This window comes from Rhea americana, unplaced genomic scaffold, assembly GCF_003343005.1.
Source record: "Rhea americana isolate MKP2758 unplaced genomic scaffold, rheAme1 scaffold_55, whole genome shotgun sequence".
Classification (NCBI taxonomy): Eukaryota; Metazoa; Chordata; class Aves; order Rheiformes; family Rheidae; genus Rhea; species Rhea americana.
The window spans coordinates 4,561,840-4,633,928 of NW_028186701.1; positions in this window are offsets into that span (position 1 = coordinate 4,561,840).

Below are 72,089 nucleotides of genomic sequence, written 5' to 3' on the forward strand. Positions count from 1 at the left end.
TTTGAGGAAGGCTCACCATTTTGCCTCTGGCATTTGGTCTCAAAGTGGGAAAAGCACCAGAGATGTCTTCAGCTACCTCATTAAGTGAGTGCACAGCTACTCTCCTAGGAGCAGAGTAGATTGTTTGTCTCTCTCCTGCTTAAATGATGTATTTCAAAGCCAATGTTGTTTGCTTCCAACAATACCTCAACCTTGAAAGGAGTTTCTATGAAGAAAAACTTGAAAGAGTAAAGCATCTTCTAGCTCGAGGAAGACAAAAGATGATCAGYATTTACAAAGATTAGAGTACAGACACAATGGGGATGCTATTCAGGACAAGTATTTAGATTTTTATTACTGCTTGTACTATTGCTACCATCAGTACTTCTGTTATTATTGTTATTATGAAGGCAAACACAAAAGCCCTGTGAATACCTTCCCCAGTATACAATACCTAAATCTCTCCAGAATGACAGTGATTATACAGCAGTGGAAGCAAAAACAGCAGTATGAAGTAAAGTCTCAGCATTTAAGCTTCATCAGTCCTTAGGTCGCAGAGCCACCAGTCCAAAAAAAMCAGGATATATTGATTAGGCATGAGAACATAAAAAGCACATACCTGCTAGAGCTTCACACACAGAAACCAAGTAAGGGCTTGTCCATTTTTTATCATGTTGTATAATACAAAATTGCCTGGACTAGCATTAATAGAGTGTATTTTATCTGATCATTGTATCCTTTCTATCTACACACAGCATTTAGAATTCATATCAATATCACATTAGGTCAGAATCAATAACAAAACTCAAAGCTCTTTCAACTTGTCCTAGTACAAAGACTAGAAGTAAAAATCCAAACCTTTCAATTGCATCTCTTAGGATTCAGAATCCTGTTTTAAGATGCTAGACCCCTAAGTCCTGATGCAGCAATGCAAGCACTGATTTGAAATGGTGTCTCTGCCAATGGTCCCTTTTAAGGTGGTGAGCTGTCCCATGTTGCTTTTGAAAATGGTATTTAACCATTCAATATTTTGCTTGTCAGCACTGTGTCACAGGGCAGTGTTCTGTCAAGCAGTTTGAAAAGGGCAACAGCTTGCAGGTGGGGGAAAATGGAGGAGATTAATCCCAGGGAAAAAAATCAAGGGGACTTTGCACAAGCTCTGAGAAATTTTTGGCTAGTTTCTCACAGTGAGCCTCAAAAGAAGTCCTAGAACGAACAGATCCTGTCACCTTAGTGRCCTGGCGGGATGCTGCATGCTCGTTCTGGCAAAGCCCCCTTCCCAGACACGTGCAGGCTGCTGTAGTCTGAGCCGAGAGAGAAGACACCCACCACACTCCTTCCTGCAGCCCCTCATACACTCCCAAGGGAAGGGAGCCCGCAGGAGCAGCAGCACTCAGCTGGTGCATGGTGGAAGGAAGTGAGGAGAAGTAGAAAGAACTGGCAGGCTAGCCTGAAATATGATTGTTTTGCATATCCTTTGTTGTTATTTTTATGGAGCATTTCTGTTAAAAAGGGAGTGATAGTATTATGGGGAGAAAAACTGGTAGTTCAGCTAGCATATAGACATTTAGTCCAACTAACTCTACCTAAATGTGCCTCAGGTTATCTGAATCAACACCAATAGTTCCCAGCATTGAGGGTGTGAAGGCCAGAGCCTAGGAAAAAGGGGAAGAAGCTTTTGTGTAAGAGTTTCCTGAGAGGTGTGCGAGACGGGAGAAATGGCTTTAAAAATTCCTGTGAGCTGAGAAATTGTGCTCTTTATGGGTACTCTTCCAAGAGCTGAAATAATAAAAGCTGTTAGCAGAGCTGTTGGAGATGGCTGGAGTGGCCATCAGCGAGGGGAGCAACAGGAGGAGAGAGGGTGCAGATAATAGAAATGGCTCACTCAATCAGATCAGATCAGCCTAAATCTGGCCTTGTAACTCGTCAGAAATTAATAATCTCAAATTGAGAGGGAATGATTACTGTATGAGTTGGAAAGCAACCCACCAGCCTCCCTAGAAGACTGTGAAATTGTTTTAACTGTAGTTATACTTTRACAATTACATATTGCTATTCCCGCCTGTTAAAGTTTTCTTTTCTCTCTTTAATAAAAGTATTTCTTATCAGCATTTGATACTTGTTTGTGAACGTGGTTCAACTCCTCAAATATGAGAAAGTGCACCACATTTTTCCTAGGTTTCTGTGTGGGGACTCAAAGAAGTCCCCTTAAATTTTGGTCTTGTCTCTATGGCTGCCAACCAAGTCCTAGTAGAAGGCATGCACACACCTAGCTACCATCTGTGTGCATGCAATTACCTGTTATTAGTTGAAAAATTTACCCTGAAGAAGAAATGCAAAAACTCAAAGGTCAGAAAATGCTATTGCCTTTCTCCATGCCCCATAGTTTACAAGGTTACCAAAGAACAGTCCTGTGAGGGTGGTATCCATGAGAGGGTCTCACCAGGGCCATTTCTCCATTGACCAGGTCCAAAGCATAGGGCTCATTTTGGTACAAGAATGCTGTCTTCTCCCAGCAAAATCTCAAGATCACAATGCAGTATCCTCAAAGCACATAGTATTCTGTTCTAATTCTCTACATTTTATTTATACCTGAGTATCTTCCTTGCTTTGCAGCGTGCAGGGAGGGACTTGGTTCTAGTTATGTTCTTTGGGACTCACAAGGCAGACTCTGAGAGGTCACTTTTGTGGAAAGCTGGCTGTCAACTACAGGACTTCTATGCCAGCTGCTGTGCTCCAATGGACTGGCTCCTACACACTGTACTCCTAGAGTCTCTGGGCTCTTTCATCCTCAGGATTTTTTGGAGAGCTCCTATTCAAGAGGAATAGGAGCAGAAGAGTGTATAAGATCTATGTGAAGTAGCCTGCTTTATCAATGTATAAAATATCACACCAGGTTTGACATGATTATCATGATTAACTTGATAGCCTGCATTATAGGTGAGGAATTGCTATAGAAGGATGGGGAGAAAGGGGTGGAGGAGGAGAAGGAATGGTTTTGCTAGGTTGGTAGATTGGGTAATCTTTGAGATGAGGACCAGAGTCCTGGAGTCACCAAAACTGTGTTTCCAGGAAAGGTTGTTCTCACATTTCTGTTTATGGAAGAACTAGCTGAATGTTTTGTTCTGTTTTGCTCCTAGTAAAATCCTGGTTTCTCTTCTTCCTGGTGCAGCAGCTGTTGAACTCCCTTCTACTCTGCAGGCATCATCTTCTCCTCTGAAACAAGCATGCCTGAGTTGGGTTTGGGAGGACACTAGTACACTAGCATCCTAATGTTTTTTATCAAAATCAAGTACTGGCTTGTGGAAATAAAATAGGATCCCACAGGTGACCTGTTTACACTTGATGTTATAAAAGGCTTTGCCTTGTCATGGTGCACCTCCCTGCCCCTCCCATCCGATTTTCAAGGTAAGGAGATGCTCATACAGGCTGTAATATTTTAAGAGATGTCAGAGGAATTGTATAGTGACAGAAGAATTTTAAATACTGATTGGAATGTGTGTGTGTGTGTGTGTGTGTGTGTGTGCGGGTGCGCGCGTGCGCCCGTCGCCCTTGCCTCCTAGATGAAATATACATGAGACCCACTCAAGTGTTTATCAATTCTTTCCGCTGGCTGAGCCTGCAAAAATGCTCTTGTAGATTGCTGGGTAGAGTTGTGTCCTGTGGAGGTAAAGGGCATAAATGCTTTGACTGTATTCTGCATGCATATAGTTATCCCAAGTAGAATTACACCAATTATTTTATCATCAGAAATCATTCAGCTGAAGATTTCTCCTATTTGTCTGAGCACCTAGTATAGGAAACAAATTTTCTTTGACGAAAGGAAGAGTTTACGGTAGTAAACATGGTATAAACTATGTATAGGCTAGGGTCTGTGGAAAGATATGTAGGAAAGAGTGAATAACATCACCCCAGGGAGCTGCAGGGAACATTAATTCATACGCTCTTCTGCTGCCTGCTGCTTATCGTATCCCCAGTGGAAATACTCCAGGTCACCGAAGAGGTGAGCCCTTATCACTTCCCTAGAGCACAGCAGTCACTTTGCATCGCTCCATTCCAGCTGGGGCAAGTCCAGAAAGTCTTGGTAAGGAATGTAAGCGTCAGGAGCACCAACTTGGCAGCAACTGAGTTATTACAGGAAAATGGAGTACTAGTCTTGCTATGAGCCTGGTAAAAGCCAAAGGGAAGCATCATTAAAAGGTACATTGTTACGAACGCTTTACAGCTAACAAGAGTGATGCTCCCTGAGGGKAGCAGAGCACTGTCCAAAGCACTCTCTCACTAGCCTAAGATGGATCAGCCAAGGAGATGCGCTCTAGAAAAAGGGAGAGCCGAGACTGATAGCAAGAGTACTGTTAGCAACTTCACAGGAAACATCCGCAGGATAATTTATAACGGTGAAGGAAGGAAGGGTATGTACTGTGATAAGTGCTTAAGAAAAGGGCAGTTCTGCAAAACAGGCATACTAATAGGAAAAATGAAAGATGAGGAGATTTTTACATTTCCATAGTTGAGGAGACTTGAAGGCATGGCTCATTTTTTCAACATTAACATCTCTCTCCGTAACTCTTCACAAGTATTTCATTGCCTCTACAAAAATATCTCTCCTGATTTCTTCTTGTCTGCTTCCTTAGGAAGAGAGTCACTTAGACCTCAGTGGTGTCAAGTTGATGTTTGACATGTGTAAGTAATTGAGAGCCAAAAGTAGCCATATGCCACTTCCCTGTATCTCTGACCCTTGGGCTGGCTAAGAGACAAACTGACATCAAGTCGGTGCACAAAATCATTCCCAGACCGGGGTATTTAGAGCAAGTCCTTTCATGAAGGTATATATACATTGGCAAAATTACTGATCTCCTCTTCACTTTTCAGATACTGCTTTTCTTTGGAGGGTGATATGTTAACCTGAAACAGCCTCATAGATAAGATATACTTGATGTTTTTGGATTCAGCCTTCTAGACTCACTTGAAACAAGCACAGTGATTTTCTCTCAGTGGCTTGGGCTCAACTCACCTTCACTGAGGACCAGAGTAGCCTACAGAGAGCTTCCTCATGTAGTCCTCCAGCTCTGAGCAGGAAAATCYAAGCAGTTTCCCCTGCCTGGCTGCTAACGCCTGTCCTGGTATGCAAGAGGGGCAGAGGATATGTAGTGCCCACACCCAGGCTTTTCGTGGCTGATCAGAAGAAGGAGATACCTTTCTCACCCTGTTCTCTGAGGCTCCCATGCCTGTTTCCCCACCAAACTTTAATGAACCTCTTGGAGCCTTTCCTCCCTGCGTCTGTCACTCTATAAGTCTTCAGGTCTGACCCTCAAACTCTGAAAGTCCATTTCATGACCATAGAGGGGGCAGGCCACGAGCCCCACTGCCCACTAATGCAGACAGGTTGGTCAGTCACAGCCTATACAAAGCTCTGCCTTCTCCCTCTGAGTGGAGCTGGGGTCTGCAAGRAGATGAGGAGCAAACTCATGTCACCTATATGTACCTATACATCAGAATCACACAGGATCTCAGAATGGTTGAGGTTGCATTCAGCTATGCATAAGCCCTGCTTCATAAAAGGGAGGTGCCTGCCTTGACAGCTCTTCTGGCTTCCTTGCACATCCATGAAGAGAAAAAATGCCTCCTGAGGGCAATTTATCCCATTCTGAGATAGGAGTTGAAGATAGGCTGCCCACTGCAGATCTCTCTGCCCATTGGCTAAGGAAGAGGTGATTCACTGGGRGACCTCAGGTTGAGATGGCTAACCTGAGGTGAGACGAACCCCACCCTGGGAAYGCTGGGTCACATGGAGTGGTGGTGACAGAACAGAAAATGGGAGCTACGCTTCATGGATATCAAGTGAGGGCCACAACCACTGAATCATCTTGTAGAGAGCGTAGGGCTGCTTTGTAAATCTCTAAGAGTAAAAACTATGTGATGGGATAATGAAGGAGATTACTGTATGCAAACATTAGTTTAGTTTAATAGTAGAGCTATTAGGAAACAAGCTGGAAGGCTGYACAGTGTCTCCACATTAGCAATTAGCATGGCAGGGGTCATGACAAGACAGAGATGGAGCTGGGAGGACACAATTTCGAGAGTCCAGATTCAGATTTCTTTTACCAAGGCCAGGAGTCAAAAGATCTTAAAGATGCTGAGCATTAAAAAGTGARTTCTGTGAGAGGGTGAATCACCCAGCTGTCTGGGAGCTGTCTGCAGGGAAGGACAGGGAAGGACAGACTCCCACCAGGGGCATGAAGAAGCTGGGCCTGCTTCAGTACTAGAAAGAGGTCAGAGGAGCAGCTAACCCTGAACCTGTGACATATCCTGTATCTYAATCCCCTTTATACATCCATTTTTCCATTCCTCTAATTGTCTTTGTCATCTGTCCCCAGGCCCCTGCTATTTTTGCCGTATCTCTTTTTGGAGCTGAGATGACCAGAATGGAACACAGGCCTTCAATTTATATAATGGCACAAAAATAATACTAAAAAATATTCTTCATAGAGCCTGAGACATTGATTGCTTTTCTGACCACCGCAGCATGAAATAGCAGAGATTCTCAGTGAGCTGCCTCGGCCTTTTATCTAGATGGTTACAGTTAATTCAGAACCCAGCAATGCATATGAGTAGTTCAAATGGTTTATTTCAGTGTGCATTATCTTACATTTGTTATCTRCCATCTCTGTGCTTTTTTGTGGGAGAGGTATCAGTGCAGGAGTAGGTATTTTTCAACTGGGGACAAAGACGTGTCCATGGCCTGACAGTAAGGTGGGAGAGGCCAAGATAAATGGGATTGTCAGAGTCTTTGGAAAGCACTGGAGACAGATTACAGGCAGACAGATTACATGGGAAATAGCTGGGTCAGACACTGCTCTGATAGGCAGCAGGGTGATGGGACCACTGTCCTCTTCACGGCTGCCTTGCTAAAGCATCTGCCGGTTTTGGTTCCTCCAGGGCCTGATCCTGCACCCACTGGGAGCAGTAGGACTCCTATTTGGCATTTCTTTTGCCTCCATTTGCCTCTTTTTTTCCACTGATGCTGCAAAAGTGTTGCTTGGCGCTGCAAATCTTGCAAGGGGTGCCTGCTGTTCAGGGCTGGCGTGTCCATGCCTCAGAGGCAGAGTTGGCTCCTGGCTGGCAGCAGGGCTGTTGCCAGGAGGGACAGCACTGGAGAGGCTCAGTGCAGGGTAGGACAGCACAGAGCTCCCCAGCCAGTGATCCCAAAGAGCAACTGCCTCTTGACCACCCCCTTCTCGAGTCCCAAGTCGGATGAAAATAGTAATGAGGGACTTGAAAAACTATTCTTCTCACCCCATACGTCTYCCTCTTTCTTCCCTCTGACTCCTCCTCTGCTTCTGGCTCCTTTTAATCCTACGCTCCTCTTCCTAGTGATGTCAGGAAAAAGGAAAAGTGTGTAATACACAGAAAAATCAAAACTATTGACATCGCTGCTGATTTCAGCAGTGACTCATCTGCAGCCTCATGCTGTGAGAGCTAACTTTTATTGCTCCTTATACAACAACATCCCCTAATAGGGGGTGCCGTGCTGCCAAGAAGAGGACATTTAGCCTAGAAATTTGTGCGTAATTTATAGGCAGGCGTACCCGCCTGCACGCACACGCAGGTAATGATGGTGTTAGCCGCCTGACAAATTGCAGGGCCTTGCACGTTTGACCTCCTCCGCTGCCCTGTGTGCAGTATCGCGTCTCCCGGGGGGTTATCCTGACATCCCACCCCGGAGCGGCTTCCACCAGCTGCCATTTTGGATATCCTGCCTATTTATTTCTTTGCAAAGATCCTCCCTGCTCTTACCTCTGGGATTACTCTGTCTCGACTGCCACCACATGCAGCACACAGTTTTGTGCCACGTCTCCCTTTTGGATCAAATATTGTGTGATTTTTCTGACTAGAAATGTGAACTTCATATTGGTGGTGAAAAGGGGAGCTTCAAAGCCTTCTGAAGAGAGARTTAGCTTTTGCTTCTAGCCCTGAATATTCTCCAGATATTGGACTTCAGACCTTCTTCTATCTATAGCAAAGTTATTCTGGACATCATCTRAATCATTCTGGATTGATTAAATTTAATCTTTCTCTCCTTCTGTGCTCTATACTGTTCACCTTACAGTAACCAGGGCTTGAGAAGTAATGAGATCTAAAAATGGTCCCAATTAAATTTTGTGCTGTAAAAAGTTGTGCTGTAAAATATGCAATGTATACTCTGATTCAGGCACATGTTTAACTTCCCCTGGATTTCGGTACAAGTTAAGTACTTAACTGCTCAATAGTAATAGATTAAAGCACATATTCAAACACTTCACTGAACAGGGTCCATACAAAATATGTGACATTATGCTGCAAGGATTTTTCTTCACCCATTCAGGACTGAAAGGATACAAATTCATTGGTGGCTTTGGTGCTTGTGACTAAAGAAAGCATCTCACATTCAACTGGGTAAACAATTTTCTATCACACTATCCAGTGTCCTCAGATTCTCTTTCTACTCTGTTTGTTTATTTGGGCCTCCTTAAGATAGCATTTAGACAAAACACTTCGTCATATATGTTTGCATCCTAGCATGATAGTAAATGACCTCAAATTATAGTGCTATATTTTCAAGATTTCTGATATAAAGATAGTCTTATTGATAGAGCACATTAGTAGGAGTCAGTCAGTGACATATATTCCAATTGGTAGGTTTTGATTTTAATTGCTAAAYATTTGTAAATGTCAGTGTTCACTCTGCTTCTCTCCCTCAGATCAGCTGGCTTTGATTTCTGATGATTTGCAAGCTTGCTTTTACCCCCTCAGCTTCCTTCATTTCTGTTTGGTTCAAGAGGAGTTTCTCCCCATCTCCTGCCTCCTGCAAAGCGAAGGCTTCCCTTTGCTCTTCTGAACCTGCATGTTGTAATTATARTCAGTAATAAAATGTCAGCAAATGGCAATTTAAACAGTTGCTTTTCAGTAAAAATAAACGCTGGATCCTCCCAAGAAGGCAGGGCAGGCTGTGAGCCTGTCAGTCAGGAAGTCTCATGCTTGGCAGGGTGATTTACCTGTCTGATGTTCCTACTTGTTCTCCATTATAAAATAAAAACACTTCACTTGTCAAACATTTTCCTTTTTTTGGGGGGGGGGGGGGAGGTGTCTCACACGCTCACTACTCGGCCATTYGAAACTCAGCTGCACCTCCAGCAGTCAATCTGACAGCTCACCAGACGGACTCTATCCTAAGGAGATTTACCAGTAACCCATTGAAGCATCTCAAAAGCTTGGAACCTGCACAGTGAAAAGATCTTTTTCCTGCATGATTGTTTTCAACATAGAATTAACTTCTTTTACAAACAGAACAAATTTTTTTTGAGCTCTTTAAAATATACATAAAAAAGGAAAAACCCTCTATCCACTGAAGTGTCCAGGCTAAAGCATGAGCTCTCCCCCCCTACCTACTGCCTGTGAGCTTGTATTGAGTAACGACTCCTGGCTGTGCTAGCAGTGGCTCTGACCACCCTGGCTCATTGGTCTCAGTTGCTCCTCAGTGATGGAAACTCATGGATGATGCCCTCAGTGCCAGCCCTGGCCTTTCAGCCCATCCATCTCGATGACTCCTGAGCTCAGCTGCCAGCATTTTTCCTCGGCTCAGCTCCGGACCTGATACCCCAGCCTGGCCGTAACCACCAAGCTGGTCAGCCCTTATGGGTCAGTCCATTACGGGGTACCTTGGTGATACTTCTCTCTTCTGCACTTGAGMACAGCACAGGCGGGGACTGGAGGCAGAAAAGGTCAGTTTATTCCTGTTCTTTCTAATTCAGAAGTAGAAGTCTATTACCAGCTTTTACCCGCTCTAAATATTCCTCTCCTGCCCCATCAGGTGAAGCCACGGCCACCTGCCTGCATCTACTCCCTTGTGTTACCCCCTTGGGCCATGCGACGTGCAGAGTACACATCTGGACCCACCCTCTTTAGGATCTCTGTAGGATGGGTAGCTCTGCTCCCAGCCTGGGAATAAACTGTCTATCAAGAAAGTTTCTTGCCAAACATCAAGCTCCTAGAGGTTGGCTTCTGCTCTGAAGATGCGGAGGTTTTGCCAGCACTGCCAGGAATTTGGGGAAACCTCCTGTCTCCTCGCAAGACAGGAGGTTGTCCGAGTGGGTGTGTCTGTAGCTGCAGAGATGGGATCACTGCCAAGAAATTTAGAAGTTAATTATGAATCTGACTGCAAACTTTTACACCTTGTCTCTACTGGCATTAGCAAGGATGAGCAACTGGACTGCAGTGTGGCCGCAGTTGCCTCCACTGTCCTCTCCTGGCAGCTGCCCGACTGCAGTCCTCAGCATGCAGTCTGTTTTGCTTGGGAATCTGAGAGCTATTTTAAGGCATGAGATTCTTGCCATGCAAATAAAGGTGATATTATGCATCTTGTTTYGGAAAATCAGCCAGTTACTCACTTTGTGCTGCAATTGTGCCTGATATGTCACTCACCATCTCTAGGTACATCGAATGAACTGATCTCATATTTAAGAATTTGCCAACACTRTAACTGGATGCAATTATTTTGACAAAGATTTTCCAACATGGAATTTTGCAACAACACATGTCTTTTTTTTCCTATGTCCTGAAGTGAAAGGGCAACCTCAGTAATTTAAACAATAATGTTTCTCCTCTTGTAGTTTATACCTGAGGAACAGAAGCACAAAGAAGGTTAAGCGATTTGCCTATGTTCATTCAGAAGGACACTTGCCAAATTGAATCAAAATCCAGAGGTCARTCCACTAGCTCATTCCCCAGCCCATATTGCTCACAATGAGGCCCCTGATGGGATGCAAAAGGGAGCACTAAACTGGTTYAGGAGAAGTCAAAATGTTCCTGGAGCTCAAGGCTGACATAGGCAGAGTAACAGCACAAGCTACACAGGGAGTAGAATAYGAAAATACCATAAGAGCGAAGCCGGCCACTGACAATATGAAACCACTGTTTTCCTTGACCAAATGATGCACCAATTAGTGGTTGGTTAATATTTAATATAACATATGTTTTAGCATTACAGTGATATACCAGGACAAAGGGCATCATTATTTTGATAAGCGATTGAACTTTTAGCAGCAGGGAGGAAAGGGAGAGGGACATTTTTATTTTCAAAGCAAATAAAGGGATTGGCACACATTATGGCCTAAAAATTTAATTTCCTATCTTGTCCAATTGTATTAAAGACAAACCAAATGATTGTTATGTTGGCTGAGTATTTTACGGTATGACTACTCAATTGAAAGCTTTTGCATTATAGCAGCTTAACAAATTACCACCCATCTGGTAAGCCATCTTATCTAGCCTCATGTGTGCTCTTACCCATCCTTGTATTGTCACATCAGCACTGGTGGGGTCACTGCTCCCTCAGAAGTACTAATGCCATTTGTTTGGAAGGGTGACAGCACCCCTTGGCCATGAGGTAGGAGCATGAAGCCATCTGCTGAGCTCCTGAAACGTGTGGCAATAGGGACTGTCAGTTATTGTCAAATCTTCACATCCTGCAAGCTGGATCCTGTGGRGTAAGGAAGTGACAGGAGTTGCAGCCATGAGCCTTTTCAGGATCATCAGACTCAGTGATACCTCTGGTAGACTCCTGCAGTCTGCTTCACGTGTCTGAGGCTGATAAACGGCACAGAAGACACTACTGAATTATAGTAATGTCCAATTGGTTGGTTCATTGGATTATGAATACTATTCACACCAATTTGAATGACTTAATGGTTTCGAGAAATACTTTAATTTCTAGATTGTACCTGGAGAAAGCTCATACWGATGTTGCCTGTTGCAGTCGGTTACCTGCATTAATAAGAAGGGCCAATGCCTTGGTATTCTTGTAGCATCCATGTTCAGATTGAATATCAAACGTCAGGGTACAGCAGGACAAGAAGAGACAGTGGCACTGAAGACATTGATCTGAGCTACAAGACTCTCCCAGAACTGTGCATTTTTTACTATAGACACAATCAAATATGTCAAATGGCTGCTAAAATGTAAATGTTAGCAGCCAAGGTCACCTTTCAAGGGATGCCAAATAGCATGCTCCAGGCAGGCCCCATTAGTGCCGGCACTGACAGCATTCCCACCACCTTCTCCTCCCCCAACCCTTTGCTCTGTAGTGAGGAAATATTCCAGAGGCAAAAGCCTTTCCTATCTGATGGTAAAGAGCTGTTCTCTCTGCCCAGCCAGCCTAGGCTCAAGTTTAATAAAAATCCTCATTAGCTGTCATCTAAATATGCAGGAGGCCCATGCCAAGTGTTGCAGCTGAGTTAGGGAAAGCCAAAGCAGGTTCTAATTAAAGATGGGGCAGACCAACACCTCGATCACARACTCATACCTTGTGGAAATTTGGATCCAAAAGCTGAATGCCGTTGATCAGGGCTATCTCTTCCCTAAAAGCTCTGGGTACTACCTGGCAGAGCAGTCATAAACACTGCAGAGGGACCCTTTGATTCAACTGCTCTCTGCAACATAGTGGAGGTTCTCTAGCTGCCTCATTTTAATTAAGGGATGGGAAGCTTTAATTAATACAACATGACAGTGAAAATACAATCAGTAGCGTGGCCCCTGTTGCTTGTTCACATGTTAATTTCACATTTTGCATGCTTTTTTTTTAACACGTTTGTTTTTTAATTTTGTGCTGTTATGCTTGAAAGCCTGTTGCCACAGCGAAGAAGTGTTCCACAAGAAGCCTGGGGGAACAGGGTGTTAATAAGTGCTGAGTTTGGCACCTGAGGAACCACTGGATTAAAAACTGGGGATTAAAAAAACAAACAAAGTAGCCGGGTTTTTCTGTTAACATGATCATTAGGGAAAGAGTGAAAATAGATGACATTTTATATCATTGTCTTTAGGTTTCAGGGTCAACAATATACTGAGACATGTAGGATCAACAAGACACACATTTCTCAAGGCTATATATATATATATATATATATATATATTTAATGAAATTGCTAGCATGTAAACCTGCAGCAAAGAAGGGTGTCATATGACTGTGAGGTCTAGAGCACAGAAGAGAAATCCTGAATCTGAAACTGTGTGGCCAATGGCACTCATCTTCCTTTGCAACTTAGACTTCGGGCAATGCAGAGCTGTTCTTGATTTAAACTTCTTTTTTAAAGGAACAGGAAGGAGCTGAGTTCCACTCCAACTGAGCAGAAATGCTGTAATCATCGTATTACTTTCACTGTGCATTTGCAATGGGGTGTGCCTCCTGCAGCTTCATTTCTGCCTGGGATGACCCACAAGTCGCAAGCCCCTGTAAATTTCRGCAGAGGAGATGCTGGTTTCAAAAACTAAAAAGGGAACTTCAGCACAGCAGTGCATTTCCACCAAGTCTCCAAAACCCAGGCTGCTGTTAGTACCTTCCTGCGGACAGAGGGGCCTTAGCTGGAGGCAGGTATAAATATGGGCTTTATGGTCACTGGAACTACTGGAGTTCTCCTGGCAGTCCGTGACTGGCAGAGCTCACACAGTTGATTCAATTGGTTGATCTAACCAAATGTAAATATCTGAATTATACATCTCCATTTCCTTTAGGGCTAGTGGTATGGGATGGACATTTCTTCTCACCTAAAGGGTTCAGACACTTAATGGGTGTTTAGTTCTCCCCTTGAGCACAGTGAGCTTCTCAGATGACCTGCTTGTACACAGAATTTGCATGGTGGACTTCTAAAGTTAAATGAGAGGTTTTTCACTTACCACACATAAGCATAATCTAGCTACTAACTCTGAGGCCAGGCTCCTGCCTTGAAGTTTTCAAGGAGATCTTGCAGATGATATTTAGACTAATAGTTTTCAAATATACAACTTAAAAGCTGAGACATTTTTGCTCTTATTTTGCTGATTCGCTTAGGGATAGATCTTATAAAATACCTTCTTCTAAAAGCATTTTTCAACTGAGTTTAACTTTGGTCGAGTTAAAAGTAATTGCCTTAAACTTCAAAAAGGTGATGAAAACTTTTGAAAAACTAATATCTGTTTCTCAGCTGGGTCTGTTTGCCAGCAACACTTAAGAAGCTCTGAGAAGTCCATGCTGGATTTACAAGTTGTTTTTCTAAATGGCATCTGTGTTCCACAGTGAAAAAATAATCCAAAAAAACTTGCAATGTTCCAATGGCCTTATAGATTCACGATCTTTCATTTTTCCATGCACCATCTGGCAGCTCATGGACATAGAATGATGAGTAGGTTATATTTGCTGTGTGACCTCTGCCAGAGCTGCAGTTCCTGCCATGTCTGTAGATCTGGACAATTTTTGCCTGAAACACCATAACAAGCTCTAGTCAACCACATGAACACAGAAATTTTAGTTACTTGTAGCAAAAAGTATTGTAAATATTGGTAATGGAAATTGTATGACATTGATAGCATTGGTGAATTCAGACAACCTTCAGGAAGTAGATGAGAGAAGAAATCGGAGTTGATGAACAAACATTAATTTTTCCTTCAATTGTGTGAGACTCCTGTGAAGATTTACATAATTAATCTTCAGCAACAAAACATTTATAATGCAGTTTAATAATCTGGTTGATAGACAGGTCATGTTAATTACCATCTTACTTCCTGGTTTTCAAAGCCTTTGTTTCCCAACTCTCAGCTTAGACGTGAATAGCTTACATCAGCTTGAAGACAGAGCAGCAAGTTTGCAGATGATTCATGCCCAAGTGTTTGGCACTGACTGAGGATCTGTGAGACACAGTTCCAAGCCCTTACCTGCCACAGGCTTCATGCATGACCGGGGGCAAGTGGTTTGGGGTCAGTTCTGCATTGCTGACATCTCAGTTGTAGGTTCAATCATATCTCTGCTCTTTCTCCTACAAATAAGCAGCCTATTGTGGGGCTTTGTTCTAAAATATATGTGTAAAAATGTGTGCATGTCTTGTTTTTTCTTTTTCTTTTTTTCTTTAAAGATACATTTTTGAAGGGTGTTTTTTGTTAAATCCTATTGTGCCATAGGTCTGCTGAAGGGGTATTAACTTCTTGTGGGAGGAGGGAGAGCGGAAATACACAGCTGGAGGGGAACTTTTGGTCAGCATGAAGAGCTTTTCTGACAGCCTAACTATTATGAAGGCTTTGTAGCTATCACATGAAAGGTAAGTGTAGAGGAAGGATTTCAAGGACAACAATAAGGTGGTTTTTACACCTATTTGGGAAGATGGTGTTTGAAACTCCATGGGGTACTATGAGGGAGAGCACAAAAGGTGCCTATTTGAGATTCAAAGGGCATAGTGGAGACTAGTATCATAGGCTAACAGGAGACATAAATCATCTTTTCTGTACTGAAAAGAAGATGACAGTGCAGGGAGAAGTAGGTTTTTCACACAAAAGACCAASGGCAGGCAATGGAGAGATTCACCAAGAGGGCAGACATGGCCAGACACACAGGCTAGGAATATGATCTTTACAGTAGTGCTGGTAAAGCCAGATGATGTTAAGGCTAGAGAAAAGGATGCTGCACTAACTGAGACCTGAGATAATAAATGCCTGGTTGCGAGTTTTATTTATGCAGCTGGATAAGAAGATCTGGACTGTACTTTTACTATACAGAGTGGAAGGGTGAGACTTTAAGGGAGCGGATAGAGATGAAGAGTCAAAGAGAAGCTCACACTCAGACTGTAAATTTGATGCAAGATAATATTACACAGTTGTTCAAGAAAGTAGCTCACAGGAGAGCATGGGCTTCAAAAGGAAGAGCTCTGGTACAACCTGGCTTGATACCTCTCTGACATCTCTCTCTGAATGACTAACCCAACAAATATTGTAGTTTGGACAAGAAGAGATTGGTCCTGTGCAGAAAGAAGATCTACCAGTCAAGCACAGAGCCAACTGGTGAGTGGTGTTTACAAGCGAGATTACTCAAAGTTAAAGGACTGCAGGAAAGAGGAGGGCAGGCCTGTGGAAGTGATGAGAAGGAACAGGTCTGGTTGTGCCACAGGGGGCTGGAAAGCCTGGGAGGACCAGGACCGCCCCAGGGCAGAGGGTGCCATCAGCACCTATGGACAGGGCTGGGGAAGGCCAGAGGGCATGGTTTCCTAACAGGTCAACTGCAGCTTTTGAGAAAGGACTCACAGAAATCGAGGTGAAGGTGGTTGTATGACAGGGTAGAAGGTACAGAGCAAGGTGATTGTATGACAGGGTAGAAGGTATAGAGCAAGCCATGGAAGAATCAATTTAAACTGCTAGATCTTATCAACTACTAGGGATGAGAATATAGCTGCTCTGTAACTCACAGCCTGGTATAATTTGCTTCCTAGGTGTGTGTAAGCCACGTTTCCTGTCTTGACTCTCTTACCTTCAAACACTCACTGTCTCAGCAAATTAGGATATAAAACCTATTTCTAGCAGGGTCCTCTCCCACAAACACAACAAGGGCTTTCCAGGAAAAACAGGGTGTCTGGGCTTCTGCAAAGCAAAGCCTATTTGGCCTCCTTACACAAGCAACCCTGCAGGGTGCAGACTGTAGGAATGCTTGTATGTCTTTGTATCCCCTGCTATCTTGGCACCTCTGTATCAGTGCAGAGTAAGACAAGCAGGATCTTATCCTATAAGAACTGGCATCCTGGCATCAGGCTAAGTATTGTATAATGCTCTTGGGAAAAGGTTTTACTGCAGTCATTTGAGACTCCGATGCCTGAAAAGGRTGGGGGAAAAAAATCAAATAGGGATCTCAATAAATAGAATTTCAGATCTTGCACAATATCATTCAATGGCAACAGCAGGTGTTTGACAGTACTGTGAACTTCCTCAGAATGGGATCCTGCCAATATGGCTGTGATTCAGTGCAATGATTCAATGACTGCAGGACGGTATGCTGCCAACCAGCCTTCCAGCAGAAAACCGTTCTCCCCACTGCAAACACTGCCAGTCCATTAGCATTTCAGATTTAGTGTATGTGCACGTCAGTAGAAGTCATGCAGCCCCTTCAGGTAACGGAGGGAGGAAGGGATAGAGAGAGAGTGAAAGACGGATGGAGAGAAATTCCATTTTCTCCCAGGGAATAAAAGAAAAAATTATCAGCTGCAATGTTATCTCTGAGGGGGAGCAAAGGATATATTTTCTTTAAAGCTCAGAGTTTTTTAAAAAAGACTTCCTTTTACTCTCCAGCTCTGCTTTTCCTTCCACCTCCAACCAGGAGCCTTGGTTATAATCAGGCAAGAGATTCTCATCAGTTTTCACTTATGCCTACTAAACTGTGCAGAAATACTACCCACATGGTAAGAGATGCAATGAAACTCAAGGAGTCGTTGTTAGCATTCCCTGCACAGATATTTTTTCAGCTGTCACCTCCAGCTGAGCAAGCACCTTATGCCCTCCTTGTCTTCCTCCCCATCTGTGCAGGCACAGAGCCTCCTGCGCTCCTGCAATACATATGCACATGTGCAAGCCCACAGTAGCTGGAACATTCCCCATGTGCTGAAGTCGGAGAGGCTACAGCACRGCTTCCGGAGACAGGCGGTGCGGGTGCAAAAGAGGCTCAGCCGTGACCCTCCAGCTGCACAGCTCATCAGCTCGGGACAGAACTACATGCAATGAAACCCCCTCCACATAAATACGTGTCTAGGGATGTGACATGACAGGAACGAGTACAATTCTGCCTAACTCTCCTCTTGCTCTGTTTTTCCATTGTGTAGCCCAAAGAAAATCAAGACTGGAACTGAGAAGCAATTCACAGCACTGCTGCTGTAATCTTTGTTGCAGCACAATGTTCTCATCCTTGCCTGTCTACCCTTTTAAACCTGCTGTAATATGAATAATGATCTACTCTACTTATGGAGACTTTGTTAAATACCTTGCCTTTATCACAGGTGCTGCATAACCTTCTAGGATCAAAAGGGATGCTTTGAGAGTTGATTGGAGCAGGAGGAAATGGTTTAGAGGTCTAAGCACCACATTTGCAATAATTAGGCTCCCTGGAGTGACAGGTTCAAATCCTAGCAGGGTTGATTCAGTCCTTCATCCTTCTGAGGTAGATTAAATGGGTTTACTGTAGTAGGGTCTTTTGGACAAGACCTTAAAACACATGCAGGGACAACACATGATTTTTTTCTTTTACTCCAAGTTTGAATTTTATAAATTTATATATCACGGATGCAGGGCACTTCACAAAAATCTAACTGTTTGCCCAAGGATCATTTGCCAAAGCATGTTTTCACTATTATGTTGAGCATTTAGCTCTTTTTCCCACCAGCCTCATTCCCAGAGGGGCTCTTTGGTAATGAAATATGCAGTGTATTGACAGCTAACGTTTGGGATAAACCAATTTGGTATAAATGTATCCTGTTACTAAACATAATCATCAGCCTCTAATTTTTACATTACTCTTTCAAAAATAAAGATTTTCCATCATACGTTGATATTCCTTCACTTGAGGGTGTGTAGCCACAACTTGCATGTTGGGCCCAGTCATGAATCAAAATAGAAGACTGAGCTCACGTATCACCACAGCAGTACTGAAGAGTAGTTGATTTTGTTTTTTCTTAACAGATAAAAAAGCTTTCCCAGGAATGATTTCTGTTCTGGTGGGGGGGCCTCATTCCTGTAGATCTATTTAGTGCGCYTGGGAACCCAAGCTCATTGTCACAGGGCAGCAGTTCAAGAGAAGTYTGCTCCTAGAGTAAGCATTTGGGATCCCACTTCAAAGTAAGGGAGAAGATGAAGAAAAGGCTGTTTTAACATTGTGTCCTAGGGCTTTCCTTGGCACAAAATCACATGACAACAGCCCCTACAAAAAAAGATGACTTTGAAGAGAGTGGTAGTGAAGGCAACATGAGCAAAAGACCTTCCCTGTTGGAAGGAAACTGAAGCAGGAGTGGAGGCTGGGCAGGTGGGAGAGGGGGTGAAGGGTCTACAGGGCCCAGGAGGGAGCAGAGCATATCCAAAGGGAAGAAGTGCCTGAAGGAGGAAAATGATAGGCGACAATGCAGAAAACACAGAAACCATGCAGAAGTGGAAGAAAGGAGAGGGAGAGGAGCTGAAGGGGACTTAGGATGCAGAAATGGCTAGAAAAACGTCACTGAACCTGAAGAGTAGGTAATGTTGTATTTATTCCTCTTTGGTTTTGTTTTCCTAGTGGAGGAGGAGTGCAGTGGTGACGTAGGCAGTGGTGGGCAATGGGCTTTTCTGAGTTCCTGTGGAGGGTCCTCTTGCATTTCTCCAGGGCCTGCAGATGCGGAGAATGTAGGCCAAGCTGCCTCATTATTTTTTCCAACCAAAGTGTTGTGTGCATAGCTCTTCTCTAACAAAGCAGGTTGTCTTCCCCACACAATTAATGTTGGAAAAAAGAAGGGGAGAGAGAGCGAGATATAAGTATGACTGAATAGCAATCGAGTACAGCTAGCTAATTGCAGCTTCATGTAATCTCTTTCATAGCCGTTATCGTAACTGTATATATTTCCAGCCCAATTCGTCTATCTTTTCCGGCCTCCTGTCTTTGCAGCTGCCTCCTCTTCTCTCCTTCCTGATGGCTGCAAATCTCTGCTTATCACCCATTTTCATGCTGTGTTTTGTCTGTCTCTTTGTGTTCATCCCTGTACTGGCTTCTTGGCTGCATGTGTAGGGCTCTATGGCAGCTTCTTATTTCCTGGAGGTTGTGAGAGACTTATAAGCCACTTGCGTCAGTTAGCATGTGTGACCTTTTGTCTTATTTTGTTTTTCTGGATGATTTAGTTTTACACATGTTCACACTAAGGACTAGTTTTGCAAACTAAAGTGGTCAATATGGATGTGCAATTGCTATGTGAGGCAGTAAGAATTAAGATGATTATTTATTTATCAAATTTCTTTTTGTATGAATTTATCCATCCACCACATGAATTTTTCATGTAAACCCCTCTTGAAAAAAACATCCCCTCCTCCCGGGAAGGATTTGAACTCTTCAGGGAATTTCTCCAAATTCTCATTCTTTTTTTTTTTAATTGAACCCCATCGTGTAAGAAGTGCTCCATCTACAATATTGATTGGAGAAAAACGTGCAGACCTGTCAGTCTCTCTTTTCCCAAGGCAAAACTCTCCTATTGTCCTTTTCTGCCCGGGTATAATCTCCACAAAGACAGACTTCAAACAGTTAAGCTTCTTCCCATTGTATTGGGACTATATGTAGTGCTCCACTTTACATTCACATTTAACAGGTTTCAAGCTTCAGTGACAAACTAGCAATGTTTTTCCRTCATGACAGCTGTTTGACAGCTTTTGAAAATGGATAAAAAATGGAAAATAACCCTACAGAGGAAACATGCCCTTCTCTTCATAGCTCAGGCTGAGACACGGCTTGAATGAAATAACACACTTATTACATTCTGGGCACTGAACATAAAATGCATCGCCTCCCTCTATTCCACTTGATTTGATAATCTAGTACAATTTAGGCCCCTAATAAATTAAATTGTTCGGAAACTTGGTTCACTGCCTAAACTCTGTCCTATTTAATGATGCCTTTCTTTCTTTCAGTGTTTTATCTTTGGGATAAATAATTCAGCCTAATAAACCCTATGATGTGCRAGGTTAATTCACACCCACAGTAATTCTCAGTTTGTGTGCAGCACCCATATTTGTCTGTCTTTCACTGAGTCCTCTAGCCTCACTCAGTTCCCTTCTTGTCGTGGCTCACTTGTCCGGTTGCTTGTGTTGCCAGAGGACCTGATCATTGCAAACATCGTTTCTGTTCCTGAATGGGAAAGGGCCCAAAGTCCACTCACTCCTCCTCTTTCCCCCAAGTGGTCACTCCACTAATTTCTGGGAATATCTTACGGCAGGCGGACCTAGACTTAAATAAAAATATATAAATAGTCAAAAAAGCGCAATGGAAATGAAAATCCAAAGATATGTTATCTGAGAGGTTTATTCATAGGTGATGTGTCCAGCAGTAGAGCTGGATGAATACATTCTTATTAATTATTAAGTCGTTCATACGATCCTCCTCCCCAGGCCTGAAATGTATTGGAAAAAAAAGTAATTGAAAAGGATTTTGCCAGTTCCACCCTTTGTGTTTGAGTGTTACATAACAGATATCTTTACGAGCTAGCTCGCTCTGTCTCCTTTTCGCTTTCAGGCTAGCATACAGTTTATTGAGTATCAATAAAACATAAGAATTACTCCTGGTATAACAATAGCACCTCTTTGTAACCTTCAGCCTGCTTAGCTCCCAGGAATAGTGTGCTAATGAGGGTGCACAGGGTTTTGGACAGATGCTAGAATGTTATGCTAGGCTGGTAACTGCATCTCTTGGATCAAACACAGCTTTGGGATGACTCATACATTTTACTAATTTATAAGAGCAGTCTTCCTTGAAATCCCAATGTAAATACTATAGCCCTGTTCTCTGTGAGTGAATGCAGCCTTGAAGTCAACAAAAGTAACAGACGCTCTGTGTGGAATAACAAGTCACCTGCATATTCCCTTTCATCCCCCAGATGGAATATTTGAATTGTGGGCTTTTTGTTTTGTTTGAAGATTATATTTTTCCTGGGCACTGTAGGAAGCTCAGGGCCACATAGCCCGAAGCGAACCACAGGACGCGGTGCAGAACAATATACAAAGGCAGTGATTAAGAGCTGAGCCTTAGTTTTGTAAAGGCTCAGAGAGAGGTGGGAACTTTATTGCAAACCTGACAATTCTGATGTATATAATTCTCGAACTTAAAATTATGGTTTGTTTATTGCATTCATTACTGTTTCCTTTACCAAACTGTCACTAAACAGGATGGATATCATATTCACATCTGTCAGCAGTGACCCCCTGAAGGAAACGAGACTTTTAAAAGTCAGACGGGCCTCCATGCATTTCTTTTTCCACTTTGATTAAGAGGCAGTTGCAAGTGAGTGTTTCAAACTTCCTGGCTTGTATCGATTTTTGACATCCCTGTGATTAGTCTGTGCAAATAAAGATGTTCATGCACAGGCATGCCCAGACAAAAGATATCAGATTACCCCATTATAATTTCTGAAGACAGTGGGCAATCCTGAGAGTGAAGACAGAACTAAAGGTTCAGACCTTCCCTTACTGAAATATGCTGCTTTAGCTGAGCACAGGCGCAGATCCCTAAATTATCTGAGCAAAGCCATTTTCACAGTTTATTCTAAGCATCTGCCACTTTATTATGGAGCAGAAGAGTGTCACTGTCCCCAGTGCAATATCCTCACCTAACCCTGGAGTCCTCCAAGGCAGTAGTWCTCCTCCCACACGTCTTGGCGCATTTCCTAGTTAAACCTCTGGTTTAAGTTATTTGTTTTAGCTTTCTCTACATTTGGTGGGCAGAGTCACGCATTGCCTGAGGACTTTTCGTGAGTTATGACTGAGACAATTAATCACTGAAATTTTCTATACCTATCTTGAGATGGGATGGGATTAACTCACCAGTTGTGTCTCTCTCCCTTGACTCTAAAGGGAATGCAAATAACTAGCTCAGACTGTAGGTCAAATCTTCAGGTGACTAAAAATAGGTGAGGAGTTCCCTGTCAGAACTTCACTCTCTCCTGAACCGAAACTGAASCACTTATTTTGTGAGCAATGAGCTATCAGCAGGGTGCCCATGTGCAGCTGAGATGTAAAATCTAAAAGTCCCAAGTTCCATTACTGTCATTAATATCACAAACCGTGACAAATCTTTATGTGCTGCTAGCAGTTTTCTGAGGTAAATAGGAATCTCTTTCCCCACAGGTCTAGTAAGACACTATTTCACACAGCTCCTATTTCCTCTGATACCCCAGGCATCTCTTTAGCCACAGACTGAACACCAAAGGGGTTCCACTCTTCCAAAGAGGGTCTGGTTGGAGATGTGAAGGCTGGGGGCAGCCTTGGCTGCAGTGACCATGAGATGGTGGAGTTCAGGATCCTGCATGGAGGAAGCAGAGCAATAAGTGGGATCACAACCCTGGACTTCAGGAGAGCGGACTTTGGCCCCTTCAGGGAACTTCTTGGAGGAATCCCGTGGGTTAGAGCCCTCAAAGGAAGGGGAGTTCAAGAGAGCTGGTTAATACTCAAGCATCACTTCCTCCAAGCTCAAGAGCAGTGCATCCTTATGAGTAAGAAGTCCAGCAAAGGGGGCAGGAGACCTGCATGGGTGAGCAAGGAGTTCCTGGCAAAACTCCAACAGAAGAGGAAAGTACATAGAATGTGGGAGAAGGGACAGGCCACCTGCGAGGAATATAGAAATGTCAGAGAATGCAGGGATGTGACAAGGAAGGCTAAGGCCCAGTTGGAATTCAGTCTGGCAAGGGATGTCAAGGACAGCAAGAAGGACTTCTTCAAATACATCAGTAGCAAAAGGAAGTTTAGGTAAAATGTGGGCCCGCTACTGAATGAGATGGAGGCCTGGTGATGAAGGATACAGAGCAGGCAGAGTTACCGAATGCCTTCTTTGCTTCAGTCTTTACTGCTAAGGGCAGCCCTCATGAATCCCAGGCCCTGGAGACAAGAGAGAAAGTACGGAGAAAGGGAAACTTTCCCTTGATTGAGGAGGATCGAATTAGAGATCATTTAGATCCAATGGGCACCAACTGAAACATAGGAAGTTCCACCTGAGTATAAGCAAGAACTTCTTTACTATGAGATTGACAGAGTGCTGGAACAACTTGCCCAGAAAGGTTATGGAATCTCCTTCTCTGCAGATGTTCAAAGCCTGCCTGGATGCGATCCTGTGCAACGTGCTCTAGGTGAGCCTGCTTGAGTAGGGGGGTTGAACTAGATGATCTCCAGAGGTCCCTTCCAACCTCAATCATTCTGTGATTCTGTGATGGCCTGCCCTCAATATTTTCCATAGGCAGCTCAGGGTTCAGCTCAGTTTTAATCTTATTTTTATCCTGCCCTGAGCTGATGTGGGACAGCACCAGCTCTGGATGCCAGGTTGTTCAAGGACTGAAATAGCCAAGGAGGCAAAGGGAAAGCAGAACAAAGTAGCCTCAGACCTCCTTGCTACTTGACAGCACTTCTCCTGGGCTTGCTCAACTTCTGAAAATTAGCCCCATTCTGGAGGACATTTGATTAAGAGCTGGCTGGTCCTGCCAAGTTAACTATCCCAGGGTGGGCTTTGGAATTTAAGGCAGAAGCTCGAACATCTAGGCCAAATAACTCCTGTTTATCCCAAACACCCCCCACCACACACACACTTCTCACTCTGAGAGTGTAGCACTGCTGTAAAATAAGCCACAGCCACTCAAACAGAGCTGGCTGTGGTTTACTGACAGATAAAGTGGTTCTTTTATCTGAGAAGTAAGTTCAGTTTGTCTAAGAACTAAAACATATATTTCCCTATGCAAAAGGCCATAGAATCATAGAATCAGTAAGGTTGGAAAGGACCTCTGGAGATCATCTAGTCCAACCCCCCTGCTCAGCAGGGGCACCTAGAGCATGTTAGACAGGGTTACATCCAGGTGGGCCTTGAAGATCTCCACAGAAGGAGACTCCACAACCTCTCTGGGCAACCTGTGCCAGCGCTCCGTCACTCTCACAGGGAAGAAATTCCCCCTCACGGTCAGGCGGAACGTCCTGTGCTTCAATTTCTGCCCATTGCTTCTTGTCCTCTCACTGGGAACCACTGAAAAGAGTCTGGTTCCATCCTCATGACACCCTCCCTTAAGGTGTTTATAGACATTGATAAGATCCCCCCTCAGGCTTCTCTTCCCCAGGCTGAAGAGGCCCAGCTCTYGCAGCCATTCCTCAGAGGGCAGATGCTCCAGCCCTCTGATCATCTTCATAGCCCTACGCTGGACTCTCTCCAATAGCTCCATGGCTCTCTTGTAGTGGGGAGCCCACAACTGGACACAGCACTCCAGATGAGGCCTCATTGGGGCTGARTAGAGGGGCAGGATCACCTCCCTCCACCTGCTGGCAACACTCTTCGCAGTGCAGCCCAGGAGACCATTGGCCTTCCTAGTCACAAGGGCACATTGCTRGMTCATGGTCAACTTATCTTCCACCAGCACTCCCAGGTCCTTCTCTGCAGAGCTGCTCTCCAGAGGGTCAGCCCCCAGCTTGTACTGCTATGTGGGGTTATTTTTCCCTAGGTGCAGGACCCTGCACTTGCCCTTGTTGAACCTCAGGAGGTTCCTCTCCGCCCAGCTCTCCAGCCTGGCCAGGTCTCTCTGACTGGCAGCACAGCCCTCAGGTGTATCAGCCACTCCTCCCAGCTTGGTATCATCAGCAAACTTGCTGAGGAGGCACTCTGTCCCCTCATCCAGGTCATTGATGAAAAAGTTGAACAGGATGGGACCCAGTACTGAGCCCTGGGGGACTCCACTAGCCACAGACCTCCAACTAGACTCCATGCCACTGATGAAAACCCTCTAAGCTCTGCCTTTCAGCCAGTTCTCAATGCACCTCACTGTCGACTCGTCTAACCCACACTTCCTGAGCTTGCCTAGGAGGATGTTAYGGGAGACAGTGTCAAAAGCCTTGCTGAAGTCAAGGTACACAATGTCCACTGCTCTCCCCTCATCTACCCAGCCAGTCATTCCATTGTAGAAGGCTATCAGATTGGTTAAGCAGGAAAACCAAGCAGGAAATCCAAGGTCCACTTAAAATAGAGGTGTTGTCATTACCAAAACCTTTCAGTTGTTTATTACCATGTTAAAGTAGTTCTTGGTGGGGTTGTATTACCAGTCTGTCTTTAGGAAATGTTGCCAAAGCTTCCATTTTGAGAAAGCCTTTCTGCCATAATGTTTATAAACAGCCCTCTTAAACCTACCACTCTTTCTACTCATTCTCTCAGAATATCCCTAGCAAACAACAGCTCGGAAAAGAAACTCTTTACTCAGACAGTATTTTGAAACAGGAGAAATGCCTGAGGGTTTCCCTGTTCTTATTAATTTGATGTGGAAGCTGCCCTGATTTTAGAGTGAGGGACAGTGTGCTGGGTAAAGAGTCTCACAATGGAGCTGGGTAACAGGTGGCAGCACGTACGCTTATGTTAAAAACTTATGTTAAAATTCTGTAAGTCAAATATATCATGATATCAAATACATCATGACTTCCAAAAGTCACTATATTATTCCCTTCGAAAATGCATTTGCCTGTCGTCAGAAGGTATATACCGACTCAGGTTTTAAGGTCACTCTAGGTCTCTCAATTCGCACTACGAATGGATTGTTTTGACTCAAATATACATTGAAAAATCTGAACTACTGTGTCCGGTTTTTTTAAGTGCTGGTCATACACAATCCTCCCTGAAGCCAGTATGGACTTGTGAATTCTCAAATTGCCTGAAAATCAGGCTTGTGTACACACAGATCAGTGAACACCGTTAATATTAGCTTGTTTCTTCATAATTTGCTGGGTTCTGAAAACCCAGAGCACTGAAGAGTCTCTTACAAACACAAAAAAGGTAGAGTTTTTTTTCAGAACTTAGAGTAAGTTTTGCAGAACTTAYAATAAACGTGCAAAAAGAGAGGGTAAAGGAGGGAAAAGTAAGACTTAGAGATAAAGAATTCAGCTGGCAATTGTGATCTGGGGATTCAAATTCATCCTATTATTTTATGTGTAGACAAGCTAGAGTGAATCCAGCAGAGGGCCACCAYGGTGGTCAGGGGCTGGGGCAGAAGATGTTTGAGGAGAGGCTAAGAGAGCTTGATTTGCTCAGTTTGGGGAAGAGAAGGCCCTGRGGAGATCTAATGACTGTGGGAGACTAAATCCTTCCAAATCTAAAATATTGTGATTTTGCAAATGGCCTGACCATAATCAGCTTGTTAGCTCTTTGCTGAGAGTCAAAGGCAAGGGGGCCAGCTCAGGAAAAGATGTTTCAGCTGCAGGAGGCAACATGCAGCAAGGAGGAGGGTACCTATGAGAGAAGCGGACAAAGTGGTCAAACTAGAGTCTTTATTGGAGTGGGGGAGAAGGTTATGTGGGAAGGGAGCAGGGCTGATACACTTGTGCATATACTGACACATGTACTTACTGGGACTTGCTTTAAAAAGAAATCCATTCCCAGAGAAAACAAAGAGGGTTTCTTGTTTTGAATGACCGAAGCCTTGATGCTGTTCCAAAGCATGAGAGCAGCATCCTTCCTCAGAAAGTCATCAGCAGTCCCAAGTGGCTATTTCTGCTTTTATAAAGAGACATAGAAAACTGTTWGTGAGAGAAAGGGAAAATTAAGTGTCTCTTAAAAGAAAACGATGTGCCAGAAACAACCTCTTAAAGACAAACTGTGAGAGGACAGAACTCCATTCATTTTCCAGCTTTTTTGTGTGTTTTTGCCCATCTAATATTCTCCCTTCAATTTATTTCTTTTCCCTCTTAAAATATGGTGTTCTACAATGAGAAATCGTAGAATTGTAGAGTTAGAGATGCAAGAAGCCTATTAGATCATCTGCTCCGCTGCTCTTTGCCAGCGGAGAATTGCTCCCCGTAGCACATTTTCTAGTGTTCTGTCCAGTCCTATTTTAAAAATCCTGAGTGACCAGGCTTCCACCAGGGCCCCTGGCAGCTTTTCTACAGCTGAACACGTCTTGAAAGACTTTCCTGCTAGTCAGYCTGCGGTTTCATGTTGCTAATTTCACCCCATTTGGCACTTATGTGCCTATGTAGCAAACCAAATTGTTTCCTTYCCCTTTGGCATTTGTATCTTCTGACTCTGTATCTGCTTAGATGAAGCSTAATATGGGCTCACAGAGAAACAGGGCTGAAAGACCCTTTACTGTTAATAYACACATTGCTTTTAAAGATGCCTTTTAACCGCTCTAAATTCCTGATAATTTTTATTATTTCCCACTGTCTTTGTTCCAATTCGACCACGCAGAGCAACTCCCCCAGCTGAATGTATTGTTCCAGGTACATTTGCATTAAAATGATGTAGAAAATAGGTTGCTATTGCCTTTGATTCRAATATCAAGGCAACTGCACCCTAAAATTGCATCAGCATTTTTACAGTCGAACTATAATATGCACTTATTTTCAGTTGGCCACCCACACTCATTCCAAAGTCTTTCAATATTCCTGCTAGCAGTTTGCCATTGACTACAAGTGTTTTGGAGGATTTTGCCTTAGGTATGTTTGCATGTTTACAAGTGGGAACTCATTTTGTTGTTTTCTCTAGTAATTGCTCCAATCTCAGTAGATTGCTTTATGTTATTTCCACATCCTCACTTACACTTCAGCTCCTCCCAAGCCAGGATCATCTGTGAGAGCTGTTTGTGCGTGGCTTACATTCCCTTTAGATTATTAATAAGGACATTAAATCACAGCTCTGACACCAACCACACTTCTTTTCTAGATGACTCTGAGTTTAACTATTGTGTTGCCTTCCTCCCTTCTTCCTCCATCTCTCCCTTTCCAGCTCAGATTTTCTTTCCTCTTGGGACTATGTGTTGCTATGTGTGACTATTTCTTATTTTTCCAGTTTCATTTTTTTCAGAGGAATTTTTATGGACTCTCATGTTCTCTGGGTTAATTTATAACTGTATTTCAGGAAGATAGGATTGGAAGCAATCTTCTGGATCAACAAATCCAATTCCGTATTATTTAAGACAGCTTTACCAGAAAATTCTTTTTAAAACTTAATTGAGCTCCACTTTGATGAAACTGTAAAACCAGTTAAGTTTTCTATTCCTGCTTTTTCTGCAAGGAGGCCATTCCCAAGTTATCCTACTAGGATAGTTAAAATCCTTCTTCTAATTTCCAATGAGAATTTATTCATGGTCAGTTTCTGCCATTTGTCCTTGTGCCAACATAGTCTTCGACCTTTAATAGCTCTTCTTCCTCTCTGTTGCTTCCCCTTTTCCTTTCTCAGCGTATTTATAGATGATAATCAAATCCCCTCTCAGGACTTGTTTTATGAGGGTAAGCATGCCAAACACTTCCATATGCTGTCCAATACAAGGTAGCGTGGAAACAACTGGATTAGCTTTTAGTGAGCTGTCCTAGGAATGAAGTTTTGCRTGGATTGATTTATGCTGCCTCTTTGCCAGACAACCTTTCCAAAAGAATGCTATACTTTCTTAGCTGTAAGGACATGAATTTATAGTTCACTGCAGCATAAACTTTTAGTCTTCTATGGCATGGCTATTTCTATTCCCTCATCATCCTAACAGCCTTTCTCTTCACCTGATCTCATTTTGAGTCTCCTTCTGTAACTTGAATGATTACAGTCATGTGCAAAAGTCCGGGTGTTGTCTCCATAACAGTTTTGTACCACCATGTTAACCCTGTCATGTGTCAAATGGAAGCAGCTCAGATGGYGTGTCCTATCTGTGGTAAATGGTTAAATGAATCCAGCCAGCTCGTGTTCCCCTGACATTCCTAATGAGCAAGCACAGTCTTCCAGCTAGTTTTAGTTTCAGTCTTTTAAGTGCATAAACTTACATTTACACTTCTTCCTATTTCAGTTCACCCACTCTTTGAGTTAACACAGACCTTCAGCTAATCCATTCCTGTGGAGTCTGTCCTGGTCCTCTTCCCTATGGTAACACCTTCCAGCTTCTAATATTCCCACTGTGCTTGACTTCCTGAATTTCCTGTTTTCCCCGAAGTTTGCTTTATTCCAGGGTTCAGTGCTTCTGTGTAGCTCCAGTTCATGGCTATCTCTAATTCAGACGGCTTCTTTCACTATGGATCCCAGCCAGCCATTGTGGTTATAAGTTCACGGGTTGTGAGAAACAGTATCTTGGGTCTTCTGTTTGTATATTTTTTGAACTCTCACTTTTTGCCTCCTAAGTTCTTCTCCATGGTATCTATGCAACAACCATGTTTGAGGCATAGACTACCTACGTTGCTTCCATATTATGACATAGGCTCAGATAATTGCACCAAACAACTAATGACTAAACTGCACTAAATGACTATGCTTTTTTTTGTCTTCTGCCTATCTTTTGCAGCTCTTAATGGTCTTAAAAGGATGTACCTGCAAATGAATTATTTTGAAAGCAATACAAAATTTAATTTACAAAAAAGCAATAGTTTCCATTTAAAATATGTTACTGATTTAGTTACATTACTCATTTAATAAAAATGATTGTAAAACAAGGAAGAAGTTAATATTCACAAATGGTTAATAATTAGTATTCATGTTAGTAGCTGTCAGTGAGGGCTTTACAGGAAAATACCAGAGGTATTATCTTCTATTATAGAATCCCATTGATTCTGATATCAGAATATCCTGTTTTGACATTTTCGTCAGACTGATTTTTTTGTTGTTTTAAAAGCTTTGTCTTCCTTTGACTTGTTTGATTTTGTATTCTACTTTATATTGTAATAACATTTCTGAAAAATAAAATCAAAATGAAGTGTTGCTGTTGAAACTATTTTTATCAACCTAAAATGAATCTTCAGAAAGTTTTCTTGGAATGTTTTGAAGCATAAGGGTTTCATACCTAACTACAGTGAAAACTGACATCAAAACCTTGCAAATTAACATGTAACAGAATTTCTGTTCTCTACACATCAACACACAAATGCTCAACAATTCAGCACAACTCACCACAGCTAGCCTTGGCACAGTTTTCTCACTTAAGATCTGAAGAACTAGAAAATAATACTGAAGATTTTTATGCCTGTATGTTTAAGCAGATGCAGTTTTCTGCCCTAGGATTGGTGTAGATTATGCAGCCACATATACCATTCTGAGGGTGGTTTTCTGCAAAGCTGAGATGTTTCTTTTTCCAAGATGAACTGTCAACATGTTTATCTGTAATAGCCTCAATAACAAGCATTGAAAGAGGAATGAGTAAAACTGGTCTGATGTCAGGAATGTGTGTTGTGCAGTCTAAGTCCAGGATAGAACTCAAAAATCTCCTTTTGCAAGAAAGTTACCTTCAGGTTCATTTCCACCTATAGCTCATCAGTTCATGTATCAGCTTCTGGAAATCAAAGCCTTTCATTCCCAGCCCCCAAGTGTTTCCATAGAGGAGACTATTTGCTGAAGACCTTGATGATGGAAAGAAATCTAAAGCAAGAGGTCATTGAAAGGGTTTTTCAAATGCCATTCTGACAAAACAAAACTGGAAGGTTTCAATAAAGAAAAAATGTAATGGGACCTAAGTAGCAATTCTTTTCAGTTCCCACTCATTCTTTGCCTGGAAAACGAGAGAGAGAGAGAGAGAGAGAGAGAGAGAGAGAGAGAGAGAGAGAGAGAGAGAGAGAGAGATTAGGCACATACAAACACATAGCTCTCTTTTAAACAAAAGCCATGAGGGAAAGCTTTTCAAGTGTCTTTATTCCCTCTTCTCTTCTCTTTTACTTTTTTTAATCTCTCTCATATATGCCCTCTAATGTTACAAAAAAGGACTTCTGGTCCCTTCATCTTTTTTTATTTTATTTCCTGTTGCCTTGAAGTTACAACAGACTAATTTGATCATTCTGATTTTAACAGTGACACCTTTAAACATTAAGAAACTAATATTAGTGCTCGTAGGATCATTTTGTGTCAGAACAGCTTCTTCCCTCTGCACGGTAGAGRTGTCCACCCCTCCCAGCTGGTGCCCATTGAGAAAGCTGAGAGTTGGGCAGCATTATGCAACCTCACCATCCCCCTGCTGATGGCAAGAGTCAGTGTGACGAGTGCCACCTCTGGGAGATCGGTGCCCATCCTTGTGCCAAAAGCAAAGCAAGCCAAAGCCCCTCGTCTGGCTCTGCCCCTGCTTCTCCCTGTGCCCTTGTTGTTCTTTACACTGCAGCCCTGTTGCAGCAGGGAGCAGCTCATACAGTTTGTTCCCATTGCACCCAGCTGGGCTCACAGACCTCTAACCACCTAGATATTTCCTGCTCCTCATTCCCCTTTGTTCCTCTTGATCACTGGGAAAAAAAGATCATGGAAAGGAATTGGCTGAAATCTGAGCTTTGTCTTTCCCCTCCTCCTTCCTACTGGGTGTCTTGGATAAAGCCAGGCTCTGAGTAATGGGGACCATAGTTCAGATAATTTGTAAATGTCTTGTAGTGACAAGTTTGACTTATATCTCAGATTTCCCCTGTTCTACCACTCACACAGCAGCACTGCTGCCTGCAGACTAGCAATGCCTCCTAAGGCTGTCTTGCAGCACTGAAAGAAGCCCATCCGGATCGGACTGCATAGCCACCCACAGCTCTGGAATAAGTTGTCTGACTCACTGCAAAAAGACATACCAACCTGCCAGGTTCACTTGTTATTTTGGAAATGACCCACCATGGTTTCTGCACTGCTAATTGGCCACGATCCATTTCCTGTTTCATGCATTCATCTCATGCTTCTGATGCATGGTTTGAGAGGTGCAAAGTACATCATTTAGTGTACAGCATTTTGAACTTAGACCTAATGTGCAGGGTATTAGATGGAGATTTTGATTAGATTAAAGATTGAGATCTCTTTCTGATAATTTCTGCAATCATTCTCACCAATCTTGCTGCCTGCAGTGACTGTATCTCTGGAGCGAAATGCAGGAAGAAATGACTCAAGGCAATAGAGTTACATCGGAGGTGGCTTTGGCCCAAGGACTTATGCAAAACAGATTGGTAATGTTGCAAATTTGTATTTTTCCTTTCTATTTTGAAGAGGAATGGAGCAACAATAGTTGATACCAAATGGAGTCACAAGCTTGAAATGTGAAGGAGTGAAAACTTCAATGTCTTTAAGAGTGTTAACCCAAATCTGCTGGACCTGTGGATCATTTTTGCAATTAAATGCTTAGGAAATGCATTGCAGTGGGCCTAATATTGTAAATTCAGCATAGAAACACCTCCCCCCTCCCCCCCCCCGGAAATCAGTGGGAGTTTTCTCTGCATTAGGTTTATGGCATTAGTCACTTAGTTTGATCCCACTGAAGTGGGGTCCTGAGTTACTGCTTTTCCTCTCTAAAGACCCTCACTGATAGGACCCTATACTTTATCTACTTTTCTTCTTTAGCTGTATGAGCTCACTGTGGTAGCTGGATGATGGGATGCTGTGAGTGTGACTGTCAGTATATTATCAATAGCACATAGTCATATCTTTCTTTCTCAAAAGTCGCAACCGTTGCCACAGCTGATGTGTGAGAGATCAGCCCTCAGATGAGGAAGAGCTGGCCTGAGCTGTGTCTGAGCAGCACAAAAGGGAACCTCCCCAAAGAAGCGGGTTGCTGCTCTGCAGGGCAGAGCCTTGGGGCCACATTGAGACCTTCAAGAAGTGTAGATAKCTGGGTAGCAGCACCCAGTTCTGCAGGTACCTTCTATCTCCTCCCACYCTCTAACAGCAGCATAGGGAGCTGCATGTGCCCTGAGCTTGGCTTGCACAGGACATGGCTCCCCCATCAGTCATGTGCTCAGACCCATGGCTTCACAGTCACCTTCTGGTGCTAGTAGAGGTTTCTCAGATGCAAACTTCTGTTCCTGATTTTCAAAGCACTTATGGATCAAATTTCAGGTTTTCTCTCAGAATACTCAGACATTTTGTCCTATATTTGCTTCATCCTCCTCACTCATATAGAAATTAATAGTGGGATATTTGTATGGCTGCTCCAGAAGCCAAACACAACATGAACTGACTCTGCTACTAAAATTAAAGATAGCGCTTTGATAAGCCAAACTAACTAACAGCATATTATCCCCTCCAGACCCATTAGTCCCCTGGTCTGGCAGGAAAAATGAACAAGAGGGTAGATGATAGTATCATGGGGAAACACACAAGTGGCTTTTAGACCTGAGCACATGCACTTAACATATTTATTTTCTTAAACTCTGTATGTTCATGTATCTCTACTAGAATGGCTTACATATGTATGTTGGCATCAATTCTGTCTTATCATCATTGCCATGGTTACCTTATCATCATTATAGTATATGTGTTGCTATAATATTATCATGGACATCTTATCAAAATTCCCTAAAGCAAAACGATCCCAGACTTAGTCTGTACACATCCCAATTTATTAAGCAATGATATCTTTATGATCTGTTTCTCTCCTAAAACAAAGTTGGCTCATATATCTCTGCTGACATAAAGCTGTTTTGCTGTTTCTGAGTAGAGAGCAAATTACTCCATGTATCATCTTCACTATAAGCCGCTTCCTTAAGTCAAATATAAGAACTCCTACTTAACTAGGCCTCTCAGCAACATGATTTGCTTTTATTATTTGCATTGCTCCGTTGCTAAAAATCACGATATTCTTGATATCTGCAGCAAGGAACATGTCAGCCTCTGAACTATCTGAGCAAGTTTGGGCACATTTCAAAGCCCAAGATAGTGGAAAATGAGCTTGGGACAAAGAAATATTTGCCAGGGTATCTGGCTATGGATCAGCTCAGTAAAGAGAGAGGAAAACCAGATGTTAACCTGTGGTTTGAATCCAAACTTTCTATTACCCGTCCAGAAGACAGATAAATGCAGAACTCGTATCCTAAGCACACTTCCTCATGTACAGTAAAGATTTTGATGATGCTGTTAACTCGGTATGGAGGATGTACAGGCCCTGTATGTCCTAGGATAGGTCTTGCCTTGTACTTCCACTCTTCTGTGGAAAGACTCATGCAGGGGATAGACCCAACACTGCTTTTTTCCTGCCACTTTCCCATTTAGAGGGTGTTTGGGGGAACTGGGCATAGCTAAAGTTTATATGGCTTATATATTCAGTGACTAAATGCTCCTTCCTTTGGGGGAGATGAATTAAGTTTTGACTGAAAATGAGAATGTGCACATGTGGGTGCATGAGAGTGCACCTGTGTATGTACTTAYGTGGAGACTGGTGAGGAGACTCAAGAAAACAACTGTAACTCAACTCTAGACTGAACTGTAACTCAGCTCAGCTCTACCTACCAGATTTCCCATTCTGTTTATTATAACAACAGTGCCTTACTACATTCACAAGCAGAGGCTTTGAAAATGTTGTGATAATGAATGTCATTATGAGGTTAAAGTACAGTGGTGTGAAGACAGTGATTCATCACTGTGGGAAAAAAAAAACAGATTTCTTGGTTGATATATTGCCTAGATGCATGATACTGGGTTTATAAACAAGAGATTATGTATTGCTCCACAGCTATAATCTAATATTAACAAACTAGAGAATAGCAAACACACTTAAGACTTTTAGAAAAATTCAAATGGTGAGAAGAGTGCAGTCTTAAAAAATATATATATAGCAGAACATGTAATGACAGAAGGCATAGCTATGTTAGTACTGATTGTAGCAGTGGAACTTCTAGTCTTAAGCTAAATATAACTGGGAATCTATAGGTAACTATAAAAGCAGCTAGCTGGCCATCTTTTTAGGCGGAAGTGAACAAAGAGATAAGAACATTGTGATGCAGTAAATACGGAGATCATAACAATCTTTATCTGAAGGCTAAATARGGTGACATTTCTTCTCTCCTCATGTATTCAAATTACACACCACYGCCCAGAATCAACAGTGACTGGAAGATCTGAGTATCTGGAACAGCTGAACTTCTGGAGAACGCTACTGACTTCATAACTATTTCATACTTCACATTTTCTTGAGAGATACATAAAATACAGTCTTTCAGAAGTGACCCATAGCACCAGGTAGTTCCCTTAAAATACAGATGTTTGTCTCCARCTGTTTGCACCACTTATTTCAAAGTAAAAGAAGTTCAAATTGAAAGGTTTGTATTCTTTCTCTGTTGGGGTGGATAGAAAAAGGATTTCCTTCTTGGAGATGTGTACTTGACAGAATTTGTAATTCTTCCTGGTCCCAAAGAGCTGTTGCTTTACAGGTCTCCTTATGTTTCTGCCAGATCCAGGCTGCCATGAGTTGGATGGGTGCTGATATGCTGGTCTGTCCTAGCTATTTGGAAAATATGGCTTGTAACCTGAATTGGAGGGCTCTGGTGAATCCCACAATGTAAMAAGTGAATTAAATGTGAATTACTTCATCGTTTATGAATTTTCAAAAATGCAAGTGYTGTTATAAACTAATTGAAATTGAAATAAACTAATTTTCCTTGTATGCTACTGAGCTTTAGTAACTGCCTAGTATTTGTGCTATCTGTGTAAAGGGTTATGTGCAGTTACCTGTGGTTTGGAGATCAGCTCCTGGTGGGGATTGGGTGGGGACTGGGTGGCTACCTTTGCCTGGGGACACCGAGCTAGCAGGAACAGGGGCTGCATCCTTGGTGGTACAAGGTTGCAGAAGGATGGCAGGTTCCTCAGTGGGACTGGTGGCAGAGTTAGCCCTGATAAACCCTCTAYGATGGGCTAGCAGAATCCTACACAATTGAACTCTTCCCAACCCAGAGGAAAAGGTCAGCTGCCCYATTACTGAAAGTCACTTAAAAGGGTTTATTTATAAGTACAAGTTGCTCTAAGATATCTCGGTATGGTAGATATTAGCTCACCTGATAAAAGTGACCTTAAAATGCTACGTGCTGAGCCTGKTTCCTTTTGCTACAGCTTCTCCAATGACTAACATTAAGGAAATGTGGCTACATAAGGCTCTCTCAGAGCCTTGGCATATGTGGGGCAATGTGGGGCAATGATGTGAACAGGGACCAAATTAATCTGAAGTTCACAAGCACTTGAGTGCATTGATGCTTTTGCTTTGAAACTGGCTTTTTAATCAGCATTTATTTCATAAAATTGTCATGGCACTTGTCTAGGTAACCTCCTTTTGGTCCTTCGAGAAATAAAGGAACACACAGGAACCAYAGAATGACAGAGATCGAAAGCTGCCTAAAATGCTGCATAGAATCTGGAACTGTGGTCTTCCAYCTGCATGAAAAGATAGTGCTGATCACCATTAATAGATACGAAGAGAAAATCATTTTGCAGAGCCAGGTTTCGTTTTAAAGAACAACTACTCAGGAGAGAATAYCTTTTTGGACCAGCTGAGGCCAACGCACTATGGTGTTGGCATGGCTGTACCACCGCGTCCTGCAGTCACACGCCTGTTCAACGCATGGCTGTGGCCTGTCGTGACAGGTGGCCGTGCCTGCGGTTGCTGCTAGCAGCAGCTCAGCGTGGCACGCTGGGGCTGCACTCAGTACGGACCTTACTTTCCTGTTAAAAATGAAGGTGGCTGGATTTTGCTCTCTTTTATACAAGCCAGTGACACTAAGTTTTCTGGTAAGTTCCCAAATGTGGCTTTCTGTGGGGTAAACTTTGGGTCTTTCYTGTGTTCATTAAAAATAAAAGAGAAAAAAACTTGGAATAATAGCATTTGCCAGCTCCATTTACAGGTTGCTTAGCTCAGCTGAATTAATGTCTGCCAAATGGGCAAACCTGAAAGATCCTTTTTCCTCTCGTCTCCTTTAAAAGTCCTATGTCGTTAGGCATACTTAAAAATCACAGGTAGAAAGAGATCATCTCAGCTCTCTACTTTGACCCCTTGCATTTACAGAATTCCTTATTATATCATTCGCACCAGTATCTTATATACAACACAGTCATACATATCCACAGTTTTTGATTCAGATAAATGATGGCCTGTCTACATCCCTGCCTAATTATCCTTACTAACTTTTTCTTGAATTTAACTTTGCAGTTTAAGCTATCACTTTTTTTAACTTACAGCAAATGTTGTTTCTAAAACTACAGATGAAACACAGGAACTTTTGACAAAGGAACATGATAGCCAGAGGGAGGAGGGAAATGTGTAGGGCAATTTCTGCCCTGCTTGATTAAGCAGGACTTCCACTGACTTCCTGAAACAGATGAGGTCCTGATAAAACACAGCCATGATTGACTGTTGTGTTATCTGGCTACATTCTAGATTTTTAAATGAATAAGAAAACTTGCCAGGCACCTAATCTTTCTTGGAGGAACAGCCAAGAAAGAAAAGACTTACATAGAGAGTTATAAACTACACACAGTAATCTGCACAATGAAATCTTGACCAAGTACAGCCCAGGGCCTGTGTCATTGCGGGGGGGCATTTATATTGCCTGACATTGGCTGTCTAAAAGCCTTAACTAGTGCTTTACGTTCCTTTGCTTGAAAAGAAAGAGAGATGCAGCTCAAGAGGGAGAGGAGGGTTGAGCCCCACCAGGTTGGAGGTATGGAAGACAAATGGGTTAGGCTGGCCTCTGGAGGGACCCACTACTGTCTGGTAGCAATAGAGAGAGCCTAGGTGAACGAGGGTAGAATARGTGCTTTTTCTTTTCAATGCATTAATCTGGGGGCGATGGATCCCAAGATTTTTAATTTTTTGTCAGAAAAGAAAGGAACAAAGAATCAGGCTTGTTTGKTATTCGTAGAAACATCTAAATTCTTGATGTGCTGTCAAATCAGTGCTGTACCTTAGTAATATTTTATGGCAATCATATACAGGAGCTAYGTATGTGGGTGAGGAGAATCCTGTACCAGTTTCATCAAAGTCTCCGTCTCCACTATTTGTTTTCCTTGAGCTACAAGTGCAACTGATGAGAATTCACCAATYTCCACGCTACTTGAGATCCTCTGCATCTGCATCTGATCCATCTGCCTTGTCTCACTTGCTCTTCATAAGGTATTGAGTTCTTGGAATCACGAGTCAAGTCTTCTTCACGTCACATTGAGCTGATGGGTGTTGAGGATGCAAATAAACAGATAGGGTCAGATACTTCTTCCTTTAGCCTCAGGAGGCCTGATCCAGAGCTGATTCATATGWGTGGAGAGGCTCAGAGTAACTTCAGATGAGCTTGAATCAAGACCTAGATTGTCTCATTCTGCTGAAGGACCTGAGAAGAGTGCATTTGTGTGGAATATATAACTGTGACACCAAAACAGTAAGTCCCATTATCCGTCATCTTGGATTTTAAAGAGTCTCTTTAAAGAGACTGTTCCAACCAAATGCTATATTCTCCTACTAAGAAAAATCCTGGCATTGGATCTATGCCTCTAAAAGCAGTTCTAAAAGGATTTATTTTAAAAACAGAGAGAACCATTATTCTGTGACCTCTAATTGTGAAGAAAGTACACAATATAGATTAAAGTGTTGTTGCTTGATCAAATAATGCACTTCAACATTTGTTGGGAAAAAGATTTTTCAAAATACAGAAAAATATCCTTTGATAATGCAGGGTCAGACCTTTTGATGAATTACAGTATATCACCCAACTCTGATTCCTCCTGCTCAAACAGTGAAATGTGTTTACATATATTGTGTAGGTTTAATAATTTTCCTTAATATAGCTGTATGGGGAAAAAAAAGAAACAAACAAAGAATAAACATTTGTACGGTCTGTGAGGGCAATTAAGACCACATTTATCTAGTGCAATTCCATTCAGATTCCCATAAATAAAAGGTAAATTGGTTTTGGAACAAAAGCACTCTCTGCTTATGAAAACAAAACATGCTGGTGTATGTMTCAGAAAGCTTGGTAGGCAGAGAACAGAAAAAATGTTCAGAAAGTGGTGAAAACTGCCCATACAAGGGAGAGAGCTCTTCTGTGTGTTGTGTCCTCCCCAAGAGTTTCATGACGGCCTCCTGGCCTGCACCAGCCTAGCTCTAGGACAGCAGATGTAGCAGGACTCATCTCACTCAGGTGGGAGGTCTGAAAGATAGCTGTGTACATCAGCGCTGAGTACTCACCAGTCTCCATGTGAAGAAAAGAAAGGAATAACCACTTCCAGAGACCCATTCATTCATGCACCCTAGGGGAGTGCATCGGAGTCTGGGGCTGGACTCTTTTCAGTAGTGCCATGCAACAGGACAAGAGGCAAAGGGCACAAACTGAAACACAGGCAGCTTCATCTGAACATGAGGAAAACCTTCATCACTGTGAGAGTGACAGAGCACTGGAGCAGGTTGCCCAGAGAGGTTGTGGAGTATCTGGAGATATTCAAAACCCTCCTGGGATGCAACCCTATCTGACACGCTCTAGGTGAGCCTGCTTGAGCAGGGGGGTTGGACTAGATGATCTCCAGAGGTCCCTTCCAACCTCAACCATTCTATGATTCTGTGAGTCTGTGGGAGGAGTTCAGAGAGCTGAGATGAACCATACCGAGGAGGCACCTACTCCTCCCCACTGATGGTGACACCAGGCCTATGGTGTGGGCAGTAGCTGATTGCTTATTTCAGAGACAGTGGATTGGAGCAGTTTGATGACTTTAAGCTATATCCTGAAACCTAAGAGCTTGAAGTCACATGCCTGAAGATTTTTTAAATGAGTGATCAGCAATTTGGGACTAAAACGTGATGAAGATCCCAAGGTGAGAATGCAGTGTGGCAATAAGTTAAGACAGACCTTATTTCTCTGGCAGTTGGATATGTGTTTGTCTAATTCATGCAGTTTCTGTATTTGTATTTGCCACAATGACTAGTCTCACTGTATCTCTGTCTGTACATGATCAGACATTTCTCTGAAGCAACCCTGTTTGTTTAGGTGCCATGAACACAGGAAGTATTTCTCTTACCCACAATTTCAAGTCCTTTTTGCAGCCAAAATTCTACCCAAAGAAGCAGAACAGAGTTCTCTGAAAGTCATGTTACGATTAGCTGTGCTTGCAGCTTTCAGWCTTTAGTCTTACTCTCTTGAAGGATTTCTTGTTTTCTTTTCACCTCCCTTTTACAGCCCCGTAGCATACCATTTTCATTGAGACCACCCAAACTATGTGCCCAACCTGTTGTACTGGTCTGTAATTTGGGCAACAGCTTCTCTTGGCTCAACCTCATTGAATAAAGGGATATTTAATCACTATTTCTCTCACCTCTCATGGAAAACTGTTATTCTCTCCAGTGTTTTCAGTCAGGTATTTAGTTCAGAATGACTTGTTAGAAATAACTCAGACTCCATCATAACAGTAAAAACACCAAATCCTTTTCTGAACCTTACTGAGCCCCTGGCTTTAGTGATGTTGCAGCATATGCAAGATATGTGCATAACAAACCATACTAGTACATAATATTATTTTTGTAACCCTTCCTTTGTTTGCCATGCTTACCTGTCCTATGATACTTAAACTGAGAAAGAAATCTTTTTAGGTCAAGGACCTGTCAATCAGTTAATGCCTGTAAAATGCAACACACTCTTAATGGTTCTATATTAATAATAAATTAGATTTGCTTTACGGACAAAAGACACTTATTTGAGTTTTTCCTTCTGCATATCAGAGGGGGCTGGAAAGCATCTGAGGGTAAAATATATATATTTATATTACTGTGATGACAATTTCAGCTGTTGTAATCTACCTGTGACAGGAAGGGTAAGACTCTGACCTTCTATCTATTAGCAGTAAGATTTTTTTGTAACGGTCTCTTCATGGCTGCAGGCAAAGTGAATTATTAAGCCATTAAAATGGACACTGGGCCCAACGGTATCCAGTTTTACTGCAGTGGTACTAAGATAATCAAGTTTCATTACATCAAAGGCTAGGCCAGACAGTTATCAGCATGGATATTTTTCCTGAGGTAAAACAACTAATATTCCATTTTCTTCACTTAGGGACCTTAAAGAATTCAGTCAAAAGCTAACTGCAAAGACAAGGGAGTGAGAAAATAGAAGGAATATTGACTTTTAAAATAGCTGCTTGCTAATATGATATTAAGGAAGCTGGGTAGATAGGTAGTCACTTTGTCTCCCTCAACATTTTTGTCTTCTGAGCACCTACTATTTTTCTGTTCACTTCAGCCCATATCCCAATATACCATCTGCCAGTTCCCTCAGATGAAGGCCTGCTGGCATGGCAAACAGGGGGAAAAAAAGAGAGCAAGCACAACCAAACCCAGGATCCTCATTGCAACACAGATGGAGGCATCCTTGCCCTTCTTCTTTGTCATTGTACCCAAAAGCAACTTCTTTGCAAGTGGACAATGGGTGGTCAAGCAGCAGTCAGGRCAGAGCTAAGAGGGTTCATCCTTTTAGTATGATGGGAGAAGAGTGTGATATTTAAAAAAAATAACTCCAGGAAATGTATGCCTTCCCTTTGAGTTTGATGGCAACAAGAGTCTTCATTTGACACTAACATAAAAAAACAAAAGATCATCCACTGCATTTACTGGCATTTCTGAGTCTGCTCTGCTCTTATACTATCTTGTCTAGTTTATCTGGGGCATGGTCCCAGACTAAGATGGCCATGGCCCCATGGACATCCCATCTTTGAGTCTTGTAATTTCTCTGCCAGTCAGGTACTTTCAATGGCTTAACAACTTACTTGCTCTTGGCTCTCCCTCCTGTCTCTCCTCATCCTTTCTGTCACACAGTCTGAGGACTCTTAGATGCAGGAACTTCACTGTGTACATCAGAGAAGTCACCATGTGGTTTTAGATTGACAGTAGTTGCTGCCCAACCTGCAGCTTGGTGGACTCCAACTCACATATCAGTAATGGCAGATCTCCCCTTGTGCTGCCCACTGTTGAGCATAACTTCTACAGTACATACAACAGCACTTTGTGAGGAGGAGATAAACTCTTCCTTCCCTTGCATGTTTGCTATAGCTTAAGGATTCATCCCTGTATGTACTAGCAAGAGATTAAAAAAATGCAGATGTAAAATATAAAACTGTTAAAAGCCCCGGCTAATCCAGAAAAGGAGGTTTAATCTCTCCCTGCTCTTTCAGCCTGTGAAACAGCCTGAATATAGTTTGACATTGCAGTATGTGTGAAGTTCAATAAACAAAGGCTTTGTTGGAGTAGAGAGGGACAGGAGCTTTTGAGTAAGGTTTCTCAGGTGGGAATTCCTGGCCTCATCTTCCAGCACTACAAATCCAACACTTCTGATAACTGCATCTTAGCTAATGGCAGCTGCTGTGGCAAAACACTCTGGGTAATATGTTTCATACGATTTTCCCTCTTATACATCCCAAGACTGCATTTGCCTTTTCTTAATTATAGCTTGTCACTAACTACTCATCCTTATTTCTTCATGAGTGATTACCTCAGGTTCTTTCCCTGCATTGCCCTTGTCCAGTCTCGGATACCTTATTTTGTATTTGCATTTGTAATTCTCTTGACTGTGCTGTGCTCATACTTGTTACATTTCATTTCCTTCCTGACAGTTCCTCTAATTCATCCAGATCATTGCAGTAGATCCTAGATTGTTAACTACTGTTCCCAAGAGGTTGTACCCAAGTGTCGGGTCATCTCTGTATTCGTATTTCTCCTATTTCTTCCCATAAATTTCTGTTAATTATATTAAGGGAAATGAGCCCTCTAAGAGATTCCTGCAGGATCTTAAACTTTAGAGGAGATGGGATGTAGGGAAGGTATAGATGGGTAAGTAGTGTTAAGTGTGAGAGAYATAAAGTGCATAATGTAATCAGTTGCATAGGACAGTGAAAGCCAATTTTAAGGAAGTAGGAAAGAGGTGACAAACAGCCAGTCACCAGGAGATACAGCAGACTGCATGTGAAACAGGGCTGGGAAGAGAGTTTGTTAGCATTACCCTGACCCTCCATAAAAATAAATTTCCTTGTCTTGACAAGAGAAAAAAAAAGTTTGAAAAAGCTTCTGGTTGTGAAGGGTAGGTCTGGCTAGCAGGTCCCTATCCGTAGTGTCAGATTGGAATCCTCCTGATGGCGTGATGAGCTCTGTCCCTCCATGATGGGGAGACAGCCAAGAAAAAGAGTTATTCAGAAGAAGGGAACAACGGGACACAGCGTTGCTCCCATGGGAGAGGAGGAGAGGGYAGCTCAGAAAGTGCTGATGGAGATGCACCCAGCCTGCCTGACATGCTGCCACCGCCACAGCTTGTGGTGTGTGTTCAAACCTGGTGCAGGCAGCACAGGCAGCTGTCGCTGCTGCTCACGTTGTCATTTAACACACTGCTTCAGTTTTCATGTGCAGCCTGCAACCATCCATCCAAGGCCTTCTGAATTTATGCCCTTTGCTGTGAGTGACCCTGTTATTCTGCTGTAAAACCTTTCTCTTTCTTGTCATGTAAGTTTTATGTAAGAGTCATGGAAGAGCAACCTTGAGAGAGAACCCAGAACACAGCTTATGAATTTAAAGGAAGAAATGGAGAAAACTACAGTCAGCTTGACATGTGTGCTCAAAAAGATGGTTGGAGAAAAGAATAAAGCCCCACAGTGAGATAAAGTTAACACAGAGAAGCAGCAAAAGGTGGAGACTTCAGACACATTACTGTRCTTGGCTGCAGTGATACAGCTCAGCAGTGCAATTCTGCCTGAAGCAGGTGTTTTGAGTACACATACGTTCTGGTCCCACTGCTCAGACTAAATAGTGTTGTGTGCTCAGGAGTCTCCCACCTCAGTGGCCTCAGCATKGAAACAAAATCACTGCAAAAGAGATGAGAATGTTTCTTCAGCCTCATGGCATCATATGAGGAAGAAGCTCAAGAATGGATATACAAGACAGYAGATTTTCTCTGACCTATGGATTTGCACCTAACTCAGACAGAAGATCCCACCAAATGAGCCTTCAGGGTGTAAAAAAAGGTATGAACAACCCTTTCCTACCATCAGGCTTTCTGGAGCCAGCTACCTCCACTTTTTCAAGGTAAGTACTGTTATCCCCAAACAGGTAATATTGTCCTGGCAGAGACATAGTCAAGAAGATAACATTAGTCAGTTGATCTTCTCAATGGCTTCATTCAGCAGTGCATTARTCTACTTTTAAAAGCAATTATGAATTCAGGCCCTTAAAAATAAAGGCTGCAGAGCAAGTATCACCTGCCTTCTTCCCCYGGGACCCATCTACCTCAGACACCRTTGGGAGTGGGCATTTGTAGCTTCTCTGGGATTTGAACTGAGCCTCATGTAGTATGGGCTGTCAGCCCTGCAAGAGCTCTGGGAGCCACAAAGAGGTAAATGGAGAACTGTAATTGTTGATATAATGACAGCTCTGGAGTATGATAACTTCAGCTTCCGCTTAAATGGACAAATTGCTGCAGAGGCCTTTTAGAAAAGATCATGGTAATAAAATATGCAGTTCATGGTGTGACTTGTGCCCCACCAGAGTTAAGAGTTTTACTGGCACTGTAGCTGTTTCTTACCTCTCCAGATACTGTAAGCTGCAGCCTGCCTGTGCTCTGGCTCTGTGTGGCAAGTGTTGCGTATGCTGCAGGAGTGGCTGAAGCAAAGCTGGGTCATTCCCTGTCCTAGTCCAAAATGGTTTGTTTTGTGTTGTCTTGATGCTCTCATGGGCCATCAATTATTGGTGATGCACAGGAAACTGGTGGTCTAGGTCCTGCATTTTCTTGCATGGGCTGCACTTCACGGGATGAAGAGGAATGGTGCTGGTCGAACAGTACATTCTTTACACTAGGTAGGATAAAAAATTGCCTGTGTGAAGGGGACACATAGTTCAGTGGTACAAAGGGAGTAGTTTGTTATGTACTAAAGGATTTATGCTACCAGAAAGCATGAAACCTGCTCATGTCTTACACAGCCATCTACGTGGTGGTAACTGTGTTTCCTGACTGCTCCTCTCCTCAGTATCCAAAGATATTTCAGAGCACACTGTCTCTTTATATTATCTGTGCTGTGACAGTTCCTTAATGCCTGAGCCAGGTGGTGCTATATGGCCTGGCACAAACATTGAGTCAGTGACATTTCTCACTTGGAAGAGCTGATGCAAGAGCCGCCACTTTGGTCATCACTAGGGCTGCTGTCTTTAAAGACGAACTAGAGCCAAAATCCTGATTCATCTTTTGAGATATATGTGAATGCTCAGCTTCAAGTGCACGCCTGAGTCTTATACAAGCCATCTGAGAGCAATTAGACTCCGAAATTTTGCTTGTCCTCTGCTGCACCAGAAGAAACATTACATTTAGTTATATATAGGGTCTCCAGGATTAGAAAGACTTGTTCTTTCCTGACTGAAGGAGAGAAGAAGATGTAAGACAAACCTGTTTGCTGCCTAATAAACCTCACATTCAATCTTCTCCTTTCACACTAACACAGTAATTGTTACTTGTATGCTCCTACCTCACCGTGAATATTGTGGCTAGGTCCTTGCCTGGCTTGTWAAGTGCCTGATTTTTCAGTTTCTTGCCAAGGGATATGGCAAGAGACTCCTCTTTGTCATGGAGACCAGCCCCTATCTCGTTTATTAAGTGCTGGGATGCTTCCTTGTGCTACTTCCCCTCTGTTTTTCTATCAAGCTGCCAGCCAGTGCTCACCACAGCCTTTCACTGTAGGATGTCCAAAGTGATGTTTGTAGGACAAGGCTSGTGTCGTTAATGGGCTTCACAGTGGGGCTTGGGAGATCTGGGCAGGGAACCTCCTGTCTCTCTGTTCCTTCTTTGCATGTAAAACTCACTAATGGGTATGTGGATGGAAACAGGAGAGCTCCTGGAGAACACACTTGTGAKGCAAAGACAAAGTGGTATCACGAAATGGCAAGGATAGACTGCAAGGGAGACAAGGAAAGGACAAAGCTGGCTCTGGAGAGGAGTGGAAGAAGGGAAACTAAGAGGCAGAGGGAAGGAGCAGAGAAAAGGAGGGRAAGRCAAGGAAGCCATGYGYAGAGAGAGGAAACAGTGAGGTGAGAACCTCCCACATGCTGCCTCATGGAAAMTTCTCCAGCCCAAGGAGAGCTCCCRGGGCCAYCAGTTTGCTCTGCTCCTGGCCTCTGCTTTGAGAATATCCCAMAGGGGGTCCCTGCAGCCAGGTCACCCTCAGGCCAGAGCTCCTGCATGAAACTCTACACTGTCAACATTGCCCTGCCCACCAGCCCATGCTGGGACTGCAGTGTGGTTGGAAAACTCTGGTCTGTGTTCCTAAGTTGCATCTCACTCAGCTCCAGACTGGTTTTGAAGCTACAAATAGTAGCCCAGTGCCAAGGGCTGACATCCTTTGGCAAGTTCTTGTCCTYATGCTGCGGCTCAGTCTACCTTTCCATTACACAGGGATGATCAAACCTGCCTGGCTCTCCGGCTGGTAAATGTATGTCAAAAGCTTCAGATGGAAGATGTTGCAAATGTTCATTGTAATATTTCACTAGCTGGAAATAGAGGCAAGAATCACAACATGTGCTCTCATTTCATACATTCTYACTAGGAAAAGTGTTGTTCGGGGAGTTAGAGTCTGGCATCTCTGCTAAAGCAGCCCCACTGGGCTGCAAAAAGAGGAGCAGCCTCTCAACACAGCCACAGTCTGCCCTCCTTCCCTTCCAGTTGYGTAAATGCAAATAAAGGCAAAATTTAAAATGGGAGTTTAACAGTGAATTAAAGTGTAGAAGGCAAGGGAAGAAGGCAGAGGTCACAGCACAACTAAAATGCAAGAGCCAGGCCTACTGAGGCTGGCAGATAATGAGTTGTCAGGATTATATGTGGCAGCGGTATGGCTAGGTTTGAAGTGGAATTATTGAACTGATTATGGGAAAGTTCTTGTRTCTACATTCTGCTGGATGGAGTGCAAATAACGAGCAGCAAACAAGGCAAGAGTCAGACTAAGCCAGGAGAACAGTGAGACAAAGTATTATCTGTCAGAGGGAGACACAAATTGAAAAAAGGGAGTCATTAACAGAAGGAGATAAATCTGTGGAGGGGGAAGAGTGACAAGAAAGTGAGAGATTTTTGCTACATAATGGAAAGTACTCATTTTTAATGCTATGGATCCCCAAAGAGAAGTATCAAGACACCTGGCTGTTACAGTGTATCTGAGGCAGTATATGTCATATTACGACGCTGCTCCAGGTATCTTTGCTGGTCTGACACACGTGTGCATACTGATCGGTATTTCCTAGTGTGTATGTGGTGTATCTGTGTGTGATGAACTGCTTTCATCAGTCCACATTAAATGCTAAGTATTAGCATAGCTATAACCCATATATCATGCTAGGTTACAGGGGAAAATAGTACAAGATAGGATTTATGTTCTTGGTATAAATGAACTTCATAAGCTTTTCTTCACAGGGGAAAAAGAAATTATATCTGATAAAGTTCACACACACACACACACACACACACACACACACACAAAGCAAAATTTCTAAAGTGGAGAAAAAAACAACTTTTGTTATCACTGATGATTAATTGGACTGATGTATAACTGATGTTCCAGAGCAACAGAGATTAGAAACAGTGACAGAGCACGCCTCAGTGGTCCCAATTCTGCTAATACTTGGAATTACAGTCCAAAGCAGACTGACTTTTGTACTGCTCAAATTCATAAAAATTCAAGAGCCACTCTCACCAGTCTACTTTTGATAAATTCTTTTTGATTCAGTAACCTTTCTTAATGGAATTTCTCTCCCTCTTCTCTCTTTTTTCTACCCTTTTTCTCACTTCGGTCCACACAGTTATTATTTCCTCCCACTCTCCTCCGTGGGAGTGCAGACCTCTGACTAAACATCCATGTTGTAATCTGTACAGGAATTTACTGATGGTGCGTGACAGAGGAACTTAAAGAAAATTATGCATTTCTCAGATATACCTTAGGGCACACAAATCAAAGTTTCTCCTGAACACTGTAGAGTAAAACTGAAAGTAGCTACACTTTACATGGAAATTAGATGATCTTAGGACATAATATAACTAAACATATATCAAAACATAGCGACAATGAACATAGAAACTACTTTATCCTTGGTAAAGATATAAACCTCTGTTTTGTTTTATTTCTTACATGTTCCCCAAATGCATGTTTTTTTTCTCAAGTGATTAGATATAATCTGCTAGGAATATGTCTTCACTGGACAGGCTCTAGAGCTCATGAAATTTTTGTTATTGTTTTGGATTATGGGTCACCTTTTTTGCAGTGAATCTTTCTACCACTTTAAAAGAGAGTATTTAGAATAGATCAAACAGTAGCAAATACCTTGACTTCAGCTCTCCTATAGACTCATCTAGAAAGGGAAGAGCATCATCTGAGATGCGACAATTTCTCCTGCTACTTCTAGGGGTTGGGGGTKCAGGGGAGCACCTCTAATTTTACTTTCTTTTACATTGCTTTCTTGCCTGCTTTATAACAAAAGGAAAAGTAATGGCAATGGAAGTGGCAATGTGGCAATGTGATATCTTCTCTGTAATGCCTGTTGCTTCTGCTCACACTATTTCCTTCTCAGGGGATTATCCACTAGGGGCAGAACCCCTCCAGCTGTTACTRTTGACGGCTGTGCAAAAGCAGCTGCCACATGCAGGTTTGTTGCAGCTGCGACATAGATCCTACAACATCTGGGATTGTGCCACTTCCCTCCAGGGCTTCTGCAGACCTTTCATATTTATTTTTTGATGAAAAGAGGAGTGGAGGATGGAAAGATCCRTGTATGATCTACCCCAAAAATACTGGAAAGGTTCTACATCAAAAACAAAAACAAACAAAAAAAGAAATAGCTGTAAGGAAGATCACAATTTCTGTATTCTGCTGGTGCTCCTTACTCAGTACATAAACAATTAGCTTTCTGAAATGCTTTATGTTGTCATGGTATAACATGAAAGATCAACTTATTTTGACAAAGTATATAAAAAAAAAGGAGATACCAAAGTTCCGCATCCCTTGGGGCTCTTGGTTTGGATGAGCTCACAGATTAGCCCAAGCTCTTTTCCACTTCCATATGTGWGTGGGATCAGATTCAAGCTTACAGCATGTCTTAAAAGAGTGCAGTGATACAGGTCAATTCATTCACAAATGCAAGAGGGCACCAAAATAGGAGTACGAAAGAACAAGTAACCAGAATATACAGCATGTTAACTAAGCAGGTATAAGTTCAAGTTCCTATTCTGTCACAGTCTTTCTGTGGGCAAGTCAATTAGTCTCTCTATGCCTCATTTACATGTTCATAAATTAAAAATGGAACTAGTTTCCTGTCTCACAGGAACACTATGAAAGGTAAATTATATTAAATATTGTAACTGACTCTRGTACAGTGATACCAAAGGCTATTTAAGTACCACAGAGAGAAAGAGGAAGATTATAAGCAGTTTTTCTTTGTGGCAGAAGAGGAGCAGACAGTGATGTCACTCCTTAATAGACCAATATGACAATGGAAACAAACATTTGCGGTTTTCTCCCAAATATACAGACCTGGGGAAGCAGGAATCCGTAAGTGCCTGACAGGAACAAATATGTCACTGGGACATCACTAGTCTAATTGCCTGATGCTTGTATATATTGTGGAACTAAATTTCCATACACTATAGCAAATTAGCTCTCTCTTCACCTGCAGATCTGCAAGTRAGGAGCTGGGTCCATATTCTGGTAGCAGATGAGGAAAAAAAAGCCATGTCCAGGAGGCATCAGAGATGGCCAAACCAGAGAATTGCCAGGATGAAGCTTTGAAGATAGCAGTCGGCAACTCTTTGCTGCGAGGGACCAGCGGCCCCATCTGCCAACCTGACCTGCTGTGTAGAAGGTTTGCTGCTTGCCAGGGGCTTGGAYTGTGACATTCAGAGACTGCTGAGGCTTGCCTGGCCCTCAGGCTACTGCCTCCTGCCGCTCTTCCATGTGGGCACAAGTGATACTGCCAGGGGGAATTGGAGCATATCAGGAGTGACTGTATAGCACTAGAGGTGAGAGTCAAGGCCATGAGGGCCTGGTGGTGCATCCTTGATCCTACCAGCCTGGGGAGGARCAGAGGGATCCCGCGGGTCAATACCTGTTTGTCCATCTAGTGTCATAGGTAGAGGTTTGGCTTTTACAGCCACAGGATCCTCTTTGTGACTGCTAGGGAGAAACCTGACTAAGTGGGGCAAAGCTCTGAAGGGTATAGGAGCTCAGGGAGCTGGCAAGTCTTCAAGTACACCCTCTTCCAAGTGCAAGAATGGTCCAGGAAAATAAGCAGACAYCAAAATATGAGCTTGGCTAAACAGGGAACTCATGATGAAGCTTCAACACACAAAAAAAAGCAGTATATAGGAGATAAAAGCAGGGACAGGTTAAAAAGAAGTAATTTAGAAACATTGCCTAGGCATGCAGGAATGGTGTCAGGAAAGTCAAAGCTTATCTAGAGTTGATGCTTGTAAGGGATATTAAGGGCAGCAGGAAGAGTTTCTACCTCTACATTAGTAGTAAAAATTTAAACAAGGAAAACATAGTCCCTTCCTGAATGGGGGCAGATGATTTAGTGGCAGCAGACACAGCTGAGGCTGAGGTTCTCAGCACMTTCCCTGCCTCATTCTTCACTGACAAGGTCTCGCAGGCCTCTGTGCTTAGAAAATGGGAGCAGGGAGGAGAGGTACCTGCAGACAATGAGGACTGGTTCAGAGATCACTCATGAGAACTCAACCCAGAGAAATCCATGGAACCTCATGGGCTGCATCCAAGGCTGCTGAGAGCTCTGGCTGATGTCCTTGCATGGCTATTCTATCAGCCTGGAAAAGTCATGGACRCTGCAAGAGGGCTACATCGACTGGAGAAGGGCAAACGTTGCACTCATCTTCAAAAAAGACCAGAAGGAACTACAGATCATTCAACCTTACTTCTATCCCTTAGAAAGTCATGGACTGAGTCTTCTGGCAGTGCATTTTGGGGTACGTGCAAGAGGACGTGACTGGAAATAGTCAACATGGATTTGTCACTCATGCCTGACCAACCTGATTGCTTTCTGTGATATGTGGTGGGTGGGAGGAGAGCAGCAGAGGTCATTTAGCTTGACTTTAGCAAGGCTTTTGGCTCTCCCCAAAAGTCTTATATCCAAGTTGAGATGTTAGAGTGTGCATGGGAGGACAACAAGATGAACAAAAATCTGGTCAGATAGTTGGGCTCAGGGGTCAGTGAATAATGAGTCGAACTCTATCTCCCTAAGTGGTAAAAAACAAGTGACACAGTGGTCTTACTGTGCAAAGGTGTTTGTTTATGTTTTAAAAGATAGGGTGTGTAGATACAATAATATCAGGAAAGGCTTCTCCCATACACTATACCGTTAAATATCCATGGATAAGGGATAAGTCCTACTCAGAGCCTGTATCATATTTCTCAGCAAATGTTATCTCTTGACTTCTTTTACATGACAGATAAAGTATTTTAGACATCACAGATGCTACTGAAAAAAAGGACTCCTGTTTTCTCTTTTCCTGTTTAAAACAATATCTAAACAGTCCTCTTAAAGACAGGAAAAGGTCTTAGAGTTTAAAAGTGCCTTTATTTACAGCAATGTCTCAATACTGCTGGCGTCATAATATCATTCATGCAAGCAACTGTGATAAGAAATCAGGGCTGGAGGGTTGGGGGGGGAGGGGCGAACCGAAGATGATACTTCAGCTAATGAAAGCAAAAATAGAGGTACCAGAGCTCGCCCCTGGCTGGCTCTCCTGTGTCTCAACCTGCTGTGTGTAGATTCWTGTTCTGGGCTGAAGGAATAGGCATGGCGACATAGGAGCCTGCTGCTCTTCYGTGCAGAAAAGAGAAAGGGCAGTGTATGTGTGGATCCTGGATGACTAGCCCGTAAATATTTGCTTGAGTTATGACCCCAGCAGCAGTGYGTGGCAGCCCCCTCCCCTGTGCTGCTGGTCTGCCTGTGCTATTGAACACAAYGATACAGCCTGGCTTCTTTATTTCTCAAGCAGATTGTTAATTCCAACATTTTGGCAATTCCCTTCTCACTTTACTGGTGCAGGGCCCACAGTCCACAACTAACATTGACTTTGGGGAGACTCCTTACCCTTTGGGGGCTTCATATTTATCCTCCTGCATGTCTAAGACTTGCTCATGCCATAGAAGTCTGGAGAGGCTTCACCCATGAATCACCGTGCAGAGACACATAAAAGGTTGTTATTTATCACTCCTTCTCATGAGAAAATGGTTGTGCAGCAGCACAGACAAAGAGCTGCTGAAATTCCAGCTCAGCACTTCAATGATAGCTGGTGCTGTCCTACACTTATATAAGCTGCAAATACTTTAGTATTCTGTGGTATAAAAGCCATGACATAAATGGCGTATGGTTATATCATCCAGGCTAGATGTGGCAGGGCAGTATATTGTCCTAGGAAATTGCCGGATAGGCTGTCTCCATGTTAAGGAGCACACTTCGTCACAGCAGTTAAAACCCAGCCAGTTGCTTCCCAAAGAGCAAAGCATGGTAGATGCCTTCAGCATCCTGCCCTGTCACATTCAAGACTTATAAGCTATGGGCAGGTGGACGAATCAGCTCTCCCACTTGAGCAACAAAATAAAATACATGCTATTTGTTCGGGAAGTAAGGCATACTTGTGGACTGATTGAACCATCAGTACYGCCTAGGGAAGCACACCCCTTCTGTCCACTTCTCCAATAACACTGACTGCTGTGTTTCCTGACTAATTCTGACCACTTTCTCCTCCTGCCAGCAAGTATTTYGGGAGTCACAGACAGCAAGGAGCTCTTTCTCTGCCATGCTACTTGCCAGCTGGATCACAGTGGTTAATGCAGAGACGATGGATAGAAGGGCAGAGAGAGGTAACTGCACTAGTTGCCTTTGCTTGAGAGAGACATTTGCTCTAGAGTAGACGAGAAAAAAAAATTCTGGAGGAGAAAATTACAGCAAGAACAATGAATGAAAAAAGATCCCAGATATATTGCAGTTGGAATAAGGCATACCTGCWGATAAGAAATGAGAAAATGGATCAGGAAAAGGGCAAAGCAGGAAGGAACAAAATTTGGAGAAGAAATGCAGATTCTTTTAAGGTGGGATGTTACGGAAAGACAAAGAAGGTACAGAATGGAGAGAATTTGGGTAGTGGGTAGAAGGCAAGCAGGAAGACTGTGGGGGAAAGATAAAGTTAGGGAAAAGGAGCAAAATAGAGGGTGAGAAGAAACAGGAACAAAGATGATGGTGTGCACACAGGCTCTTGTGATGATGGTGTAACTGCCAGACTTAGTTCGATGTTTCTGTGCGGGGCTCCTCTGCTGCTCTTCTGCAGTCTGGGAACCATGCTAAAGTCAACCTTGTTGGCCTTGCCTGAAGCCAGCAGRGCTTACAGGCTACATGGCAGGTCTTGCTTGCCCTATATTTTTACCTCATCAATGAGACCTGCTTATAAATCAGCAGCCACTGTGCTATAAAGCCTAGGAGCCAATACCTGAAAAGCAATTATTTAATTAATGTTAATAAATTAATGTCTAGTTCTTAGAGTCATCTGGCTCTTCAGTTGTTTGGAAAGCTGCTGTCTTTCCCCCCCCCCTTCCAGCACAACATACAGGATAGTGTGGGGTTGTTGACATGTTTGGGGAAGGTTTATCTCAAAGACATCTGCTTATGCCAAGGGAATAGTATGAACTCTCAATGACCTATAGAGCCTGCATTCATAATTAGCTGAAAAATATTCTGTAATCAGTGTATTGCCATCTCAATGAAACCTAAAGATAGAAAGGTTAGGATCTTGTTTGGGGTCTGAYGATATAGCTTCATTCTGACCTGGAGGTAACCAAGTGCAAGCACAGCAAGTAGCTAGACCAGATTGTACCTTGTCTCGCAGAGTACATTTACCCCAAGGCTTACCTTATGTTTTTACTYGTATTTTCACTTCCAGCCTCTAACAAACATGTACAAATCCTTTAAGCATGACTGGATAAACGCTTTGAAACAATGCCTGCTTTTATGGCTGCTTTGCTGTGAACAGCGTTCAAGGCCATAGACCCTGAGAAAGTGCAACAAGCATGAGGAGCCAAGCTTGCGTCCTCCAGGGTCTTCACACCACTCCCAGCATCTCCCAGCCCTTCTCACCACACTCCCCATTTGCCTCTTACCCATGTGCCTTTTTATATTCTCCCTAGCAGCATCCTGAAGCCACCTAGCTTTCTCCATTCACTGCACAACTTCACAACAGAAAGGAGTCCGAAACTGCAGGTGATTTATCTCAGGACATCCCACTATGTGGACCCTCTCCTCTGTGGTAATTGTGTGGGCAGGAGCCACAAGCATCTCTACTGGGCCCTCACAGGCTGACAGCAGCTGGACATGGAGCTGGCTGCTCCTGCACTGTGCAGAGTACCATTCCTAGGGCCATTCAAATTAGCGAGTGTGGTGATGGCACTTAGGTTTGGAGTTTGGCAATGCTAACTGTAACTCCCCAGGGAAGAGCAACCTCTGGGTTAAGCACCCTATGGGTGCACCTATGGGTGCTTCTGTGGTGCAACACACTCACAAATGCACAGCTCAGCTGGGTGAGGGAAAAGGCAAAGGTGACCACTGAATGCCCTTAAGACATGCCATAGCTGGATGCTGTCAGGCATTGGATAGCAGAGATCACATGCTGATCTGGAGCCGCTAACTCTGCCTTGTCTTCTTTTCTCTGCCATCCTTCTCAGCTTGTAGCTGGGGAAAGACATTATGCTCTGATATTGTGATATTGCTAGATAGTGATTTCCCATCTTCTGAACATCTATTTTATGGCAGGGACTGAGTATCTGGTTGAGTTTACCTGATGGATCTATGCAGCTCTATAGTGTGTTCTATAGAACACACTCGGAAGCCTAAAAGTAGTGCATCATTTATGTGACTGTAGAGATGGCCTTCCAAACCAGAAGGCAGGTGACACAAAGAACACCAAGAAGAGTGCTCCCAGCTCCGGAGTAGTTTTGTGGAAATTGTGGACTGTTGCTAGGGAAGTGGTAGAGTTCAGATAACATATGAAGACCAAATTCTTCTTTTTGCCAGTCAAACTCTCTGTTGACATCTGCAGGAATTTTGCTGWGCATTAATAGAATGATATGATCTTAAATAGATGTACCTCCACCCAGCTTCCTCTCAAATGCATGTAGTTAAAAAACTCTTTGAAATCCTACTGAGATCCCTTGAGAAATGTTGTTGCTTTCTTCTGAAAAAGTATAAAACCTATTTTGAAATATAAAAATTAAAATTTAGGATGAATTTGTTGGTAAAATAAACTACGTTGTAAAAAAAAACATTGGCTACCTCCAAGAAATCCACAATGAAAGTTCCTTTGTCCAGGATTTGTTTCTCTAACGCATGTTCTCTTACAGAGTGTATTTTTTTGTGGCTGCTTACTGTTATCTTTGTTGTTGTTTTATTTGTACAATGGAACAGTGATAATATTTCCTGGTTCAGGTTGCCTGGAAGATGTGGAAGTAATGATGGTGAACTTAGTTCTTTCAGGAGTAGTGTCCAAATAGTGATTATTTAACCGAATAATTCAAGAAGTTTTCAGACAATTGTAGTTTAGGCCCTGATTTTCCCGACACAGTGCTCGTACTTCATTTTTGCTGGCACAGTCATATTGAATGCAATGCGAACATGGCAATGTGTTTAAAGCTAAGCCTACCATAAATCACCTTTCTGCATCACGGCCTAAATCACAATCTGGTCATAGATATTCCATGGAAAAAAAGGAATCAATAAGTTTGCTTTGGCCCCATTTGAATTCCTTTTGTGTTCATTTTCTGTGACAGTTTGGGAAATAGATTTTAGTGACAAAAGAAAAGCATGAAGAAACAGCTTTTAAAGCCACATGTGCAAGTTTCTGTGAAAAAAAAAATAGTATGTTTGCATAAACAAGGATTCAGCCTAGGTATTTGCATAGTGTTCCTTTCAGGAAACAAAAACAATGCATATGATTTATCAGACCACCACCAACAATGTATTGTGGATATTTGTTTTCAGTACAGAGTTAAAGATTATAAAAGGTATTTGTTGAATTCATTTGAATAACAAATAGAGTAGGGAATCACAATCTGTTCTTAGCTAGTGGATGAAAAATAGTAATTCATTGAATACATTAGTCTCTCATTTCTAGTAATTGGTAGAGCAGAGTTAGAAATTTAAAAACAATAGTTTCTGAAATTTTGCAGTAGTTCTACATGCAATGGATATATGATCTTAGTTTATGTTCTTAGCTTCTAGATCTGTCGCAACTAGTTCATAACAAATACTGCTTGCTGTTTGGTGGCCAACTGACAGTATACTAAGTCTATAAAGATTTAAAAGATCAAAGCATGAGTTAGCTACCTCATTCATGCGGTATTAAATTTTGACCTCTGCTTGTAACTAACAAATTGTGGTTATAAAACTTTGTCACCTCCAGTGTTTGCAAATTAATTTCAACGACTATTTGAACATTTGAGCTAATCTGTACCATAAGTACACAGGCAAGAAAAACTTGGACATTTTCACTTTGCAAGAAGGTATGAATCAAAAGGCTTCRAGCACAACGGATAGAGGGGAGAAAAAAGGGGCAAAAGCACTTTTGAGAGAGGAGAGCCAACACTGGTTGGCTGTCAGCRTTCAGTATTTCCACGAGCAGTGCTTGATTTTCACAGAATTTGGACAGGAATTAAGGCAAGTTTTTACAACCCTCCTGCCAGACAGCTTTTCTCCAACTTGCTTGCCCTTCTGGCATGGGGCTCCTGGGCTACGAGATCCTCAGCTGCTGCAGGAGGTCCCAGGAACCCAAAGCTTCTGTCATCCACACCAAGGGCACCAGGTTCCCAGGTGCTCCTGGTGGGGCCTGAGGGCTGTGGCCTCCAGCACCCTCAGCTTTGCTCACAATTTGGAGGACAAAGTGGAAATTCTGTGGCTCTRTTTCACAAAGAATTTATGAAATTCTGAGTTTTTTTCCAGTCAGAAGCCAACTCCAGTTAGAAGCAGCTGGATCCCTACAGAGAAATCCTGAAAACTAGCATTAATGTGGAAAGAAGAGGATTCAGCATTAAACAAGATGGTGGCTTTCCATTTTGTACTTACCTGATTAGTCTGCTCTTTCTTCCATTTGCCTGTTGTGTCTTTCCAGGCTTCATAATCTCTGGTGAACGGATCAAGGGGTGGAGTTGAACTGGCAACTGTCACCTTACAGCATCACTCCTATAAACACATAGTACTAGCACAGGCAGAAGGCACCGTTGCACTGATCATCATCCTCTGAGTCAGCCATTTGCAAACACCTTCTCCAGGCTGTCAWCTTGCCACTATGAATTCAAAATCTGAGTCAGAACCCAATTTAAACTGCTATAATTAACAGTCCCAATTTAACCAAATCTAGCAGTTTGTCATGTTGCATTCTCTGCATAAATCTGGAAATCTATCATCTGGGCTACTTTGTGCTCTTCATTCTGCCCCTTAGCTGCAGAGCAGCTCATTCCCTGAGATCTCAGTGGTTTTAGGTTCTCCTCAGACCAGAGTCCCACAGGAGCCAAACAATAAAACTTGTTCTTGTTCTGATTTATTTTATTGTCAAAAATCTAAGTACCAAATGCGATGGACAAGATGCTACTGTGTGCTGATCTATAAATACTGATGAGTAAAAAGGAGATGAACAATTGCAAGGCGTTTGTCGGTGAAGCAGAAATTATTGTATAACCTGGTGGACCACTGTAATGAGGAGGGTGCAGGGAAGACTCCAGGGTGTTTTGTCAGGTTGGCAATGATAAAGTCTGGATGGTTATAAAGGAAAGGTGAGTGGAAGCATCTTGCATGTTAGGGAACCCCAAGAAACTTAAATCAGTCAAGAGTCCTATGTAGAAGATAACTGTATAGCTAACAAACTAGGCAGACATGCTCTGTATCGTTTCTAAATGCTGTGTTTCAAATGAATAGTTTATTCTGAGGAAGCTCTCAGATCCCTGCAGTTAGTTAGGAGTTCATCTGTGTTCCTAAATCCAGGCGCGTGCACTTTCCGTGTAGCAGCACACCCAGTAATTCTGGTCTGGGACGAGTGGGAGACCGGGTCTCAGGTCACTGTGGACACAATCTGCCTTAAATGTTACAGTGGCTTTTGGAAGGGACAGAGCTGCAACTCCTGAGACAGAGCTGCTGAGGCTGGGATCAGGAATGGCAGTACTCGGAGCCTCATGCAAGGTGGCTGGCTCACATGGTCTCAAAAGGAGCCAAATGATGCCAGAGATGCAATCAGCAAAACCAGAAGGGACGTACGCAGGGACATACTCCTTTGCTCAAGAGTCCTGCTGCCAACGCAAGGTCCTCTAAATTGACCATCATTTCATCTCTTGGAAGCTAAAGTAGTTCTTGATTTATTTTTAAGGAATTAAGTGCTATTAAAAACAAGAGACTTAGGGATTACCTGATGTTTTTTCCATCCCCAGGTGATGGCACATCAAAACATATTTTTGGTGGGTGGAAACATATTTTTGAAAATGTGTCTTTTTAAGATTTGGGGAGGATTTTCTTCCACTTTGTCTCCATTACCTACTTTCCATTCTCTCACTATCCAGTCTGAATGATGCATTTGGTCCTCTGTGTTTTGCTGTTATTGTTTGTTTTGCAGCAYCATTTAGAGCTTCCATCTCTTGACCCATGTTGAGCAAATGCAGATGGAGAACCATCCACTGCCCAGAATTACTTAGAGTCTACATAGTCGAACACATGTGAAAAGATTAACTTAAGTTCATATAGCAGATCAGCAGCCAAGTTGGGATAAGCTCTATGTCTCCAAATCTGACTTTGATATCCTATGTCATAAACTGCACCCGTTTATGTCTCAAAATTTTGCTGTTATTTTTTTTCATCTTGCAGCCCCCTGTGGATGCCCAGTGGGTATATTATTCTGTGAACACACTCAGTTTAGTTTGTACAATGGATTTTTATGATACTTATACATTGCTCTATTTTCTTACAGAAATGACTAAATGTCAAAAATTATGGAAATTTCTAAAGAAATCACTGTGAAATCCATGACTCCCATGCTAGCAGTGTCAAACATTCATTTCTAGTGTTAATCAGTTCACAGTCTTCTCATGATGTTCTCATCACTATTTAGCATCAGTTTTACATATCATGGCATAAATGACCATTATATGTCTTCAGAGAGACATATATTTTTGAAAATGTGTTTTTAAATGTCTAGAATTGTATGTTTCCACAATGAAACAGAAAATTACACAACATTCTTCAAATCAGTGTTGTTCCTTATTAGTTATAATGTAATATGTGCATACACATAATATACATAGGGTATTATATATCTACATATATGCTTACATATGCATAACAATTCAAATAGAGTTCTAAATTATACTTTTAATGTCCAAATTGGGAAATAAGATTAAAAAGTCTTGCTTCATCATGCATCTTTGTACTTTAGTGAGGATTGTTTTTTTTTTTATTTATTTATTTTTTACATTTGTGAATCTTAGTTTTGAATCCAAAGGGTTTGAGATACCAGTTTTGAAGAAAAAAGTTGCTGATCATTTGCCTTGTTATTATATAAATTGTATTATTTGTGAAAGTAAAGTGAAAATAAATATAATTTGTACAATGATTGGTTACATAATGGTTATAGTAGAAAAATATATTCTCTAACATAATTTGTTAAATGGAGGAATTTAATATGAAATAGTAGATTTCCAAATTTATACAAATAACACCAGATGGTGAGTAGCTAGTTTTAATTAAATTAGGTTTGATAATTATAGCTGATTAATTTTTAGGTTTGACTCAGATTAGAAAGAATGTATTATTTTCCTCTAAATTTATTTTTAGTCTCTCACAAGGTTGTGAATATCACATTATTTGTTGCAGGCCGGCGTGCCAAAGAGCAGCAGTCACCTTTTGGACAACTCCGTCTGGGCTGCTCCCGTATCGCGGCAGTCRATCGGCAGCATCCTCGGAGCCACTCGCTTAACTACAGCCCATTTCGGCAGCCTCCGAGGATGCGGCGTTGCCCGCTTGGGCCCGGGCCCACCTCGCGGAAGTCGGAGGGAGCCTTGCCAATGGAAGCAGGAGGGAGTTTCTACCACAGCACCAAAATATGTTTTCACAACCCATTCGACTGGCTTCAGCACTGTGTTTCAGTTGCTTCCGAGCAAGGAAAAAAGCCTAACAAGAGAAGGATTGCAGTTGCTCAGACCGGGGTGACCTGCTCTCAGATGTTCCTATTTCTTCACCGTGTCAGTAGCGACCTATTTACGCACACATGCTYGTACTCACTGCGGCTTTTGTCCCTGGGCATTTTCACAGGGAGACACATGCAAGGACTAAAGCCAGGTCAGTGGTATGCAGCAGGGAAGGGATCCACCCCGGCGCACGGACTGCTGTCCAACACACCCTGTTTCATCACTTCTGCTCCTTGCCAGAAATTTGTTTGGTCTGAACCCAAGTTTTAGCTCACCGAGTCCCAGTGACTCCAGCGAACCGTAGAAGTAGTGTAAAGCTACAACAGTGTCCAAGCCTTGTTTTGGACTGTGGATACAGTCCAAAGAGTTTCTTGCAGGATGAAGTCCCTAGTACTCAATACTCTCAATCCCATGGGAAACACCTCTTGCCTTTGGATTAAGCTAGGTGTAAAAGAGGGCCAAGTTAGGACCCAAACTGTCATATCCTTTCTCATTTATGGGTTTTGCAGTTTCAGCTTCAGGCCCAAAACGAATGGTTTCCACATCTTTTCAGGTCATATCTGCCAAGTGGGTGTTGGCTTCAGCAACAGCTGGGAATGCTCAGCCTCTCCCCAGCAACGAGAGGACGAAGGTAGCAACATTCACATGAGAATAACTCTAAGGCATTTATTCCTTCAGATCTATCTGAAGTTCAGGGAAGGACTCTTTCAGTGTGACTGTGCTTGTGGCATCCTTCTCAGCTGCAATCTGCTCCTGGCACCTGTACACCACAAAAAAGAACCAGAGGTTGGATATATCAGACCTTCATAGTTCAAAGGCATTTTGAATATTATAGTCAAATTCGAATGTTATAACTTTTCGTTTGAATATTATAATTAAAAGAGGTGTTCAGGATCTGCCTATAACTCCTAGAAAATGTCAGACGCTTGTGACTTCCAGCAAAGAACATTTTAGACTGCAGGAAGCCAGTCTGAGCACTTACTCTCCACTTTGGATGCCATTATGAAACTTCAAAGATTTCTTAAGCCATATCCCCTACTGGCACTTTCTTACAGCCAGCACTTGGGCTATCACACTGGCGAAGCRGTGCTGTCCTCCCTCCTCTCTCTAACGTCTCTTTTCTTTTAGTTCAGTTTTCTCTCTGCGGGTTTCTTCCTCTGTTATCTGCCTAGTGCAAATCCCTTGTCCTGTTCCAGCTCTTTTTTTTTTTTTTTTTTTTTTTTTGGTACTGAAAAGTGGCCTCCCTGAATTTGTATTATATTGATTATGTAAATCAGCACTTCTCCTCTAGATTGCTTTTTTCTCTGTGAACGGGGAGTATAATTTGCAGTCTTCTACTTGATAATTGTGAGCATAATTTGAGCTGTCTCTTCATGGAGTCTTCAGCGACTGGTTTAATTTCCGTTTAGTGAGTAGTGGATGCTCTTTATTTTATTTTATTTTTATTTTTTTTACTTTTTCCCTAACTCTACCTCTTTCTGAATAATGAGTTGATTCTGCTATTCATAATGACATCACTAAAGTGTATTCTGGAATTTCCGCTGCTAGTGCTAGCAAGATTGAAATTTATCTACAATGTGACAGGTTTTGCAATATTCAGACAAAATCCCATAACTATCCACATGGCGATAAGATTGTCTATCTGTAATGGAAAATTGAAGACTCAAATATGGTCTTTTTTTTTTACTTTGAAAATGTTACAAAATGAGGTAAAACAATACCATTTTATTGTGAATAGTACTTCTTTCATTGACTTGAAATGCCAACTATAGATGTCAAAATTAAAATAATGTGGGGTTCATGACATACTGTTCTTTTATCCTATGACGAATGCAGCCTACTTTCAAAGTGCCTTGTAGTACATTTAACAGCAAATGAGATTTAATAAACCTATTCAACACGCTTCTAAAGGATAAAAGAAAAAAATTCTAATAGCCTCTTACTGGCAAGTGCCTCAGAAAATAAGAKCATTGCTTTATATTATGCCGTTCTTAAAAAGCATTGCAAGCAGTTTCTTTCTCTCTTGGTGATACAGTGTTGGTATTGGCTAAGCACTGAAAATATGCTGAAAGTTTTGTAAGATAGCCAGGGGCAGGAGCTCTACCCCAAAACATTTAAGTGAGTCCCCTGGCCAGATCCCTCTGGTGTCAGTGGTCCCCTAGGTATAGTTCCCAGAGCATCTGGAGACACGAGGCCGGGTAAAGTCAGGATGTCTCTACAGTGTGCTGGGCAGTACTAATGAAAACGTGCCCGGAACTCTTTTTTTAGCTTTCCGTTTCAGATCAGATATTTTAAGATTGCCGTCATGGCAAATCCACATAAGATGTAGCTGGTTTTGAACTAGCCTCTTTGGAGCTAAGTTTCGCTGGGAACTGCATTACTAAAAAAGAGAAAAATCTGTTAAACTGTAGCAAAAGATAACCAAATCTCTAAAACTTCTCACAAAACCCCCCTACATGTTTCCACACAAACACCACATTTCAGGTTGACAAAGTAGTTCTTTTTTTTGACAAAATCATAATGTTTCATTCTGGTATTTTAATTAAGAAAAGTATATCACACACTACATAAACTTTTGTAAGTGAAAAATAGTTTGGAAAAGTATCAGTATGCTCCACTCCAAAAATGTCCAAAATAGGTGATATTTTGACCTGATCAATATGCTTTTTTCATTTTTGTCCACAAATGAAATGTCATCATAATTAGCACACTTATGTGAAATATTTCCCGTTGGACAAACTGGCATTTTCTAAAAGGGAAATATTCTGTTAGAAAATTTCAGATCAATTCTAGCATTAACCCACTACTCAACTACACCTGAAAATAAGCTCAGRCACTTAAATCTAGGCTTTGTTGAAGTCAGTGGTAATCCTGTCAGACACTCCAAAGGGTCCAGAATTACAARTGTGTAGGTACATGTATATGAATATATGTATCTGTATCATTTATGTATATCATCTATCTTTTACATATCTATACTTAGATAATTATAGCTATTGCTGTATACACACCAGAAAAATCACTTGTGTARCAGATGGAAGTCCTGCAGGAAACCCTAAGAACAGCCAGGGCTGGGGGAGAAGCTAGGCAAAGGCATATGTTTTGCTGTAGCTTGAATTACCAGAGAGCTAATCTCCAGGAAGGGGGTACATTTGACCTTCTACAACATGGGGAAGGTTAACCTTTAATATTTCTCAATCAACACATTGCAGGAGAAACTTTCTGTTTCACTGCAGCATTAAAAAAGCATCAAGATAACAGAATTTTTAGCAAGGTGGAGATTCTAGAGGATTTTTTTTTCAGCACTAGTCATGCAAATTGTCACACTGTACTATCTGAACAGTCAGTCAAATGCAACTCTCTCTCAATCCTTGAAATGTGGCCAGTTTACCAAATTTAAGCAAGATGTTTATTTTCATTCTTGTTCAGCTGGTTAATATCTGAATGTAATGTTAGGCATCATTATCAACTGGGTATGTTTCAGAGGTAAAATGATTGAAATGAATAAGAAATATTACATTGACACTAAATAATATAATTTCAAAATGTGTGGTCAGATCTTGCTTCCATGAGATTTCCATGACAGATATAACGTACAGAGAGAATCAATCCTTTATCACTATGCCTGGTTTTTACATATTCTGAAATCAAACTGCATGGTATAACACTGGAATATTCCATGCAAACAATCATTTAATGACAGAAACTCGTATCCTTATGGGGAAATTTTCAGGAGGAGGTAAAGAAGTTTGAATGGGAGAATGGGGGCAAGGAAGTCTGTAAATGACCATTAAGAGCAAGTTTTCAGTGTATACGTAATAGTACACCTAAAAAATACAGATGAATGTTCTCTGTTAGCAGTGTGCAAGCCCATGTATGTGTGTGCATGCGTGTGTGTGTACATGGGCATCTCTTTCTTTTTGATACCTGCATAGAAATATCTTCTCCCTACTTTTATTTGTGAAAATTTAGTAAGATTCCTAGCCCAGTATAAAGATCTTCAGAGAGATACATCTTCCATTCTGACCTTAATTTTGTTAGTCATGGCTAGATATTGTAGTAGTATTAAGGTTAAAGTATGATATATTGCAAACATCCAGAGAATGGAAGCTTTAAGTTTGAATTTTTCTGTTTTTGTGGGCTTGTGTCAGAGCTCTAACATTACTCTTTCAGTGAGGAAAGAGGGAGATTATGGGCTTGTTATCCAGCAGGAGTTTCTGTACATAAAAAGTGTTGGTCTCGATAAACTATCTCCCATAGCACTGAAATTAATATCCCTGTGTGGTTTCTTAGGATTGCAGGTTCCACACGTGCCAAGTATCTGTCTATTTCTCTGCATTTCTGCAACAGATGTACACATATATATGTGTGCATGGGGATAAATGTGTGTTAATATATATGTTGATACTGGTAATTACATATTATGACAATTAAGTCGAATGCCTCTGTAGGCTAAGCTGAAATGACTTTAAGATGTCATGTTTGTTCTGGTTGCCAGAGCAATGAGCGTTCGTACTGGAATCCTTTAGATTTACTTCTGCATCAACACCCTGGCAAGTCAGGCTTCAAAATATTGAGTTAACTACAAAAGCAAAAACACAAAGGTTAAGAAATGTTAATGGGCATCACGGAAGGAGCACAATCTATTGAGCACCAACTGATTAGAATTTATTGCRGGAGTGAAGATAGGCACATACCAAGAGTTTAAGAAGAATTAAAGTGCACAAGAGTACTCTTCTGTATCCAGTAATCCTGATAATGYTCTCACACGCTCATAGTAATAACTCTGTATTTGGTTTGAATTGCTCAGCTGGCTGGATGGCGATCTGTCTAATGAGCTCTTGTGCTATTTGAACTCACCGCTGAGGATCTGAGAAGTCATTGCAGGTGTCCACTGATATCTCAGTACTGTGGTTTACAGCCCCTGAATGTTTGCTGTAATGTTTTTACTTTTTGGTCCCCGAGGCTGTAGATCTGSGATCACAAACAAAAGCACATGTTGGGGTCTCCATCCAATCCAGGGAGATGGAAGAGCGAACCCTGCTAACGTACCCATGCCCTTTTGGTCTAAGGGAAAGAGCACGACATTTCTGTTATAAATGACTTCATCACTTGCTTCAGAGATGTCAGTGAAACAGCCTGGGGGATGTGATTGTGTGTTGTGCTAACACACAGTGTTAGATCCATGCCAGCATTTTCCTGACTTGCTTTCAGAAGTGGATTAACTGCAGAGGGGATACAAAAGGTGGTACCTGACCCCAGGGAGAACAGCCCCGACCAAAGTGGAAAAACGCTTGAGCCAGGTCTCAGGAATGGAGAACGTGAGTTGTGCGTCACATGTTTGTTTGGTTTCACAGCTAGCAGTAAATCCAGACCCCCGGTAGGACTTAATTACCTCGGATTTGAACACTAATTCAGAAGCTAAATACTGTCAAGGAGAGATGGGGACTCATTTCCAAGCACACAGGCACAAACACATTTTTATTGGCCATAGAGAATGGTACTGTGTGTGCCAATATAGTATGAATGTCTGACTCAGAACATAAAGTGCAGGTGCCAGCAGCAAGAAGATGCTGCTAAGAAATACCAGCTTGCTGGGACTGCAAAGTATCAGCTGTGTGAGGAGACCAGAACTGGGAACAGAAACAGCCGCTGATGACTGGAGACATGTTTTCTTTGCCATCTCTTCGGCTCCCCTCACGTTCTTCACCGTGGATTCAGAGGATGGAGCCATGGCAGCAGGAATAGCAGAGCTGCCCCTTTTGAGACTGATCTAAATCCCATGGCTAAGGAGGCTGGTCATGCCCTTCCTTTGACCCCTTCTTCCTAAGGGAAATCTGCAACCTCAGAGACTCTGCATGCACATGGGATAGCAGTAGATAAATGCAGCTATTCCTCTCTCCTCACAGGATGGTCCTGGCAAAGGATAGGACTTCATGGTTTACCATCGTCCCAGGAGCCTGCTCTAGAAGGTAATCTTTGGAGAAAAGAAAATCAACAGAGTTCACCTATTTTGTACAGTGCCTTGCACAGTGYATCCCTGATCTGACTGGGCCTTTGGGTACACCAGAACTACAGGTAATAATAACAATGACCATCTCTAAGAATAAGAGTGGGAAATTAAATTGTCTTTGAATAAAAATAGTTCCTTTTGATTGTGTATTTTCTGCTGGCTTTTTGCCTTTGGGCAATGTATGACAATTTCAGGAGCATATTTTTTTCCCCTAAGCAATGTTTTATTGCTCTCTGCCTTAAAGTCGGTCAATATCTGCAATTATCTGTCCATCCCACAGGTAACCACAGGACTTCTGGAAAAAAAAGATGAAGAAGCAACACAGTGTCTGACAAGATTTGGAGAACTGAGATGACAAAAAGCAGGTTGGTGGGCTCAAGCCTCCTACATGGATCAGAAACACTTTCATTTTATACATCCTTCTTCTGGTCCTTTATAATTCGGTGTTATGCTTACTATGCAAAACACATGTAGGTACAAGCGTATGTGTTTGTATGTGTATGGACTCGCATATGACTGTTTTCTTATTTGCATATGTGCATGAATACATGCGGCATGTGTGGGTGGTGAGAAGCTAAAGGAACCTTTTCAGGGTTGGCAAGACTAAAATTCGATTCTCCTTCAACCGACTGGGTTTTTCAAAGTCTGTGCTAAGGCAGAAGGTAAAACAATCCCCTTCAGCCTGAAGCATGCAACGAGCCCTGGGGGTGCACTGGGATAAAAATCCCAGCTTGTGAGTCCGGTCCAGAAGAGTTAAATCAGCACACTGAGTTCCTTGCTAGCACGGTTATGCTGCTGATGAGCCGCAGTAGTAGGGATGTCCTCTCCTCCCTGGTGCCGAACGCGAGCCAGCAGAAACTTGCCTGAGACGAGTATCTCGAACTCTAAGCATGCGAGTGCAGAATCCTGGCGGTTCGTATCCCTTGCCAGCTATCAGTGACAGAGCTGACACAGAGAGGCAAGAGAGGGCACAGCTGGCATGCAAAACTCTGCCATCAGCACGCCCGCATCTGCTGAATTTGTTGTGAGCAGCTTACCCAGCTGGGATTTTAATACGRCTAACATCCCTCCTTTTGAAAAGTAGTATTTTTCCGCCTTTATAATAGAGATGTGAAAAACAGAACCAACATCAAATTAAATGTTTTTAGGGTGGGACACGTGTGAAATTTTAGGCCTGTTGACCTTGGCAGGGTCCCCATAGGAAATTAGTACAATTAGTGGCGTTTGTTGTTCTGAAAGGCCTTCAGCCACAAAGGCAAAGCCAGAGAGAGGGGAGAAGCAGCCTGCTAATGCGGGGCCTTAGATGTAGGGTGCCTCGTGGGTAGTGGCGAAACGAGGGGGCGGATGTGTGGCACAGGCAGTCCTACGCTTCACAGTTCCTCTGCTTCAGCTGCAGTCCGTGGGAGTTTATGGCACCTGGCACGCTACACCCAAACCTGCGAAGCGCTTTGCTCCTCACRGGTGCTGACTTCAGGCATTGCTGACGGTCCTTGTCACCTCCTGGGAAGTGCTCTGACCCATGTAGGATGAGACTGGGCACACTATTCCCATCTGACATCTTACTTCTTGGTTACCAGCACCAGCTGCAAACTCTAACAGATTTTTTTGTCCCATAGATGGACAGAGAGCTGCTGGCTTGACCTGGCAGATTTCTTACCTTTCTTCCATGGCCCCTAAGATTTTATGGAACTCTCTAGATAGCATTTGTGTAATTGTGCTTTTCTGCTGACCCACACTCTCAGCACAGGTTCAAACCCTGCTGGCAGCTGCTCCAGGTTCTGCTTGTTAAATCTTCCCTGGATAGCTGCGTAAATAGCATTCGTTATCCAAGGGAAGAACCAGAGATCAGGAGCAGGGGAGGGAAATGTGAGGAACATCCAAGTTTCTGAGGGTGCTACAGCTGAGCTGCATCTTCTGTTTTTCTTCTGCCATGACTCCTGCAAGCCAAAGCCCCATGGAGACATAAAGCTAGAGATTAATTTAGGGGCTGTGTGCTCTGCTAGAGGTAGGTCAAAGATTTGGGGTTGGAGACAACTTATGAATCCTGAGGCTGGACTTTGAGGCGCCTGGTCCTTGGGTGGAGTCCAGAGGCAGACAAGAGGTGCTAAGTTCTCTGCATGATGCAAGGCACCTCCGGATCAGAGCCAAGAGAGGCAGTGGGCTGAGCACGCAGCTGTGAAGTTTGCCCAGTACAAAACACTGAAACTGGTTGTGTAACATAACCCCATCACTTCCCTGCCTCATGGGACTTGGATGCATAACCACAAGCTGCAAGATTTGCAATTGAAATTCAGAGATCTGAATGCATTTACGGCTCCCTTTTTCCTACCACCTCCCCCTTTTGCACAGTATTCTTGTGGTTAGGACTTAGGGCGGCAGAGATCCCAAGCACAAGTCCCTTTTCTCTGAACAAGGACACTGCATTAATCACCTGGCAGGAGCCCAAAAGGGAGGGAAAGGAACTTCCATCCATTCCTTCCTCTTGAAGCTGTTCATTTTTCAGAGCTTGATATGAAATTTGTTAAATGGGATTCTCTCCTTGCATGGGGAGATGCAGGTGCCAGTTCTTGATCCACAGCCTTGTTTTAGGCAAGGATAATCTCCAGGAAGGTGGGAAAGTGTGGATTTGAACTTCTACAGGCAGGAGRAAAAAAATGAACCCACATTTACTGCAGCTAGAATAAGTGCTTTCGCCACTCTGCTAGAAGATAAACAAGATATGTCCCCATTTTCCTTATCCCCACTTTGTGCTCAGAATCCATGTTCCAGTCTGGGCCACAAACACAGTTTGTGAATGTTGCTGGGTTTAAGAATGAGATAAAGGCTGAGTTGCTAAGCAGTGATAATGCTGAGGTACTTGAGGATGTGAKAGAATATAGCTGCCAGAAACAAAGYGAAAGATTTGAGGCATCCTCAGAAGCAAGCCCGGATTTATAGGCTCTTACTCCTGGACCAAGGAACCAAAATTTTTCCTGCATCCTYTTGCAGGCCCAGGACTTGTCCTATTCATAGCATATTAATAGGGCTCCATTGCTGATCAGTTTTATTAATTCTCATTAGGTTATTAAATTAAACATTGGGTCTCTGAGGCCACTAAAATGATACAATGAATACTCATGCTTATAAACCAGTAGGTCCACAGCGTATGGCCCTTCCAAGAGCCAAACATTTTCTGAATTATTTAAAGAGTTTTAAGTCTGATAACTCGTCTGGGAAGTCTGTAAATATAGAGAGCAAGCCCATATCATCCCAAACAAACGATGGGCAAAGGCTTCTTCATTCACTGAGCAAATGTAGGACAAGAAAAGATACTTAATTATGGACCTCAGAAAGAACTTAGGCAGCACTGTAGTTGCAAATATGACAAAGATCAATCTTTCAGAAATGTGGTCATAAAGAGCAGACCAGAATGGATCCATTAGCAGTATGAATCCATTACACTTGCCTAAATATCTCTAAAAGAGCTGAGGGTGGAAGCAGACAAATAGGCACCAAAAATTCTTGTGGAATTGTATTTTGTTGAGCTGGCAAACTACTCTGCAGTTCCTAAATCCACCTTGTCATAAACTGGAGAGGAAATAATGGAGCATTGTGAACACTTCCATTAACTGATCATCCTCTGATAATGCAAAGCATGGTAAAACATGATAATTCATCCCTCAATTTAAAGAGTCCAGGAAAATCCATTCTGCTTTAGCTCTGTTGAAGCATTGATGCTGCATAGGGATATGTTGCATCTTTAATGAGAGATTGGTCCAGACGTTTAATCTCTGTCTTCAACAGTGAAGATGTGAATAACATTGCCAGCTTGCTAGTGTAATTTGCCAGTCTTGGATGAAAGTTGCTACCTAAGCAAAAAGTGATGGTATGTTTCTTTCTCATCAAATGCTTGCAGTAAAATCACTTGGCTTTATAGATACAAATAGAACTCACACAGGGAATTTAGTCTTGAACTTCCAACTTTGTGGAAGAAATCCTGAAAAAAAAAGAGAATAATGGTTACATTTTTGGAAACAAGCAAAGATCATTTAAATCCTGTCTGAAAAAGATTAAGCTTCCTTTTTTGGAAGCCAGAGTTGCAGTAGAACATTGATCCATTTCTTTTTTCTTTTCTTTTCTTTTCTTTTCTTTTCTTTTCTTTTCTTTTCTTTTCTTTTCTTTTCTTTTCTTTTTTTTTTGTGCTATGTGATCACTCCTAATGCAAATAAATATTTCCCTTCTTTTCTCCCTTTTTCCCCCTACTTTTCTCTCAGGATTTTCTGAATGTTGTGGCACTTTGAGGGAAGGTTTACCTCTACTCCTGCCATCTCCCACTTATTTTACAGAGGTGCTGCAGAGCTTCAAAAGCCCATATTCTTCCTCTTTGAGCATTCTCCAAGTCCAAGCACTGCAGAGACCACTAGAAGATGCCTGTACCAAGCACTGGAGGCATCTGCTGAGATGCTGTGGGCATCCAGGGTAGGACTGAGGCCACAGCACAGCCTGGAGGAGATGCCACAATCCCCTGGGAGTGCTAAAATACCACCAAGGACCTTTCTACTCTCCAGAGCAATTGAGGACCTAGAGGGCACAAGCCTGTGTTGGTCCCCTGTGTCCCATCCCTCTGCCTCCCACATACTGCTGCAATCTGTGTTCATGCACAGTTGACATCACACCCACACTTGGGGAATTTGGGGATATCTGAATCCCTGAGTCACACAAAGAGCGTTTTCTGTAATTTCGTAAGCTATGCCATGGATGGTTATAATTATCAATAGCGTTGCCTGCTAAGATGTGACTAGATCACCAATAGGCTTTTGCCAGGGCTTATGTTCTGCACTGAGTATCCACAGGAGCAGCTTGGCCACATGAAAAAACTTTAGCTTGTAATATTTTAGGTCTCTAAGGGAAGTCTCCAACACCCTGACCAGTACCTGGGAGGTATGTTTTGTGCTCCAACAAATCTAATACATGCAATTTTCAAGTGAGTGTGAATTATGTATCACATACAATCATTTGAACATATGGACTTGCAGACTATGTAATGAGCAATAGTTCCTGGATTGCTGGGATCTCACACAGCTTGGAGAGTAGGTTCAGTGTGGTATGGTAGTCTTCCGCCTCATATGTTCCCTAYAAAAATAGAGGAACTGCCACAGTCCCACAGTAATACTGCTGAAGGTGAGGCTTGTCAGAAATGGGCATCTGAACAAAAACATCAGTTCTAGATGTATGTTCAAGTCCCTGAGCTCAAACTAGAGATGTCAGTGCTAAATTCCAGGTTTGAAGGATGCCAGCTCCAAAAACTGGCTTAGGTTACATCCGTATTAGTAAAGCAGTCCTAAGGCATGGGCCAAGGACTTGCATACTCTTGTCAACCCTGCTGAATGGTTAGGATGGCCCCTGGAAAGGTTTTGGTGTAGATCAACTAACACACTGCTAGACAGTGGCCAGGCATGGATTAGGGACCTTCCCCAGCGTGTAACTGGGTGCAGCTCAGCTGGGTCCCGGGGCTCCTCCATCTACCCTGTGCCTGCAGTCCCAGGCCCCACTACCCCGTGCGGGCGGCTCGCTGGCATGCCCAGTGGCACAGCCTCCCCATCTCACCTCCTCATGGCCACAAAATTCTCCTGGRACACAGGATTTCTGGGCTAAAACCCATCCCCCAGACCAAACTTGGCCAAA